Source organism: Equus przewalskii, chromosome 24, assembly GCF_037783145.1.
Source record: "Equus przewalskii isolate Varuska chromosome 24, EquPr2, whole genome shotgun sequence".
NCBI classification, from domain to species: domain Eukaryota; kingdom Metazoa; phylum Chordata; class Mammalia; order Perissodactyla; family Equidae; genus Equus; species Equus przewalskii.
This window is the reverse complement of record NC_091854.1, coordinates 8,871,007-8,943,095: the sequence shown is the minus strand read 5'-3', so window position 1 is coordinate 8,943,095 and position 72,089 is coordinate 8,871,007. Positions and strand designations below refer to the sequence as shown.

The following is a 72,089-nucleotide window of genomic DNA, read 5'->3' as shown; positions in this document are numbered from 1 at the left end:
TTTTATCTGATTACTTGGCAAGATGCTGCGTGCGCTCCAGCCTCTCTCTGTTTTAGAAATCCTGGTTTTATTATAATCATGCTTCAGTTCCTCCAGATGCCCTTATGGATTTGAAGGGGCTGCTCAAGCTTTGTCACTTATTTTTAACAATATAATTTTCTAAGAGTGGGACATTCTTACTAAGCCTGACATGTGATACATACGCACATATTGACCATTCACTATTACTTTAATGCTTCCTGGCAGCAGCCGTGCATCAGGCCGAGTTCAAACAACACGTTTGCCTGGAGTTCAGTATCCATTTAAATCAAATTTGTCAGCTTTCAATTTTTTAATACTGTTTTTTATTTTTATTAAAATTCAAGTTAGGAGCCGGCCCCATGGCCGAGTGGTTGAGTTCTCACGCTCCACTTTGGCGGCCCAGGGTTTCACCGGTTCCAATCCTGGGCATGGACGTGGCAACGCTCACAAGGCCATGTTGAGGCAGAGTCCCATATGCCACAACTAGAAGGACCCACAACTAAAAAAATATATACAGCTGTGTACTGGGGGGATTTGGGGAGAAAAAAGCAGAAAAAACGTTCAAGTTAATAAGTGTCCTATAAATTTGATGACATGCCTTGATAGGAACAACCCACTTTCTAAATAGGAAAAAAAAATGACTAAAGTGCCCCCTACTTTTTTTTTTTTTTTTTTTGAGGAAGATTGGCCCTGAGCTAACATCTGCCGCCAATCCTCCTCTTTTTGCTGAGGAAGGCTGGCCCTGAGCTAACATCCATGCCCATCTTCCTCCACTTTATATGTGGGATGCCTGCCACAGCATAGCTTGTCAAGCGGTGCCATGTCCGCACCCAGGATCCGAACTGGCAAACCTCAGCCCACCGAAGCAGAAGGTTCGCACTTAACCGCTGTGCCATTGGGCCAGCCCCTAAAGTGCCCCTATTACTACAATAATGTAATTATCTTTTTTCTGTAGAGTCAATTTACAAAACATTTGCATTTACTTCATTTTTTCACTATTATTTTGAAGGCCTCTCATTTATAAATTTGTACATGTATTGTTATGAATATGCGTATCCATTTTCATTGTGTGAGGAGGTATTTCTTTCCCCATTGATTTCCACTTTGGCTTCCTCCATCTTTTTCTCTTTCTTGAAACTGTAAATATTTTTGGTTGTGGATTGGTAGCTCAACTCACAAAGTATTATCAATTTAACAGCAACCAAGTTTGTGAATCCTCACAAATTTTTTACTTGCTAGGATTTAAGAACTATTATCCAAAATCTTTTCCTGTAAAAAAAAAAAAGGGAGGAGAGAGGGTAGTGGTGGTGGTGATGGTGACTACTCAAAATTTCATATACAGGTAGAAATACAGATATATATTGTAAGACACTTATTCACATACGTGTATACCAATATAATGCATGACTGCTGATTTCTCAGAAAACGTCTTCGTTTGAGAGGTGAGGTCTCTCTTTTTACTTCGTTCGTGAAGAAAATGGCAGGTGATGCTTAGCTGGTGGTTGTTCTTCACTATGTGAAGTGATAGATGAACATTTTAATTTAGCTCCTTTGTGTTCGCTCAGATTTTGAGCCTTTTGTTTTTGATTGTAGCACACCAGATAGAATGGAGCTCCATACACTTGGTGCAAATTATGCAAATATAGACGTTCATGTTTTTCTCTATTTAAGACACTGCAAATTGTCCCGAGAAGGGATTTGTAGGAGAGACTTTGGATGTTTCATAGATTAGTAACCAATGGGACACACACAGAAACACACACACACACACACACACTGGTATTGGTTTCAATCCAGGTTATAGTTGCTAAAATTGACTACACTTCTTCTCCCCCATATGAAAATTTTGTGATTTGGGAGAAAATAACTGACAATGTTACTTCCCTTCACTGCTCTTGCAGTAGTTTCTTAGGCAAGGGGGTATAGAACTGGATGCTACCTCTGAACTTGGTTTATATTTTTGTGGTTATTATTTTTATGGTGGTAAAAAAATAGCAAATGTTAAATCCATTTCTAAAGAAACAAAGAAAGGACTTCAATAGATATCAAAGGATAGATTTTGTGAATACATCCCAAATACAATCTTGAGTTATTGAACAGTTATTTTTTTCAGCTGCACAAAAGACTTATGTGACCTATCCTTCCCATGTCCCAAATTATAAGACCTGAGACCTGCACTCATTAACTACCAACATTACTGGTTGAAGACGTGACCATCTCTTTCATTCCTGGTTCTGGAAGACAGCTTTCCTTTCCTCACCTACCTACCTACTCATGGTATATTTTCCAGTTTGATATTTAATAAATTCTATCCTACTAGTAAACTCAAATACAAATAGCTAGTAATCCGTTGGGTTACACAAAGTGTAACTCATCAACCAACATCTCACCTTTACTGTATTTAATAATACAGTTAAACTTCAGCAATGTGAACATCTTTTTTCTCTCTCTATTCAGAAATAACAACAATTCTGGCCTGGTGTATCTGGTTCTTCTTAAGTACAGAGGGGGAAATTAGTGCTATAATGATCCATATGCAAGCAAATTTGTAGAGGGCTACACTAATCTAGTGAGGTCTTGGGCAAGTCATTGATTTAATGGAATTCTGTTTTCACATTAGAAAAAAATGATTAAAAGTTACCGATTCATCCCACAAATGTGCCAGACCCTGTTGAATCCCTGAGGATGCAATCATGAACAATACAAGTAAGGCTCTGAATTTCCAGATCCCACAGGCCAGAGAAAAGAAAATAAATATATTACAAGGGAGTTGATAAGTATAATAGTTGTGGTTGTACAGAAGGCCATGGGTACACGCAGGAGGGATATCTAACCCAGCCTGGGATGGCATGAAGAGTAGGGAATGCTTCTTGGAGATAGGTATGTCTAAGGCAAAGGATGAGTGGAAATTGGGTAGATGAGCAGAAATTGGCTAGAGAAAGAGACATGGGGAAAGGAGAAAGGGAAGAGTGTTCCAGGCGGCAGGAAAGGCAGGACCTAGGTCAGAGATAAGAAAAATCACGGCAAAATCAAAGGATGGAAGACATTCCTTTTGCCTGGACCACAGAGTTTGAGGGAAGAGTGCATGTGTGAGAGAAAAAGAACTTTCTGATATTAGAGTATAATTTTTTGGAAGTAAGTAGTTGGTACTACTAGTCTTGATAGTGTAAATATGATTTACCAGTAGTAGTGTAGTCAGTTTAAAATTTTGTGGATGCTTCCTATGTGCAAAGCACTATGGTCAAAGCTGCAGATGACATAAAGACAAGACATGTCCCACGCTCTCAAACAAGTTTATAATCTAGCAGGTGAAATGAGCAGGTAAACAATTCAGTATAAATATGGGACAGAATAAAAGCATCCTCTAGTACAGCTATAAGCAGGGTGCTGTGGAACCAGAGCAATGGCAATTTGGTGTAGGGATGTGGGTGGTGAAATGGACCTCAAAGGATGGGTGGAAGTGACCCTGTTTTCATTTTCCTATGTCTAAATGAGCATATATTATTATGTTACCCAACAACAGAAAAGAGAGACCATAATCTTGCTCATAGATAAGTACGTTATAAAAATAACATATATGCACATTCAATTCTTTGTTGATTTTTTCTCCTTATTACAAATAAATCTAGAAGATGTTCCACATCATATAAAATATGAAAATATGCTGGCAAAATAAAGATAAGAGAGCCGTAGAACTGGAAACGACTTCAGATCATACAGAATAGCTTCCTTTTATTGGTTTTAAGACATAAAAACTGAAGTCCAAAAAGTTAAGAGATCTGCTGAAGATCACGGAAATAGTCTAAAAGTACAAACAAGACTCCTAGCCTACCAGCAGTTCTGCCACGCTCAGACGCCTCCTTCAGTAAGAAACCTGCTAGTATTAAATAAACAAAACTAGTTTACCAGAGAAAAGTACTAGACGATTTTTATATACATTCAATAATTTTTACATACATGTTGGTTTTAAATTAATTTGTTCATCAACATTTCAAACATGTGGGTATGCACTTCACAGTTTAAAATTCATAAGTAATAAATTAAGGAGAAATCTTTTAGAGCAACTTAAAAATAAGATTGCTGTGAAAATTCAAAGATGTGACAGTCTTCGTGTCAAATTGTTAAAAGGAGAATACATAAATATCACTTGTTGGTTAGAACTTAGTAATATAATCCAACATGCACAGAGGAAAAAAGCAGCAAATACATATTTTAATGTCATGCCTCTTTGGCATGTTCATAAAGATCATCACTAAATCAATTCATGTATCCTGGCTGTATAAAATACTAATGGAATAAAGAGGATTCGTCAGTCTAGGTCTGCTTTTCTAATTTTCTATAGCAGTTATTCACCATAATTTAGACATGATAATGAATTACAATAGTCTGATTCTGAACAGGTAAGTGATAGAGTGGAGACTTTTGTAACACATAATTATGTTGTACAAACCAGAGATAATCCTTGTGTTTTTTTCTATTCTCAGTTCTCTATGATTTAAAAATGATAACTTCTCCCTACTCAGCTTTATGGTGCTTTCTGGCATTTTAAAGTTTTAGAACACACCCATTTAAAGTTGTTTGTATGATCTTAAATCACCACAACCCTCATCCTTCTAATATTAGGGCCTGGCCCTCAGCTCTGCCACCCTAAGCCTTCCTCACCCTCCACTCAACCCAGAGTCTTTCTTGATTCATCTATCCTCTTCCCCATGTCCAGCCCAGTAGTAAGTTTTGTCCGCACTGCCTCCAAAATAGATTGTGAATCTGAAAACCTCTTGCCACTTCCTCAGCTGTGAACTCAGTCTAAGTCGTCAACAGCTCTCACCTGGAACATGGCAGCAGCCTGTTGGGTGCTCTTCCCTCCTCTGCTCTTGCCTCTCAAAACTGCATCCTTCACACAGGGGCCAGAGTAACACCACACCGCTGCTCAAACCCTCCGGTAGGTTCCACACACCTAGAACAGCCTCCAAAGCCGGTACCGTGGCTAACAGGCCCTAATAATTTAGACTTTACCTGTTTTCCGGGCCTCACCTTCCTCCATGCTCATTCCCTACCTTGGGGCCCTCTGGTCTTGTTTTTGTCTCCAGAACAAGCTGAGCTATTCTTCTTGAGATGTTTCCCCTGGGTCTTTGCATGGCCACCCCTTCTCCTTAGTCTTCACTCAAATGTCTCCTCTTCAGAGAAGCCTCTTCCTCCACTGGCTGAAGGAACCCCTCTGGGCCTTCTTTCTCAGCACCCTGCTTCATCTTCTCCAGGATTCTTATACGTAACTAAAATAATCTCCTTGATTTTTTTGCATGTTTAGTCTCTGTCTTCCCACACTGTTCCTCAAGGACAGGAACTTGTCTGCCCTGTTCACCACTCTTTTCCCAGCACCTAGAACAGGGTCTGGGACTCACCAGCTGACTTCCAAGCCCTTGTGACAGTTCCTTTCCACCTCCCTCTCCATGAACACCTTTGTATTCTCTCGTGTAGCAGAAGAGTGGGGCTTCACATGACAAGATATGGTTTTGAATTCTAAATCAACTTCATTCGATTTAGGAAAGTATGGCTGTGGGAAAGTATTTTCACTTGTAAACCCAGGCATAATTCTTACATGAGGAGGCTGTTATAAGGTTTAAATGAGGTAATGAAAGTAAAATGCTTTGTATAGAAACTAGTACACAGTAAATATTCAATAAACAGCATTTATTAATATTTCTGCTCCGGGGCCAGCCCTGTGGCATAGTAGTTAAGTTCTGCACACTCAGCTTCAGCAGCCCAGGTTTGCAAGTTTGGATCCTGGGTGTGGACCTACAGCACTTGTCAGCCATGCTGTGGTGGTGACCCACATATAAAATGGAGGAAGATTGGCACAGATGTTAACTCAGAGCTAATCTTCCTCAGCAAAAAAAAAAATTTCTGCTCAGCATAGCGCAGTGGTGAAAATCAGTAAATATGAGTTCTCCTCCTTTTTCTCCTTCCTCCTTCTTTTCTATTAGTTCATTTATTCATATATTTATTCATTTTCAAAGGTATCTGCGCTAACTCTAGGGTTTTTCATACAAAGAAAGAATAGAGGAAACCAACAGATTCTTTCCCATTGATATGTGTCTTCTCATCACTCATTACTGTTCACTGTGTTTCTGAGTCTTGGGTAACTACTGGCATGATTAAACTGCTGCTGCCATTGGCCCACATGTTGTAGATCAATGTTGATTGTGCTTTGGCAAAACTTCAAAATGTACCCATCTTCTGTGATAGTGAACAGCAGGTCAACGTGGTAAATTTTGGACTCTTTTCCTGCAGCCTCCCCTGTTCTTCTGCAAGCTCATCTTATTGACTGAATTGGAGAGATTGAATGTTTCAACCTCTAGGGACCATGTCTTCTTTTCCTTTCATTGACATGATAACCTATCCTAGTCAAAGGCTTGACCAAGGGCATTGTTCATTGTGGAGCTTCTGTGCTACAAAACTTTATTTTTAAAGATTTTCTCCTGCTCTTGGATCATAAGTTTAGCCATGGATGGAAATAAGGCAATGCACAAGTGAGAATGCACAGGACCTAGGTTTCAGGGTTTCTACCAGTATGCTAATTGTTTCATGATGTGCAAATAAGTTAGTAGAGATGTATGCAAATTTTGTAGAGCAAATGAATTTCATAGTGGCTTCTTCAGTGTGAGGTAAAGTGTAACTACTAGTGCTTATGTAAACCATGAAGAAGTCCTTAGTAAATCCAACCTCATACCTTTGAAAAATGTTATTGATTTTGTTTCATTTTTCTTAATACCATGCCTCTATCAGTTAGCATTAATTTTGCTAAACTGCAATTATTTATTTTTATGTAGTCCTAAATGGTTGAACCATATGTTAATCATTTCTGTAGACTTAGTGTGTAACTGACACACATAAGTGCCAGTTGCTATGTAAATATTGGTTAAACCAATGAAAATATATATGCCTTTGCTATATTTGCATGACTATATTTAGCAGACAGATGTCTGGTTGATTCAGTAGCTTTAAAGACTGATCTGTATCATTATACAGAAAAAAAATCAAAGGGACTTAAAATACATTTATTTCTGTTCACTGATCCCTCATATCTATACAGTATGCAACCATTGCAAAGCCCTTCCACATACATTAACTCATTCAATTCTTAGAACAATATTGTAAGGTGGGATTCTAAGTCTCAGACTTAAGGACCACATGGTTCCAAAGACCAAGTAACATAAAAAAAGATAGTGGACACCTTCTGAGAAGATGGGCCTAAATCTGGCATTCTATCTGGAGCCTACTTTTAAGAAAAATCATAGGACTTTAGAAGATTTTATTTTATTAATACTTTTTAGTTTTTTAGGTACTTTTTCTAATAGCAAGTAGAAATGAAAACAGCAATTTTGTTATTCTATTTTGCTCACGCTACACATTCAGCATATCTTAGACTTGAAATGTTTTATCCATTCCTGAAAAAAGGGACTTTCAGCTTTTTTTTGGCATCAGGGCTTATTATATGACCCGAGTCACTCATTATGTATCAAAAGTAAATGACTGTGAGGATTAAAAGTAACAACCCATTTGACATGCTTAGCATCATACTCAATAAATTGTTTTCTTAAATTATATTTCATTACAATTATCAATCCTGGTCACCCTATGAATATACTCTAGTTTGTCAATGTGCTGCTTAAAATTCAGCCCCCAAATTCAGACAAAATATTTCAGATGTAAGCCATATGTTTAGTAATTAATGAACTTGATTAATGTTCCCCTAAGGCTTGGCAGAAGATAACATCTCTTTCAATACAATAAACAAGCCATATGCATAAATACCATGATTAAATTCAGATATGTAAGTAGACATGACTTTTTAACTTTGAGCAAGTTACTTTAAGGATTCATTTCCTAAGGTGATATAAGACTATGTGGCTTGACTGATACTTATAAAGCTGTGAGAATTCTTACATCAAATGTAAGCAAAAGACTTGCTCACACCAACCAAGGCCCTCTCTTCACTTCAGCAGTGGGTGTTCCTCAGCAACAAAACTGAGTGCTGGGGCACAGAAGGGAGAATACTGGGAGACAGGAGTTTGTAATCTCATTATCAATAGCTCGTGCATTATAGCCACAGTGGCCTACTGTTTTAATATTGCAGCACACTAGGCTGTTTTTCAAAGACATTGTCTTCAGCCTGGAATTACCTATTGGAAAAATTCATAGGTCCTGCTATTGTTATGATGCTGTGTTGTGGACTACAACCTTTTTCTTTACTCAAGTAGGAACCAAAACAAATAAACAAAAATCAATAGCTCCCTCGTTTCCTACTCCCTTTCTTCCATTAACTCTAGAAAGGGAAATAGATGCCTTCTCGTATCTTCATAGAGTCTCACATACATACATGGAGGGATGAAAGGAGAGATTACATAGCTAGATGATTAGATGGAAATAGAAAGATACAGGGAATAGATAGAGGGAAGAATGGTATGATGGATAGATATAGATAGATAGATAGATAGATAGATAGATAATGATAGAATCAGAGGCAGAGGATGCTATCATGGAAAACATCTCAAGCTGGGTATCAGGACACTTGAGTTCCAGTCCTGACTCTGCCATTAACTTGCTTGTAATTTCACTTAGTTGCTTAACCTCCTTGGATTGTTGTAGTAAAATAAGGGTGTTGTCCACCAGCATGTTGGGCCATATTGGTTGGTCTTGAACCTTTAAGAGGTAGCTTGGCAAATCTGTTATCACTGCCCTATTTGCCACCATTCCTACCTGCCAGTGGTTTGCCAGGATTCTCAGTGGAAGGCATACTGTTGCTGCCCACACCTTGTAACCATACTCTCAGAGACGTCCATGTTTCCAGAAATGAGAGGTGGTTCTGGGTATCTGGGACCAAATGATGTTTAAGTTCCTCCCAGCTAAATTCTATGATTCACCATACATAAAGATAGCCTCCTAAAATTTACTACTCATAATATATTTCCTGTGAACATAATCCTTTGTGTGAACACTAATTTTTCTAAAGTCTGAAGAGCAAGCCTACTTTTGCAACTACCTGGTTTTCTTTGGCCCAGCCCAGTTGAAGGTGCTCAAATCTTAGGCAAAATGATGACATGAAAATTTACCTATAGCTTCAGCCTTCCTTTTCTGTGCTATATCTTCCCACAGTAACAAGGGCTCTTGAAGGACCCTGATAATATCTGCTCCTTTAACTCTCAACTTGCCGTAAAATAAGAAGAAATCTGAACATTAGTAAGTACACATCATTAAATCCTACATCATTATGGTGGGAAGGGGCTTAGGGATTTTGCCAGAGTGTCTGTTGTCAATGCAGCTTCGCCACCACCCTCTTCTAGCCAGGAGCTACATTTCTCACAATCCCCTTCCCCACGTGGTCCTGGTCAGAGTCAGCATCTCTTCCGATAAGAGACACTTCTGTGCAAACTGAAAAGCTAAGAGGAGAGGCCATAATTCTCAGGATGCAGTTACAGTCAGAAGGATGAGCAGATGTGATGTTCTAAAGATTTACCATGTGACATTCTAAAGAATTACCTTGATTGGTGCTTCAGACTGAAAGAGAGGACAGGAGCTTTCAGGAGGTTCTTAAAATTTGCACTTTAGTGAAACACCTGCTTTAGTATGGCAGGCTGAGATCATCGCTGGTAGCTTCTGTGACCTTGATTCTCCTAACTCTTTCAGTGGTTTCTTATGCCTCTAATTCCCGGCAGTGAAATCCTGCATACTTGAAATACATAGAATGTCTTCTGTTTTCCTGACTGAACCTGGACTATGTAGGCATCACCTGTTTCAACTATTCATGGGTATGTGAGTCCCCTTTATGACATTTCTGATGAGTTGGCATTCAAATTGTTGTCAAACGCTTAAAGAAACAGAAATTGCTAGCTTCAGAAACAACCCATTTCATAATAGAATTGCCTAAATTGTTAGAATGCAAGTCACAGTGTAGAGGTGAATGAGCATAGGTGTTTTTTAATCAGAAAAGCCTGGCTTTGCATCCTGTGTTAGCCATTTACAAACGCTGGGCAAGTTGCTTAACTTCTCAGACTCAGTTTTTTTTTTCAGTAAAGTGAGGGCAATAAGTGTACCTACTTTTCAGGGTTGTTACAAGGATTAAATGAGATTAAGTTTATAAACTACCTTTTCCTTACACTAACTGCAAATCAGCATCCACATAACTTTCACCCTTTGGCCCTAATTCTGTCCTCTGGATTCATGCAAGTAGGGCCAGAGCTGGCCAAGAGAGCACCTTTGTGAGAATGAGAGGAAGCTGCCCCCTTTGGCTGTGTCAGCTGGCATCAGGGCATATGGCTTGTGAGCAGGGCAAGAACTGGATTTCAGCCCCTGCTGCCCTTGAACTAAGCCTCCTTGAGCACAACCTGAACAACCAGCTGCTAGGTCACTGCACGCAGATTAAATATAATCGCTCACAAAAATCTGTCATGTATTTTTAAGACTTCTCTTAATTCCCCAATTCACCTTTCCTCACCTCTCTAAACAAAACATTTCCAACTAGACAAGGACTGTCCCATGGTGAAATAATAGTGCACTCTTCATTAGTGAATGATTCAGCCAGAGGATGGATGAACGGGAAGACTACTTACACCAACTAAAAGTCGTTCACATTAAGACGTCCTCTTAATTGTGCGTTTACATTTTTAAATGTTACTGTAGAGGTTTATCCTCTTGTTAAAGATTGTTGGACATGAGTGAGAATGTGGGGAGGGGAGTGTGTGTGTGTTTCCTGCTGAGTAAGAGAAATGGGAAAGTGTGTGAAATCCTAACTTGGCCTGCCCAGCTACATCTAAGGGCCTGTCTAGTTTCATCCTTCAGGACAACTCACCAGGAGAGGGTGGGGCCCAAAGTTGATACCCACTCCCCTCTAGGCACTCTTAACATTTGTGTGGCCCAAAGCAAGAGAACAAATGGAGACCTATATGTCATAAGTCTAAATATTAGAAGTTATAAACAAAGTTAAAAACTGTTAAATAAAATATATTCTATCTTCTTAGTTTGACGAACAAATATTCAAAATGACAACATGAGAAAATGTGTGTAAAACTATATTTTTTAATCTGACTGACAGCAAAATATCAAAGATGACTGAATTAATTGTGATTGTGCATGTCCGGGTGTTCTGTTGATGAGCTGGTGATATTTGGATTAGTAATACATACATAATTCATTAACTATTATATATTTATTACATGAAGTTAATTTGTCTTGCCTTCATTTTAGCAAAACCACTAATTATGTTGGTATAACTAAGATTTTTCACGTGTTCTATTGACAGTAATGACAAATTAGCCAGTATCTCTTAAGTCATTGTAGTTCTTATATATTTTTTAAATCATTTCAATTTGGAGAAACTTCACTCTGCTAAGGCAAGAGCAACTAAAATTGTCAATAAATTATTAAACCAACAAATTAGGAAATGAACTTTACATGCAAATTTTTACATATATTCAAAAACTGTAATGCAGTCATGTGACAAAGCATTATTGTAGAAAGTATTATAAACTATTTTAATATCAAATGCATCGCCATCATTTTTAACATGAATATGCTAAAGGAATATCTTTTAAAGGAACATCTAGGTACATACAGTATTTCTCACATTCTTATTTCAAATTTTCCAATATTGGATTACTAGAAAGGAAGGAAAAACTAGCAGGGCATTATTTAACTTGCTCAAATCTCTCTTCAATTAAGACTATATTCTGATCTATAATGGCCAGAAACATGGTCTCCATTAAAATTACAAATTATTGGGAATTGTTTATACATGAATGATCTGCTTGATAGGTAAACATTTTCATTTCCTTGCTCTAATGTCCTTATTGTTTTCTATTGGAATATTACTTTTGTTACATATTTTCAATAAATATATTGCAGTTTATTTTGATCTAGAAAAACCAATGGCTGTAACATTTTTAAAAAGATTTTTTAGTCCTTTTAAAAGTGAAATGGGCAAACTTAGGACTTTTTGAAATTTTTTGTTAATTTTTGCATATATTATTAATATAAGCAAGAGTTAACATCAAATAACTATGGATAGCATGAATTCAAAGTAATTTTCCACCAAAGATCATGCTTCATATTTTGTTTGAGATTCTTCTACTGTTTCAGCTAACTCTTGCGGCATGTCTTGTGTCTTATCTAAAATCAATTAATTGGTTTAACAGATTCAGACAGCATTCCCATCACACGTATCCAAGAGTGATTTTAGGGTCATTGCTTTGTTTCATCAAAGTGTTTCAGCTTTGGGAAGATTCAGAAAATACAGTATATAACCTATGAATTGCTGTTGAAACAGTTGACATCGTATCTCCTAATAAGAAATTCAAATGTGTGCTCTATATGACAAACACACAAGTATTTTTGGATTTTTGGTCAATATTCTATATAGTAAAACTTTCTGTTCATCATCCACACTGCCATCATTATGCCTTAGACGTTGCCCACAGTGAAATTTCAAATTATTTAACTAAAGCTCAATTTTAATGTTAATTTTCGAAAATTTAATTACATCTTATTAAACATTTTGATAAAAGTAAAACTATTTGTAATTCTGGCATTCAGAGGCCAGCTAGTTACCAGTGTAAAGAACAGATATCATGCTTCCTTGAGGTTACGTCTAGACTGACATAGACAATTTTAGGAGTGATAGGAATTGTTGCAAAGTCTTCCTCTTCTACTCTGTGCAACTGTAGTGAATACTGTACCAATTCCTGAGCACTGTGCAACCAAGTTCAAACATGAAGAGAAGGAAGAAGATGGATGCTTGGTGCTATTGGGAAATGTTGCTTTATTACGCAAAAATCCATGGCATTCACACTATCTGATAGGAAGGATTTGACATGTTAATTTGTCTTTTCTCTTACCCAAGTGCTTCTGCCAGTCAAATTCTCCCCGCCCCCCCAGGGCACTGTCTGTCTCCTGCATAGACGGTGGCACAATCCACAAACCCTCGTGGCTTCTGATGCTGTTTAAGGGACAAAGGGCAAGAGATGCAGTCAGTTTCCAGGGTCTCGGACTGTTAGTCACTAGAGTGGGTCACACTGTGTCAACGCTGATTACCAATCCCGGGTGACAGAGGTGCTTGTGTGTTCTTTAACACATATAATTTTATATGTGTTTGTGATCTGTGGAGCCCCAAGGGCGATACTGCCAGGAAGCTCCAGGTCGGACTGAGTGTAGCACATGGAGCCTATCCATACTGCCTTAACCCAGGTCACGTGCCCCTGCACCTTTTTTGCCTGAAGGGGCCAGGTTTGGTCTCTTCATTTCTCCTCCTTCTGCTCCAAGTCTTCCAAAAATGTCTTTTTTGTTTGGAGGATCTTTGAAGCTGTTGGTCAAGATTCATTGCTTTTGAATGTCATTACATCACTTTTCTAATATCGTAGAATGAGCACTCCGGTTATCAGGTTTCTGACCCAAAAATTCCCTCTCTATTAAGGGAGATTTTGCTGTAATTGACAGATTATCCAAATGCTGGATCCCTGCCCTTATTAGAGAAAGGCACACATATACCTCCTTCAGGACAAACTCTCCTTTCTGCTTCCCAGAGTCCAAGAATTAAGGCAGTCTTCAGTAAACAGGAACTCTTGTTTCCTGGTTTTAAGAATTTATTGTTATGACATTCTGTTGTGTGCGCCATGAACCCAGTAATCTTAATGAAGCTCCCACTACTATGTACAATTTATTAAGATCAGATATACTTAAGAGTGATTGAGACAATGTGAGGGTAGTGCTTACAACAGTGCTTAGCATGAAGTAAGTACTCAACACATTAGATTTTTTTTTAAAGGAGATATGTCTTTTTTTTAATGTATGCTTTTTTTGGTGAGGAAGATTGGCACTGAGCTAATATCCATTGCCAATCTTCCTCTTTTTTTTTCTCCCCAAAGCCCCAGTATATGTTTGTATATCCTAGTTGTAAGTCCTTCTAGTTCTTTTATGTGGGATGCCACCACAGCATGACCTGATGAGCAGTGCTAGGTCTGCACCCAGGATCTGAACTCACAAATCCCAGGCCAGTGAAGCAGAGCGCGCAAACTTAACCACTCACTACGCCACTGGGCCTGCCCCCATGTTAGATTTTTTTATGATTACTATGATTATGAGTTTAAATAGGGCTCTACAGTTTCCCGTGTACTTTCATAAGTTCTCTCGTATGAGCATTCTAGTCACATTGTGAAGTGCGCAAGAAAAACATCTCCCTTTTACAGATGGTAAAATTGGGGGTCAGATATCTGAAGCTACTAGAAGATCCCACGCTTTTACCCACTTGGCAGCCTAGAGCCCAAGTTTTCTAATTCCTGCTAGTCAAACAGAATTACTGTCATCTTTTGCCCAAAGCAGTAAAATAACTCTTTTCTCTTTTTGCCACAATAAGAATAGAATAGGAAAACATTTTGAGCCTAACACGCACAAAACATTGGCGACATCTTCAAAATTCTGGGTATGGATTCAATATGATGAAGTTGAGTTTCATAGGACACAAGATTCCAAGTTTCCTACTTATGGGCAGGGTGGGTCAGAATTGTGCCTGTCTTTTGAGGGTGATCCTTACAGGTCACTCATCCAAGTAGAATCCACTGGGCAGATGGAACTCCCATGGAAGTTCCCCAAATCAAAGCAGAGCACGTGGCTGAGAGCTGCTGGAGACCTGGCTTTGCTTTCCTGGTCCCCTCAGTGATACGTTTCCCCACCATCTTCTCTTCATATGTTCTCCTCATATTCGTGGAGGTTCTCATTAGGAGGACTGAAGTGCCTTCTCGCATTAGTCATTCCCCAATGACTATGCCCCCCTTCCATGTACTTCTATCGCGTTTATGGTCCTACTACAACATTTAGCTTTACAGAAAAATCTCAGACCACAAATTAGTCTTATCTCCACAATTAGCTTTTAAGCAACTGAAGGGAAAATGTTATGTTTATACTTTTGCGTCACTTTTAGTACCTAACACAATGCCGAACACGTATACAGGTTCAATCACATTTGTCAATTGATGGATTAAACCAGTAATTCTCAAAATTTTGGTGTTATAACCCTTTTATAATCTTAAAAATTATTGAGAATCCAAAGAAATTTTGTTTATGGGAGTTATACCTACCCAGCACTTACCATATTAAAAATTAAAACAGAAAATTCTAAAATATCACTCCAAAAAAAGACAACAGAAGAGTACTTTTTGTTGTGTTTTTGCATATTGCATGAGTGCAAGGAAAAATTTGGGATTTCAAAATAGCAGTTGGACAATACTGAGGTTAGAGATTATACCGGGTATAGCTAAAGATAGCTATTTGCACACAGAAGAACTGAGAACAACTGAGTTAATCTCAGAAAATACGTATATTTATATCCAAAATCACTACCTTAGAAAATTCTAGAAAACACAAGATTACACAAGCATACATTTCACCAGCTGTCAGAGCAATGACATCATCTCATATCATGTAGTCTCTGGAAAACTCCAGTGTACACTCATGAGAGAATGAGAGTGAAACAGACAAATAACATTTCAGTAGTATTGTAAAAACAGTTTTGACTTCATGAATATCCTGAAAGAGTCTTGGGGACCCTTAGGGGTTCCAAGACCAGACTTTGGAAACCAGTGGATTGAATTATAGTCTGGTTAATTAGACCACTTAAAGATGGTCATTACACAAAATTACTACTAAAAAATTGTAGAGCAATTAAAATCTGTTTTCTAGTGATTGGCTTTTGTATTAATTATGTAGTGTTGAATTAGTTATCCATCTATTTGTATTAGTCATCTAATTACCCCTAAATTTAATGGCTTAAACCCATAAATCTTTGCCATCTCAGTTTCTGTGGGTCAGGAACTCAGGTGCAGCTTAGCTAGGTGTCTATGGCTCAAGGTGTCTCATGAGCTTGCTTTAAGCTTTGGAACAGGGCTGTCGTCTCATATGAAAGCTCAACTTGCAGGGAACCCGCTTCTGAGCTTGCATATATGGTTGTTGGCAGGAGTCAGTTCTTCAGACTGTCGGACAGAGGCCTCAGTTTGTCACTGGTGTTGCCTGCAGGTCCTTTCCACATGAACCTCTCCATAGGGCAACTCACAATGTGGCAGCTGCCTTCCCTCAGAGCAAATGAGTGAGAGAGTGAGACAGAGGTCCCAAGGTGGAAGCCACAATCTTTTTGTAACTTAATCTGGTAAGTGACATCCTATCTCTTCTGCCATATTCTATTTGTTAGAAGCAAGTCAGTAAGTCCAGCCCACACTCAAGGGGAGGGGACTTCCAAGGGTAGGAACATCAAGAAGCAGAGGTCATTGAGTTCAGCCTTAGAGATGGCCTTCTATAGCATTTTCTTCATTGGAAAAGGAGAGGTATGATTCAGAGAATGAATAATAAGCAAAATACCAGTTCCTCACAATATCTGTCCTTCTGCTGCTCAGCTTTAACACCATTCCTTTCTTCCATGTCTAATATTGCTGTTGCCAATGAAGTGGCTTCTTATTGATGAGAAGAGTCTATTAGATATTTTAAGATTCAAGTTTTATAGCTTTGGTTCCTCTCATTTCAAATTCGTTGGATTGTCTATTTTAATACAGTAGTCGCCCCTTATCCACGGTTTCACTTTCTGCAGTTTCAGTTACATGCAGTCAACCATGGTGTGAAAATATTGAATAGAAAATTTGAGAAATCAACAATTCATAAGTTTTAAATTGTGAGTTGTTCTGAGTAGTGTGATGAAATCTCCCGCCATCTCACCCTGTCCCACCTGGGACGTGAATCATCCCTTTGTCTGGTGTATCCAGGCTCTATACGCTACCTGTCCATTAGTCAGTCAGTAGCCATCTCGGTTATCAGATCGACTGTCACAGTATCTTTGTGCTCGTGTTCAAATAACCCTTATTTTGCTTAATAATGGCCCCAAAGCACAAGAGTAGTGATGTTGGCAATTCGGATACACCAAAGAGAAGCCATAAAGTGCTTCCTTGAAGTGAAAAGGTAAAAGTTCTTGACTTAATAAGGAAAGAAAAAAAATCATATGCTGAGTTTGCTAAGATCTACAGTAACTTTTATGATAGTGTATGGTTATAATTGTTCTATTTTATTATTAGTTATTGTTGTTACCATCTTACTGTGCCTAATTTATAAATCAAACTTTATCGTAGGCATGTATGTATGTATAGGAGAAAACATAGTATATATAGGGGTCAGAGCCATGGTTTCAGGCATCCACTGGGTCTTGGAACTATCCCCTGCCGATAAGGGGGGACTATTGTAAACATTTCTCATGCGTGGAGGATGTGTCAGACTACTAGCTGTCCTTCAAAATCCATCTTTTCCATATTTCTGGGCACATGGCCACCCAGCTAGCAATTACATTTCCCAGCCTTCTTGGCAACTAGAAGAGACGGTGGGCCTAAAGTTTAGGATAATGGGATGTGAGAGAAAGAGATGTGTGCAACTTCTGTGTCATCTCCAACTTAAGAAGGGCTGGATTTTGGCTCGTCACCCTCCCTACCAGCTGGAAATGGTGACAACTTGAGCAGCCTTGGGAGCCATATGTCGGGGATGGCAGATCCACCTTGGCTTCATGGAGCAGAGCTACCCTCCACCCTGAACCAGCCAGACTGTTCCTTGAGAGAGAAACAGACCTCTATCTTATGTAAGTCACTTAAATATAGGCCTCTTTGTTTTATACGGCTTTGTTATTCTCCAGCATTGCATTCGTCATAAATTAGACTGGAAACCTAGACAGAACTGTTTTACTTTTAGTTTAAAACATTGTTTTAGTCTATGGTGCAGGAGGCTTGCATGTGAAAGACAGGGGATATATGGGAACTCTCTGTACTTTCTGCTCAATTTTGTTGTGAGCCTAAAATTGCTCTAAAAAATAAAGTTTATTAAAGACAAAGTATTGTTTTACTCTTAGTAAAGAATATCTTATTCAGTCATTCATTTATATCATTCAGTAAATACATGTGCACCTACCATGTGCCAGATACACGGGGGATATTCTAGTGAAAACCACAGTTGCATTCTGTACCCTTATGGAACTTTCTGTTTAGGGAAATCAAAGTTAAACAAGCAATTATGCCTGCATTAATTAATAACAGTTGTGATAAATGCTAAGAAAGAGAGTACAGAGGGCCATGTGAGTGAATAACAGGAGACCCTAACCTATGAAACTCTAACAGAGATCATGTATATTTTAAAAGAAAATGTGTTCAATGAAATTGACTTCATATTGTAATACATTTTTATTTCTTGAAAGAGATGCCCTATGCAGGAAAAAATAAAAGTCGATATGTGATCTTAGCCTCAGTTTCCTCATCTGTGAAGTTCAGACACAGATCATTTTCATACATATTTAGCTTTTCCCCCTCCTACATCTCTATCTCCACACCAGATCTTCAGGTGCATAGTATGACCTAATTTTTTTCAACAGTTATTACAGTGCTGGATTTAGATAAAAGACTCTTTGTCCCTAAGAATAATCTGAATAAATATGGAAAGGGACATGTGTATCCATGTCTCCTTAAGACAAAGTGGGCTCGAAGGAGAAATCAGGCTAAGACCCAGGAAAAATGAGTTCAAGGTCAAGTTGACATTTCACTTTTTTGTGTTGATCTGTAAAAAAAGAAGAGGAGAATAACTACCCTTCTGACACTTTGCTAACATACTATGACTCAAGTAAATTTGTGAAGTGCTTTGAGCTTTTTGGAGGTTAAACAGGTCCCAAATCATAGATCTTGGGTGAAGCCTGCTGAAGATGAGCACCTCTTGGAATAGCTGTGGTTTCTTTTTGTTGTGACGTCAGTCATCCTGTTGCTCTTCTGTAATTCTTTCCCTGTAGAGACAACATGGGAAACAGGCTAGAAAGCTACAACTGAGATAACTTGAAGCTTTGTACTTACGAGAAGTCAGAGAGGAAATGCATAGTCAATAAACACATAGACACTACATCCAGCCTACTTGGTCCAAACTCTGGCTCTGGCACTTACTAGCTGTGTGACTTTGGGAAAGTTACTTAATCTTTCTCTTTCCTCATCTGTAAAATGAAGGTAATAATAGCATTGACCTCATAGGTTGTTGTGAGGATTAACTGAGTTTGAGTCCGTGTAGAGTTCTTAGAATCAGGGTCTAGCACGTGACAAGTGTTTGTTGTTAGCTATTATTATTAATTCCACTTGGATAAGGTTTTTTATTTACAGTAGGTAGAACTTCTTAAGTTAGGTTAAGCCATCAACAAAGGGGCACGGAGAAGCAAAAATAAAAAATGCAGAAAAGAGTTCTTTGAATAATCAGATGTTTTGTTCTCAGAGAAAACTCAGTTTGTTTCCTACCAGCCCCCAAAGCTCTGCCTGGCTTTGCCTTTTCCTGGCTGGAAAAATGAAAGGAAAACATCCCTCCTTGTTTCCTGCTTTCTATCTAGGTTAAATTTGGACCCCTAAATCTAAAGTATGGCCATAGTCCAATTAAGTTTTCCCACCAAAGCCTCCGCTCCACTGGAAGATACATCCTTCCTAGTCGGTTGTTTTTCCTGCATCATTGGAAAGAATTTAAAATCTCATCAAAAGCACCAGCCTTTCTCAGCAAGTCACACATCCCCAAAGCCAGGTTCAATCGCGCCTCTCAGTGAAAAGGAACCCGCTCTCCAGAAAGAGAGGGATGGCGGCTCCTCAGCACAGCGTAAATGAGTATCACAGCTGCCACTTTCATGAGAAAATCAAAACCAGCTTTTCAGTTTGTAAACATAAACTTCACAGGCCCACTGTAGGATGGAGTGTTCCTAAGTATTCTGAATTTGCAACACCCAGAAAACCCTCCAAAGTGTTATTTACAGTATTTGCTTCACAGGGAGGAGAATTAACGTTTCAGCGGTTCGGGGAACAAATGCACGGATAGGAAAGAAAGCAAACAAATTATTTAATGACTACTTTTTAAAAATATGTCACTGTGCAGAAAAGTGTCTGGAGATACATTGAAGGCCCATGTCACTGGATGACATTTCTTCATTATCACTTCAGTAGCCATGAAGCCAGGGGGCGGGAGCACAAACTCTTCCTATTTGTGTCTTTCATGAAACACTGCATATAAAAATAATGACTTTAGTCCTTGGAGCCCCACCCTAACATTTTAGAAAATATCATGTTCTTGCCTTAACGCAGTGCTTTTGTTTACCTCAAACATTTGATGTGCAGTTTTCAGCAATAGCATCGAATGAGCATCTATTTGCATGTTACCATTCCCGATGGAGTACTATCAATCATGCATTCTTCCCATAGTCCACCTTTTAAAAACAATTTTTTACAATGGGATAAAATAAAAACACATCAACAGAAAGCTTGTCTTCATTGGCAATGGCAGGTGAATTTTGAATTTCCCTTTTCACAAGGCATCCGCTGCTGTGGAACTCTGAGGGCGGATTAATGCTTTTCTGGTACTTCAGTGTATCAGAACACGGATTTGCCGACAACAGCTGCCGCAAATTCCCCTGACTGAGAAGAATTACAAGTATTATCACCTAGATCATTAAACCGGGTTCATAGATTGCAGAATGTCTTCAATCAATTCATCTAAGATATCTTGAAGCCAGCTGGACCCCCTCAGTGAGAACTTGACTTAATTGGCCAATAAGTGGCTGGAAAAGGTGCAGGCTATTTGATCAAATTACCAAGTGAGGAAGCGATTACAGTTTGGAGAAGCACCGAGTGTGGACTGCAGGTCAGCCCTTTCACGGAGGGCTAAGTTAATGTCCACTATTAAGTGCTGCTGTGAAAAATGGTGGCTTGCTTGGAGCTCAGATGGAAAAGAGGATCCAGGTCAGGCTTCAGCTGATGGAGCGGGTGAGAGGCGCACATTTGTCATCTCTTTGGCCTCATTTCTGCCTTGGTAATAGTCCCACACTAAGCACTCCTGCAGTTGCCTGATTTTCTGTCTCCCTTTCATTTTATTGGTATAACTAAAAATATTGTCCTAGCCAACGAATCCATCTGGAAGGAAAAAACCACTTTTTCATCAACGGTGTCCCAAGGGTCTTTTCCACAGAAAGGTTAAGGAATCAAGAAGCTGAAGAACATACCATTTATACATACACATCAATAATTATTCTCTCCCTCTAGTGAGAAGATTGAAGGATTATTGTTTGCATGTTAGATGTCTACATTTTACCAGCAGTTTAAGAAAATGGGCAAATCAAAATTGGAACATGTTACCAGACTGTTGGCAGAAATTATTAAATAAAACAACTCTTTCCTCCTGTTGAAACAAAGGTTTCTTAATATACTGCTTCTGTGGCATTTTATTTCCTTGCCACTAAACGTTTTAGCCAGTTTGCAAAAAAAGAAAACTTTTGACAGATTTAGTTCAAGATTTCAGGTTAACAGACCTGCAACAACACATTGTCACTTGAATTATTGGTGTTAGACAATAATATGGTATTATTCAGGGGGAAGTCCCAAGATGAAGGTTCTAGCACACAATGCATTCATTTACTGTTATCCAGAAATATACCTGATTCATGGATTTTTACTAAATAGTCATCATCATTGGGGTTTTTAACAAGTAGAAAGATGGAAAGTAATTCAAACTAAGGCTACAGTTTCAGGCAGCCAATCAGACACATCTTAAACGTGCCCGGTGTTCATAAGATAAATGAGTTCATCAGCTTACAAATGCCAATTGCCTCACTAGTACCCCCTCAACTCCCTTTGTTGACTTACTTTTGGAGGAATGATCAGTGACTCTGAGCTTTACTTTGCTCATTAGTGTGTCATTAGGCAGACATAACTGGTGTGCGGTGGAAGAAATCTGTACACGTCACTCCAGCAGCCGTGCTCACACCATTCTGGAGGCACAGGCCTTCTTTCCGAATGGGAAATGTAATCCCACCGCGGAGTCTCTACCCCTGCTGTTCTGTCTGCCTGGATACTCTGCCTCCAGCCCTTAGTCCTGTGCTCACGGGTCACACCTGCAAAGGGACCTTTCCAGACACTCTACATAAAATAGCCATCCATCATCCTTCCCCATTTCTTGCCCTGCCTAATCTCTACTGATATAATATGATATATTTATGTGCTTATTCTGCATCTCCACCACTAGAATATGAGCTCTATAAAGATCACGGTTTGTCTTGTTTGTGTCTATATACCCAGTGCCTAACATATATTATGTGCTCAATAAACATGAATGAATGAATATCTCGTCCAAGAGCTACAAAGAATGCAATCCGTAGGTCGTCACAAAGACAAGCCACCACATGCCCCCAGAGGGACTCCCAGGTAAAATTTGCCTGTCAGACAACGAGGGTAGTTCAAGAGCAGGTCCAGTATGATCTCGTTGCTGTACAGCTCATCACCCTTCTCAAGATCCACATGTGCCCCAGGGCCCTGCCACGTCCAGTTTATTTCTCCTTGAAGCCTTTCCCACTGCTCCTGCCTTAAATCTCTCCCAGCCTTTCCCACCCCCCACCACTTTCCTCCTTTGGCCACCATCTCTTGTTTGACTTTCATGTTCTCTCTTCATTTTCCTTAATAGTTTCATGTCCCCTCATCATTTTCCCAATTCTTTTGTAAGCTCTTTGAAGGCAAGAAACAGGCTCTGGATAACTTTTCTCAATCCTCATTGTTTCAATCCTATAAAAGGGATATAATAAGTATATGTAAAATTGGAAATATTTTCAAATAGAAGCTATTTGCATAGCAAAAGCAGCTAACGTTTCCCTAGCAATGTGTATTCCATACGTGGAGTGGAACCATGTCACTTATTTCTCCCAGCCACCACAGAGGTAGTTTCTATTGTTACCTACACCTTACAAATGAGGAACACGGGACCCAGAGGAATGAAGCAATTGGACCAGGTGCCAGAAAGATGGGGTGCACCAGGATTCAAACCCATGTCTTTTTGTCCCAGAGCCTGAGCCCTTAAGGGCATTGCTCTGTGGCATCTGTGACTTGAAGACTTTTTACTTCTCTGTGAATCTTTCTTTTCCTTAGGCCCAAAATCTTCCAAGGACAAATTGAAAGTCAAACATGCTCTGGAGTATATGTTTTAAATTATTTGTCTTATTTTCATCCTAGCCATGAACTAGCCGTTTTCAATGTAGCAGCTTATAAAGTGACATCTCTTTACGAGACCTCCCTCTGCATTGATTTTCTGAATAGGAAACTTTCGCCTCCACATCACCAACTTCCTGCTTCTAAAATATTTTTTTCAGAGTGATCTTGAAGAAAAATAAGGCAGGGGCTGCAGAATCATCTTCACAAGCTTCTTGATGACTGCAGTGTTGTCCTATCAGCTGTTTGAAATGGAAATCACTTTCTGGGTGGGAGAGCAAAGTGGGGTTTATAATTTCCTCCCCCATCATTTATTCCTGGAGTTATTTCAGTGAAGAGTTAAAGCAGGGAACACTGAACTGGTGCACACATTTTTCTCTTACCTTGAGATCTTTTGGGTGAAAGGGCAGCACCGAATTAAGCATTTAGTGTGTTCGAAATCTGTGACCCGGAGCTGGTGCCTGAAAGCATCATTGATAACAGGGTCGGAAGCACATTACACTTTCCTGGTACTTATATCATCTTGCCTTGGACAGTCTTCTCCAGGAGTCATAATTATCCCACTAGGAAAACTGTCCCATTGTCTGCTAGTCTCTAGTGGCAGGAAGTTTTTCTTGCTCTCTCTGACTGTATCCTCTCTCAGCAGGGCCCATTATTTCTCATTTAATTAGTAGCACTTGATATAAAGAGCCCTTTCTCTTCATTTATGTTGTTTTCACTTAAATAATTACACAGTACAATGTTCCCCCTCCCTATAGGCACTGGTTTTTAGGCTGAGAAACAAGATTTCAAACCATAGGCTTCAGTCTATCTTTCAAGCATGACTTCACCTTTTTCAAATGAACAAGGCAATACCTTTGTGCTCATGCGGGACCTTCAGGAAGGTGGAAAATTATGCTGTTTCCTCCAGGAAGGGATACAGATACTAACTGACTGGCTGGCATGCCAAGTTACCCAACGATACAGTTGTCGATGTGTCTAATGGGATGCCTACTCTGGCCTGGGCACCATGCAAGTGCTCAGGATATGGTGGTGGACAAGCAGGATGCAGGCCTTGCCCTCATGGGGCTTACAGTCTAGACTCTAGAGGAGAGAGGATTGGAGACAGTGAGAGGAGACAGTGCTTCTCAAAGATTTATATATATGCACATGAATTTACGGAGACTTTGTTAAAGGACAGGTTCTGATCCAGGAGATCTGGGTGGGGCCTGAGAGTTTGCATTCCTAACAAATCCCAGGTGACACTGACATTGCTGGCCCAAGGACCGCATGTTGAGTAGCAAAGGGTCAGGAGAACGGGGATCAAGACTCATCACTATTACGTTTGGCATCTGCGCAAGTTCCTTAAAGAAGTGAAGTCTTCCCATCTGGAAAATGAGGTTCTGATGTCCACTCCACCAAGTTGTTGTGAAGCCAAATAAGCATAAAAGCATTTGATAAACCTGTATGTAGCACACAAATCTATAGTATTATAAGGAAATAATATTCTTGTACTCAGTGCATTTTTGAACGTACAGTGAGATTAACCAAAATCTGATGTGACGTTGTTTTGAACAATGATTACTTCCACATCTCTTAAACCGGGCTTTCAAAGCAGATATCTTTAATTTTAAGACCAAGGGAGTTGTGCTTCCAAGTTGTAACGCCACAGGCAAAGCATGGCCTCTATTCATTAAAACACCAGGACATTTTGACTTCACTGTGAAATGTCATTAGCACCAGGCACCACCATAAAATAGTCTTCGGATTCAACTTGAATTTTTTGCTACTTTTACTAAAAAGGAATAGGACGTCTAATTGGCTTGGAAATACTAAAATTGAGGGTAATTTTAAATAAATTTCCAATCCTTGGGTCTTCTGGTATAAAGAGAGAAGAACCTGTGGTTAAAGGCAAGGGTTTTGGTTTGCAACTTATTAGCTGTGTAACCTAGGGCAAGCTACTTAACCTCTCTGAACCTAAGTTTCCTCAATTGTAAAGTGAGCATAATAACAGTACCTAATTAAGGAGGCCAAGAGAATTAAATGAGATAATGCATTAAAGGCTCCAGGTACCCAGCAAACTAATATCATTGCCTGCTTCTCCTTACCAGTGTTTGGGAGAACTACATGTGGCCTTGCTGGAAGTCCCCTGGGGTCTTACACCTGGGGTCTTCCTTTGACCAGGAGTTTCCTGCTGGGCCCATGGCACCTTCCACTGTGGACTCCCATTTAGATTGCGTGCTGAACTCCTTGAGAACCAGGGCTGTTCTAAATCTCAGTCTTGAAGAAACTGGTCTGGCTGATGGTGAAGATTATTTTCAGCATCCAAAATCATACTCGCCATATAAATAATGATATAAAGATGGAGAAGGGGAAAAAGTAAACTATTGAATCTACTGAGCATTACCATCTATTGGGCACTGGGCTAAATACCATACAAATATTACCTGTGCCATTAGCTCTGCTTTCCAGATGAGGAAACTGAGGCTCACTGATGTTAAGCAACTTGTCCAAAAACCACACCAGTACGTGAACGCACCCACCCAACTCCAAGGTCCGTGATTTAAAAAATGTTCTCATATACCTTAGCTCGCGTGCTGCTTGCTCGATGTGAGGGCAACGTGTCTGTACCCTGCTCCTGGCTCCATTCAGGGCATCGAGCTCTGTGCCCAGAGTGCACTAAGAGGACACCAAGGTCAAAAGACCAGGGAACACCTGCTGCTTCAGTGCCCAACAGCATGGAGATGGGCCAGTTGATCACTGTGGCCTACCTGTTCGTCGTGGGCAAGGCCCCCAGGAAATAGACTCTGAGATTTGTGCACAGAGGGTTTATTGGGGACTGCTCTCTGGAACAACATCTGTGAAGAGGGATGAGGGATGCAGGATAAAGGCCTCAGCCAATCCCCCAGAACACTCTAATATCAGGACAGCCTCCTGAATTATCCCACTTTGAGGCAAGGGCAGCCAGACTTTTAAACTCTCCTACTGACGCGTCATTGGATGCAGGATGCCTAGGGGTGGGGGTGGGGACATGACCTTCATGACCTGAGGAGAGTGACTCGGCTGAGAGTCTAATTTGCCTTTATAGCCATCAAGAGCTGGAGGCGTGAGTGTGTCCGTCTAAGGTGGGGGTGTCTGGGTGGTACACGGCAACAGCCGCTAGCTACGGTAGTCCTTTGCTTCCTGCCCCCCTCCCTCCTCCCTGGCATTCTCTCCCATGCCAAGAGGTTAGTGCTAGAGACTGGGAACATGGGTAACCGCATCTGCTGGATGTTGCAAGTTGCATTCACTCCTTTTCTTGCCTGATAAATTATGTGATGGAGATGGGAGCAGAAAAAGAGAAGGGAAATGGTACTCAAGTTCCACCAACTTAGTTGCAGCAGCACAAAAGCGCATCTAATCCCAAAGCGCCACACATTGGACATTTTATCTACATCCCTGGGATTTTCAGTTAAAAAAAATTTTTTCCCTTATGTGAGAAATGAAAAAAAAAAAAAGAGCCAGAAAATAGTCTAAAAGCACATTACCAGGAAATTGTTTCTACTGTGTTTATGACTGTTCTTAATGTTTTATGAATATGCTAAAAAAACGCTCGGGCATATTTCCTTGGGCACTCTAGTTAATTACTTATTCAGAGTGCTTCTACTCCATTCCTCGCAAAATGTGTTGTGCATTAATTCTGATTATGTACAAAAACCCACCTGCAAGGAAAAACTCTGAATCAGTAATGCTGATAAAATGAGCAGCCCTCCTGGGGCTCCACTGAGAAAGAAGATACTGGACAGAATTAGAATCTCGTAGCTAAGGCTATTCATAATGTCATTAACATAAAGGCAATTAAATGAGTTTTTAACCTACAACCCTTTATTGTTATTAATGAACATTAGAAAAACACAGGAGATAAAATTGGTAATTATCTCTGCACCAAGCTATGCAATAATGTGTTTAAATATAAAAACAAAACAAATGATTATTGTTAGTATTTTCAGTAGCAGAAACCCCAGGAGCAGCTCCGTCATATTTAATCACATGGGCCCACACCAAGAGGGTTAATTAAAAGAGGGCTTTACCTTCTATGTGCCTGGTTCTTCAGTTTAATACGGAATCAACAAACGGAAATGTAAATTTGCAAAATATCCCCAGCAGTTATTTCTGCCTGCGGGTTAACCACCTTTACAGAAACACTGACTCATTCCTTCTCCTTCAGGACAATGCTCTAAGGCTCCATAACCAAGTTTTTCCTTTTTGAAAAAATTACCAGATGATGCTTTCAAAGCCCATTCCAAGAACAACTGTATAAATCCGGGCTCATTGCTTAAGCTTACAGTTTGGCAAAAATAATTTAAGCATTTGAAAAAGACATGCAGATTTAAAAAGCAACGGTAAATGAGATTTTCAGCACTGGGCTCTATTCAAAGAGCCTCTTTCGTTTTTTTCCTTTCTATATGCAAGCTGTAACTGCCTATAAATGAGCCATCCTAGACACGGCTTGTTTATGAGGACACAGTAGTTAATGTATGGTGAAATACCCTGCATCTAATCATAGTTTCCCATTAATTAATTCAGTCTCTGTATCTCACAATGTAAAATGTTAGTATCACATTCTCAAATAATTTGGTCCAAACTGGTTGTGTTTCGAAAGCCCATCTTTAAGACGATGCCTCCCTCTCATTTGCCTTTACAGCGGATCTCAGGGCAAACAGCACCGCGCGAGCGTGACCCTTGGAAAGAGCTTTGGAACAAGTGCCATGTGGCAAAGCTAGTGCTTTTTGTGCTCATCTGATTTTTCTCATACAACCAGTTCTACAAGAGAGATCACTTTTGCATTTTTTTAAAAAGGCATTTTATAAAATAAAATAACCATAGCAACAACCACGTACATTTGAATATTACTTTACAGTTTACAAAACACTTTTGGTAACTTTGGGAGATACTGAGATCAAAATCATGACAGTTGGCATTTGCTTTCGTAGACCTGCTCTGCCTGACACATTTTCTTAATACATAGAGCTGCCTGCCTACACACAACCTCCTTGCAGGTACAGGAAATTTAGCCATGCACCAGGGTCAGAATTGAGATATGGGAAATAAGGGAGAGTGAGTTTATTTTCCTACATGTCGATTATGCTGCCCAAAGATGCTGGGGCTCAGGTTCTAAGGCCAAGAATGAATCCCCCATGGTCAGCTGCCTGACAGAGGAGGAGGTTGAATCGAGTTATCCAGGAGCAGCATCAAGGAGATGCGAGGCAAGCCCCTTGATTCTCTCCCAAGCTGCATTTTGGAAGGGAGGAGGCACCTGGGCTGAGTCAGTGACGTGAGGCAGAGCGGCGGGCATTCCTGTAACCTGCCCCTCCCGTCCACCCAAGCTCTGTACGCTGTTCTAGCTGGACCAGGAGAGCAAGGCTACGAACCAGCCCCAGGAGCACGCACAGCTGACCAGTGTCTTATCCACAGGCCCACTGCCCGTGTCAGGTAAATCCATGGCCTGCCGGGCTTTCGCCCTCTAAGTACCAGACAATCATTCTCATGAAAAGTTCTTTGTCTCTAGTCTCCTTTGGCCGCTGCTCCGAGCTTGGCTCAAGTCACGGCACAGGGCCCCTTGTGTTCCCTACGATCCAGGAAAGTCAAGCCTGTAAGACTCAGACAGCGAGCAGAGGCCTTGGCAGAATGGGTCTCTGTACTTCTAGACTTACAACAGGTAGTGACTTTCCCCTATAAGCTGAGAAACATTTCTTCTTGCACATGGAACTAAGGCATAGTGGGGAGGAGAGGAGGAGTATTCACTAAAATCATTTGCATTTTTAAGTGCCATTATTCCTGATCCCTCAGAACGTGCTGCCCGGCTGGTGCCTCTGCCATGTGGCAGACGCAAACACAAGGTCAACCTCCGGCTGTTAGCCAAACAATCAGGAACCACAGCACACTAAACTTCCCCCTTTCTTGTCACCCTCCCTGGCTATTAACCACCCCTAGGGCACACTCAGGGGCCGCAAATTTTCTCCTGGCGCCTCCTCTGACTTGTGAAAATTCTCGAGGCCTGTGAGGTGAATGGTGAGCAAGCACAGGGCCATATGCAGGGCCTTTGATGATCTGACATCAGACAGCTGAGAGAGGCGGCCCGTGGCTGGGCGGCTGCTGTATTGTCGACCCTTTGATTTGACTCCTTCTGGCTGCCCTGCGTGGCTGCTGCCAATGGGCCAGCCAGAGAGAAGGTGGCCAAACAGCCGAACAATGGAGCAGCCTTTCACAGCTGGAAAATCATTTTTTAAAGACCTCCAGGAGGCACCAGTTGGTCCTGGCAGCTGACATTTGATCTGGGGAGTGTGGAGCAGCTGATGCCAAAGTAGGACTCTCCCAAACCGCTCCAACCGCAGGCTGGCTGTGGAACTGCTGTTCACTTTCCCGTCCACACCCAGGGAAAGAAGCCTGGGGGATAGCTCCTTGCTAAATCTTCTGTGTGCAAAGAGAGTCACCTGGGCTCCTCCAGCCCCCACGCATTTTTCACTAGGCTCTCAGAGGGATAGATGGTAAATACTATTTGTAAAAGATTCCTGCAGGAAAGAATGGTGTCAATTTCACATTCCAGATATTCAGAGAAATAGGGAAATTCTTTGTAAATGGTCCCATTTGGACAATTTTGATGGACATATTTATCTATGCCCAGGAGAGTGACACATAATTACTTAAAAGTGACAGTCACTTAAAAAAAAAATATTAGTTGAATGTAGTTTGGAGTCTGTGCAATTTGGTCTAAGTGTAAATGCCTACAGTTAGGAGTGGTGAGTGTTAGGGCCAGCCCAGTGACCTAGTGGTTAAGTTCGGTGCACTCTGCTCCAACGGCCGGGGTTCAGTTCCCAGGTGTGGACCTACACCATTTTTCAGCAGCCACACTCTGGAAGCAACCCACATACAAAATAGAGGAAGATTGGCACAGATACTAGCTCAGGGAAAATCTTCCTCAGCAAAAAAAAAGAGTGGTGAGTGTTATGCCTACAGTGACCTTACAGTTTGTCATCCAAACTATGACAATTTTGAGAGTGAAAAGGGGGCTATTAATAATTAACTGCTAAAATTGGCATAAACTTGCACTCTTCTAGGTAAACTGGGATTTCCAAGCCTCCCTATCATTTTCACATCATCTTCACAATATCCTTCTCAAAGAAAAGAGTACGAAAGCCTTAGAGGTCAAATCTTCTTTCCAGAATGTCAGGGTATTAGTCCGATCTCCTCACTCTTAAGAGGGAAGGACATTGTAAGTCTTGAGTCACACATCTAACCACCACGAAGCAAAATGAGGGCAAACACAAAAATCACATTTTAAAGCTATCAAGTGCCCATCAACAGATGATTGGATGAAGAAGATGTGGGATATGTATACAATGGAATACTACTCAGCCACAAAAAAGACAAAATTGTGACAACATAGCTGGACTTTGAGAGTATTATGCTAAGTGAAATAAGTCAGACAGAGAAAGACAAATACTGTATGATTTCACTCATATGTCAAAGATAAACAAAGAAACAAACTCATAGATACAGAGAACAGATTAGTGGTTACCAGAGGGCAAGGGGGTGAGAGAGGACAAAAGTGGTAAAGGGGCACATATGTATGGTGATGGATAAAAGCTAGACTATTGGTGGTGGACACTACGCAGTCTATATAGAAACTGATATATGATCATGTATACCTGATATTTACACAATGTTATAAACCGATGTGACCTCAATAAAATAATTTTTTTTTAAATCACATTGCCAGGTTTTGGAAAGAACACTGGACTAGGAGTCAGGATATGTGTTTTAAGTCCTGATTTACCTGCTACTACAACTACTACTATAACTACTAACACTACTACTACCCTTGCTGTTACTATTTCTACTAAGAGTTACGATTTATTGAGCACTTACTGTGTACCAGGCACTGTGTTAATTAAGACCCTGGGCAGAATCTGTGCAGAGCCTAATAGTCTCGATGCAGCTGAGCAACAAGTTACCATATGCCGCCACTAAGCTAAGCAACTTGCAGACACCGCAATCTGTGATGCATTATCATCCCCATTCTACAGAGGAGGGAACGGAGGCTCTGAGAAGTTAAGCAGGGCTGACACAAAGTTTGCATTCCTCACCGCTATACCACACTGCCATAAGGAGCTGCCGGCAGCTGACAGAGAGGCACCTCTGCTTCCTGCTCCCCTGGCATTCTCTCAGTTTTAGCTCTTAATTATTTACATATGCAAATATAAAATTTTATTCTGTGGCTTCACAGGCCCTCAAAAATGTAGGAGGCACGACCAATGATTAATAGGACAAGGTGATGGAGGGCAAAATAGCGGAAGGTGAGGATGACCAAGATTCCACGCAAACTGGAATCACTGAAACCCAAGGTTTCAAGGGCCAAAGAAACTACAAATGCAGAGGAGTTCCTGGCACCTGGTAGACCTCAACGGGTATCTATTGAGTGACTCGCCCATCTGATGCTCAAAACTCAGCTCGGCGTCCGTGTGCAGCCCCTGCTTGAGCATTTCCAGGGACAGGTTGCTCACTGCTCACTAGGGGAAGCCATTCCTTTTACAGCAGAGATGGCTTTTATAAAATATTTTCTTACGTCGAACCAAAATTCCAGCTCCCAGTAATTGCCACTCCTTGGTTTTGGTTCAGCTCTTTAAGCCCCTACATAATGTTTTCTGCTCTACATCCTTTCAAATAGAGAAGTTCCTCTATTTACCAACAAGCTGTGACTCTCCATGTCCTTAAGTCCATTGGTTTCCACAGTGACAAGTCCACAGGGACTAAGAAGGGCTTATGTCTGCAGTCCCTGGATGTATTTTTGCAAAATAGCAGTATGAGTTGGTGCTTCAAAGCTTTCCAACCACACATACTCTTTCCTTTGATGTTACGCAGCTTTATTTGGCTTCCTTTTCTATTTATAATCTAGTTTTATCTACACTGATCATCTGTTGAGTCACAGAAGCCTCTTTTCCTGTTGATCCCTGTTAAGGTCATGGAACCCCTTCACAGAAGTACAGTAGTTATACTTAATTAGCAGAGTATCTGAACTCCGGGCCTCGTGATTCATTCTGGTGCTGTAGAGAGTCGAATGACCTCCAACATGGGAACCCCCATGGCCTGTGACAAACCGTCAATGTCAATGTGTTCACCAAACTGAGGCTCCAAGTTCTCAAACTAAATCTTTGGTTTTTACTTCATAGTCTGGGGAACCCACCATCTTTCCCTTTTGAAAATTCGAATTATTTTTGCTCATCTCCAGTAGTAGTTTCTTAAAGAATACTCAATATTAGATAATATTCTCCTTTCTCTTCTCTTACCAAGCCATCAACGAACATCTAAGTATAAGGTCTTTCTTTCTCTTCCAAAACAATGAAAAAGGAGCAAAGAGGAATCAGATCCAGCCTAAAAAAAACCATGGGTAACAACTCAGAAATGAATAAGACTCACGACAGCAACATTATACTTCTGACTCTGCCAGAACTCCATCATGTGATATGTACATATATTATATATATGATTCCGATTAACTCTGGATTCAAGCAGAATAAGGGTTCTGCATATGATCCACTTTTCCTATGACTTCTTGAGGTGCCAGAGAGTATGAATTATTATCCTCATTTTGTGGATGGGAAATACCAGACCAAGGGACTCTTGCCCCACAGCTCCCCAGTCGTGTGTCAGTATTAACACCTGGCTTGTTTATCCAGCAATTTGATAAACACTGGATGAGTTTAAGTAAAGACAAATGACCAGTGGGTGTAGAAATCAGATTTTAACAGATTTATCACCAAGTGTTATTCTTATGGACGTGCACACAGAACACACACTTACTTGTGCTTCAGCATTCCCAGCTCTGAGTTGGTGAGTGGATTCAGGGATGATTTGTCAGTCCTGGTCACACTGGGAAAAACATGGGCAACTTTGGCTGTACTTTTGATGAAATGCCATTCTATGTGCAATTCTGAAATGTCATACTGGCTGGAGATGTACTATGCTGCATCAGCAATCTGTTGGTTTGGCATTTGAACACCTGTGTCTGCGTAGACATTTTTTTGTTTGGTCCTTTGAATCCTGACTTAAACTTCTACCATAGGAACATCATGCAAGTGTCTGGGAGGAGTAATCTTGAATAGTAGCGGTGATGATATCTCTCTTTACCCGGCCTTTTTCTTTGGCAGCTGTGTGTGTGCCTGCATGTACACACATACAAGCACCTGCGTATATACACAATTGAAAGATAATGTTTGAGCAACTACCATGTGCCAGACCCAGTGCTAATTGCCATCAATTCAAATTAATATAAATACTTTAAAACTCACAGTGCAGTGGGAGAGGTAGACAAATAAAAAGTACTACAAACAAAATAGGACGAGCCTATTTGAGAGGCAGGCGTGCATGGAAGAGGAGAGGGGGGCAGGGAAAGCTTTATTTGAGCTGGGTCTTCCAGGATAAGTAGAAATTTGCTGGTGAATTAGAAGAGAGGGTCGTCCAGTCAGAGAAGAGTCCACACAAAAATGTGAAAGGGTGTGGCATTTCAGGGAACTGTGGGAAGTTGAATGTAGCATAGCATGATGCACACAGTGGTGAGTGAAGGAGGATGAAGCTGGTGAGAGCAGGAGCAAATCTGGAAGGTCTTGAACATCATGTCAGAGTCTGAACTTTATTCTGTAGGTATGTGAGAGGCTGACTCGAATTGGGCAGTGATATGAGGTTGCAAATGCTTCTGGAAGTGATACACTATTAAGTTACTTACAAAAGGCATATAAAGAAAGTATTAAAGCTACACTGTGTACCGCAGGGGTTCTCAGCTGCAGGACTATTGACGTTTTGGGCAAGACAACTCTTTATTCTGTGCATTACCGAGTGTTTGGCAGCATCCCTGGCTCATATCTTCTAGATGCCAATATCACCTGCACCCTAGTTGTGACAACCAAAAATGCCTCTAGATGTTGCCAAATGTCTCCTGGGAGTCAAACTGCCCCAGTTGAAAGCCACCATACCTCTTGTGGTAGGTACAGAGACAGAGTGAGTTGCAGAGGCAAAAAACACCACTCCAGCATAATCTGCAGCAGCTGACGCAGGCTGCCCTTCCGGATCACTTCGAAGAACTCAAAAATTTTCTGCCAAGTAGCCTTTATCTCCCAGGTAGACTCAGTCTTTTGACTATGTGAATAGGTGGCCTTATTCCTGGCTGTCAGCCTGGGGCCACATGAGACCAGGGCATCCACTCTGAAGACTATCCTCTAGCCAATTTCATTAGGTAAGTAAAATCTAGTATATTCTGGCATCCAGCAGAGGAAAATTGGTTGTTCTTGGTGATTTTTACACAGGAAGAATGCCAAGATCAAGTACTTTTTCAGAAAGATAACTCCAGTGTCTGTGTGGCATATGTACCGGGAGGAGAAGAGATGAGGGGTCAGTCCCAGAGAGCCCTATAAGGGCTCCTGTACTCAATGTAATAAGTGTTGGATACTTAACAAAGGTAGTGACAGTAGGAATGAGGAGGAGGGGGCCACCTCAGGAGACAGTTCCAAAGTAGAATTGACAGGATTTACTGGCAGGATTTCACAGGATTAGATGTGAAATGAGAAGTTAGAAGCTGAGGATGACTCCATGTTTCTGGCCTTGGACAATGGTCACATTCAAATATTACTGACCACCAGGAATAGAAAAGGACTAGAATCAGTTTGATCCTTTTTGCCTTATTTATCTATGATAAAATAATTTCCTAAATCATTATGAGTCGCTATCATAGTTACAACTAACTCATAAATTCAGAGCCATTATAATTGCTATTAATTCTTATTGATTTCACAGTATCCCATAATCATTCCTTTGGGAATAAAGAGCTAGAGTATTCATGTCTTGCCCAATAGAAGTTCTGATCAAATTGAGGAGGGAAAACATCTATAAAAAAATCAAATTGCAAAAAAAACAAGACTATTAAGGATGGTCCACATAAATGCCAAGTGTGTTTCTGGCAATGAGTTCTATGACCTCAGAAAAGGGCAAGAGCAGAAACACACATCTGGAGCTTAATCAGATGGAGGTGGCCCTTAAAGGGGACATACAAGTTGACATTGAAAGGTTGTATGATGTATTCTATCCCTTAGAATAGCAGTTCTCAAAATATGCTCTGGGACCCCTGGGATACCCCAGACCATTTCAGGGGGCTCTATGAAGTCAAAACTATTTTCACAATAATATCAAGACTTTATTTACCTTTTTGTCTCCCATTCTCTCACACATTTACAAGAGTTTTTCAGAGGCTACATGATATGTGATGCTGTCATTACTCTGAGAGCTGATGGCATGTGTCCTTGTGTATTACTGAGTTTTAAAATGTTCTCTGTTTTAATTTCTAACATGGTAAATATCAATCTATATATAACCCACATAAACAAAAGCCCTTTAGAATATTAAAAAATGTGAAGTGCAAAGGGGTCTTGAGACCAAAAAGTTCGAGAACTGCTGCCTTGGACAGTCTACTAACAGGGGTGTTTGACTCTGACAGACCTGAACCCTAACACTTCACCTCAGAAACCCACAATGCCTTGCTCTAGGCCTTTTCGTACTGTTGGCTCAAAATCTGCCCTGTTGCTGGTAATTCAGCTTCTCTATACATCTGAAGTCACTGTTCTATCTCCTACTTTTCCTTTTTTTGCTGATGGAAAATGACTCTGCTCAAAGTTTCCTCAATCCTACGTCTCCCTAGTACGAGCTGGAGTCGTAGGCTTCAAGACCTCAGTCAGAAACACAGCCCATACCCTTTAAAATTCTACGTGTGTTTTATAATGTTTTTAAAGTGTCTAAATTAAATTAGATCCTGTTATTCTTCCAAACAAGACAAAAACCTTAGAACAATGCAACTTTCCTCAAAACTACCCTCCTTCCACCCCCAACTAATGCTCATGTAATTGTCTAGAATTTTAGTTCCAACTTGTTTTAAGCACAAAAATTATTAGTTCTAATACAGTTATATTATTGTACTACTGATTTATATTTGTGAGAATCTAAGGGTTGTAAATTTTCAGAGTCCTTGTCTGTCTGAAAATATTATATTGCATCCTTAATCGGGAATAATGATTTGGTTGGGCAGGACAAATAGTACATTTCTGGCTGCACCCTTAGGTAATGGGCAAAGTGATTGTTGTTCCTGTTCACAAGCGAGAAAAGAGGGTCTGGCTTCCTGCTCCATGTGGGGAAACCAGTCCCAGCTTCCTACCACATGCAGAGGGTGTTAGGTCCCAATTCCCAATTGGTGTTAAGACTTCCTCTGGTGGCCTTATCCATTCTCGGTTCCCCACGGGCTATGCAGCTTTAGTCCTTGCTAACCAATGGGTTTTCCTTTCAATTTCTAACCCACAAAGATTTTCCTTTTTTGTTTTAGATTATGTAGCTTGTATATATATATTTAATATAAATATTAAATATTTATTTAATAAATTATATATATTAGATATTAATAAATAAATATATATATTCAATATTTTACCTATCACTCCTATGTATTTGGAGAAGCATGATGTTTCTGCATGTGTTCAGCTCCCTCTCTTGACCTAGAAGTCTGAGCTTATATCCTCATAACGGAGCTATGGGATGTATTTGCCAAGGTCCAGGAAAACTAAATCCTTTTGACGTACCAAAGCGGGCATAAAATGCAAAGCACCAATTTAGATTTTGTTGAAGATCCTAAATTAGAGCTGAGCAATGCTGCACTTGGATTGGTTACTGCAAATGAAACAGAACTATTTCATTCAAGTTTATGGTCATGTAGGTTAATTAAAAATTTCTCTTTAGAAATGCAGCCCCTGACACTCTGTAATTTAAATAGATTCTACATTCATGCAGAGTGAGAATGGCAGTTTCAATATTTAATTCTTGCTTCGTAAACTTTGAAGGCTAAAAACACATCCTCCCCAAGTTGTGAACACTCTTTATGTCAGAAACAACTCACTAAAGGAAACTTGGAGTTGCTAGGTAACTTGGTGCAGGGTGGAAGGCTTCTGATAAAATGTATTTAAATCAGATTTCCTGGAGCAGATGGGCAAAATGAAGTGGAAAATAAATTCAAATGATCTGATACTGGCTTTTCATGCTAAAACTAAAATCTCCTTGCAGTCAAAGCTCACACAGATCTTTTTAACTGGGCAGGTTTGAGGCGGCCTTGCTGCAGACAGCATCACATCTCATTCCCTGCAATGTGAAGCCATCTGAGCTTTAGGAGCTGAATTTCTTTCCAGAAGCTGGGGAAGACCCTGAAGAGTAAACATCACATGGAGAAGGAAGCGTCTTTGAATGGGTCTCCCTCCCTTGCCTCTTCTCTGGGTGAAATCTTTTCCTATAAAGTTAAAAGATCTGGTTGGGGTGGTGTTTTCTTTGTTCTTCCAGATCTTAATAATAAAATCAAATAGTCAAAGTGGGGCTGAGCTGCTGGGCAGTGAATCAGCCAAGCTAGAATCCCTAGTCTTCAATGGTTCAGGCCAGGAGCTCTTAGAAACCAGAAGAAACTATAACTTTATACAGGGAAGGTACATACTATAATGTAGCTATGAGCATCACCCAATAATTGAACAGCTACTCCTTGAACTGACATAGGTTGAGAATGAACAGAAGCTGCCAGTTATTTCTTGGTATTTTTTGTATCAGACCAGAGATATTGGGGGGCAAGCAGGGGGGTTATACATAACCCTCTATGAGGAATTCTTCAGAAATCTTTTTCTAAAGGAGAAACTTCAGTGACTTTATAGCCCACAAGAGTCACTTCATTACTCAATTCTCTGTAACCTTTAGGGTTGGTGAATTGGCACAAAAATGATTCAAAAGGAATCATTCAGTTCAGGAACCAAGTAATTAAAAATACCCAAATTCCCGGAAACGATGCCCTAGAGAAATGTTATCAGGTCTCTGACGACCTGCGTGGAAAACACAGAAGAAATAAGAAAAGGAAAACTATTTTCAAACCCCAGCATCTGTGTCTCTTGTTACTCCCCTATGAGAACTTTCACCATGAGAATAAGAAAAGGGCTCTCCCGGAGGAGGAGACACCGCACTGGGGGCAGGGGCAGGTGTAGAGAATGGCGTGGTGCTGAACTGTAAAGGGAAAGCCTGGCAGGCCCTGGACTAGGCTCTTCACTTGCGTTATTTCACTTAATTATCACAGCAAACCTACCCATAAAACATTATTTTTTTCCATTTTTTAGGTGATAAAACTGAGGCCACAGGGGGCCTAGTAACTTAAAAGAGGTCACACAGCTCACGAATGGCAGAGCCAACTTCAGAAGCAGGTCTGCCTGATTTCAAAGCCCAGGCTACTTCCTCAGGATATTAAGTGCCCTTGGGAGGGAGTAGGATAGGAGGCATTTTCGTATACTGCTAATGGGTGTGTAAACTGGTTAAATTTTTTTTTTTTTTCAGCTGAGGAAGATTGGCCCTGAGCTAACATCCATGCCAATCTTCCTCTATTTTTTTAGTATGTGGGCTGCCAGCACAGCATGGCTGCTAACAGAGTGGTGGTCCATGCCCAGGAACCAAACCCAGGCCACTGAAGTGGAGCATGCTGAACTTAACCACTAGGCCATTGGGGCTGGCCCTGCTTCAACTTTTTAAGGAGAAATTGAGCAATATCTCTCAAAATGTTAAGTATACACAGCATCAGCTTCAGCAAAATTGTCTTCTGGAAGTTTATCCTAGAGATGCACTTTCACAAGTACATGACGACATACGTGTAAAGGTGTTCATGGTGGCGTGGTTTGTAACAGAGAAAAATTGGAAAGGTCTTAAGTGTCCATGAAAAGAGGATTGGTTAATTTCTGATAAAACCACATGATAGCATACTCTGCACTCACTAAAAAGAAGGAGGTAAATCTATGTGGACACATGAAAAGACATTCTCAATATGGTTCAACAAAAAAGTAAGTTGCACAAGAGCACATGTTTGTGTGTATGGTGGGGGTACAATCCTCTCTGTAACAAGGGGAGCGTCTAGCAGCATGCACAATTCGCTGTCGTCAATGGTGAACTCATGGGGAGTCGGATGAGGATGGTTCTTGATAGAGTGGGGAGGAAAACTTTTACTTTTCACTTTGTACCATTCTGAACTATCTGGGTTTTTTTCCTAATAAGCAAATATTACTTTCCTAATAAAACAAAAAATTTTAAAAAGGCCCTTTGTGAACCTAGAAAATAATAGAAGGTTTTTATAACATGAAAATGAAGTGGGTCAGGATCTGTTGGAGAATAAAGGAAGGCAGATGATGATTAAGGAGCTAATGATTACCAAAGGTCATCTATGTCTTCACGCTAATTGCCAAGGCAGAGTCACAAAGAACTTTAGCATCGGAGAGAGTGTACCTTGAAGGCAGAAGACCAAAAAGGCAACTCCTCATGATATTTTGGATAACTTGTCAAACCAACATCCAAATGCTTTGATATTCTCTCAACCCTATTCAGGGCCCAGAATCTTCAACACATTATCCCGTTCATACAAAACATAAGCAGCACAAAGGAAGCCTGGTAGGCAGCTCAGGTACAAAGAGAAGTCTTTTTTCCCCGAAAAGCTTGCCTGCAGCAAACCATTCTATTCCCAGAATGCATGGGGGGGCATCAGCGACAGCTGTAGCCCGTTCTGCATGGAAATATTCTTCCTCTGATGTGGAGGCAGATTGCGCTTGCCTGGCTAATCCAGCCATACGCTGGAGAAATGAGAAACGGCCCAAGCTACCCATAAGCGTTTATAGATTCCAAAAGGAGATGAGCCTACCAACGGGTTTTTTGCCACTGCTTTTTCTGATAATGTCAAGATGGCCATTATTATTTCATTAATTTTCTTCGCTCTAGGGCAAGGAGGAATTTCTGCTGAGTGAACATTACTGAAAGGCTGCAGACATCTCAGAGCCCTTTTTGCAGAAAATGACTGAATACTTTTTCTAAACTTTGTTGCATGGAAATATGGATTATCTATTTTCTCCTAACTGCCCAATGCTTCCTATTCTTATTATTTTGTTCTAGTTAGGTTTCTTTTGGCTGTTAAAGCCATTGTTTGCACTTTTCCTAATAACACTAATGATGGCTAATACTTATTAGAGCTTATTATGAGCCATGCACTATTCCAAGTGTTTTACATAGATTAATTAATTTAATCCTCACTATTAATCTATGATGTACAATAGTCCCCCCTTATCTGCAGTTTCTCTTTCCACAGTTTCAGTTAGCAGCGGTCAACCGTGGTCCGAAAGTATTAAATGGAAAATTCCAGAAATAAACAATTCATAAGTTTTAAGTTTCACGCCATCCTGAGTAGCGTGATGAAATCTCACACCATCCTTCTTCCTCCCGCCCAGGACCTTCATCATCCGTTTGTCCGGTGTATCCACGTTGTATATGCTACTTGTCCCTTAGTCACTTAGTAGCCATCTGGGTCATCAGATCGAATGTCATGGTATTGCAGTGCTTATGTTCAAATAACCCTTATTTTACTAAATAATGGCCCAAAGCATAAGAGTGACACTGGCAGTTCAGATATGCCAAAGAGAAGCCGTAAAGTGTTTCCTTCAAGTGAAAAGATAACAGTTCTCGAAAAGAAAAAAAATGGCACACTGAAGTTGCTAAGATCTATGATGAATGAATCTTCGACACATGAAATGGTGAAGAAGGAAAAAGAAATTCATGCTAATTTTGCTATCACAACTGGAATATGTATGTATAGGAAAAAACATAGTGTATATATATATATAGGGTTTGGTACCATCCAAGTTTTCAGGCATCCACTGGGGATCTTAGAACGTATCCCCTGCAGATAAGAGGGAACCAGCGTGGGTACCATTATTATCTCCATGTGACAGATAAGGAAACTGTAGACTGAGGAGGTTAAGGATCTTACCCAAGCAGCAGAGCTAGGATTCAAAGCTGATCTGTCTCACCCCAAAGCGTGTTTATTTAAGCATGTGCTGCACTGTATCACAACAAAGATGGCAGTCTAATCTTGTAGGAGGCAGCAGGACAGAAAACCTATCTAAACCAAGAGAATCCCTGTACTATCAGCAGTTGGGTTACCTCATTCCTGTTCTTGACTCCCATTCCTCTCCAGGGAATTCTCAATTCAGCTTCCTCAACATGGAGGAACTCTACCCAGAATCCTCAGCTTTCCCATCGGCCATGCCTCAAGGCTCTAGCTCCTTTCCTGCCAACTGGAGCCCACATTGATCTCTTCCTCTGCTAACAACTTTTGCCTTTGCTGGCAGCACCATACAATTAGCACATATTTTTAAATATCCTATTATCTAATTATTTGGAATACATAATTTAACATGATTTTACAATCCTGCCTGCCTCCCCAGGCTTTGTGGGTGTATCAGATACCTCTTAGGCTTTGCCTCATATCCTCTCAGTCCACCTTTTTTTTTTTTCTTTTGTGCTGAGGAAGATTTGCCCTGAACTACCTGGTGACAAGAGTAGAGACTAGGCGTGGACACAACAGTGTCAACTCCCTTTCATCAAGGCTGATATAGCTCCTGCCATGGCTGAATACCTATCCTGCCAGCAGCACAGACTGGCACAGATAAGGCACCATCCTTAAGGGCACTAGCCTCTCAGTTGGTGGCAAGTTGACTATATCAGACCCAACTCCATTACTGCAATGGACATCTACTTTGGATGTGGTTTTCCCTCCCTTGACCTCAGTGCTGTTGCCAACACCACTATCTGAGGACTGAGAGAATGCCTTCTTTACTGATATTGGATCCCACAGAACAATTTCTCAGACTAAGGGACCCATGTGATGGTAGGGAAGGGTGTGACAATGGGCACATAACCATGGGATTGGTTGGTTGTACAATGTCCTTCATCATCCAGAGGTAGCCACCCTAGTAGAATAATGGAATGGCCTATTAAAGTCTCAGTTAAGGTGCTAGCTTGGGTATAACATCCTATGGGATTGGACTGCATCCTCCAGCATGCCGTATCTGCACAGACCCGACAGTGCTCATTCTCTAATAGCTAGAATATATGGATCCGGGAATCAGTGGGTAGAAATAGGACTGGTCCCTTTCACCATCATTCTCAGTGACCCACCTGTGAAATTTTTATTAAGGGCAATTTACCCTGATTACCAAGAGGAACTAAGATTGCTACCCCACAATGGAGGTAGTAGGGCAGAAAGGAGTATGTCTAGGATCCAGGGATCCAGTGGGGCCTCTCTTGATGATAACTCCATGCCCAATTATAACTAAATGGGAACTGCAGCAACCTCAGTGCAAAGGGCCTAAAGCAACTCAGACACCCTGGGGAGGCAGGTCTGAAGCACCCCACCTGGAAAGCAACCTAGACCAGCTGAGGTGTTGGCAAAGGGTGAGGGAAATCTAGAACAAGTGCTGGAAGATGAAGATGATAAATATCAGTTATGGCCTTAGGACCAGTTGTAGGGCTGGGGACTAGAGCTCATTACATTAACCTTCCTATATGAAGTCTTGAAGGCTCTGTAAAGAAAAATAAAGCAGAGTAAGGGGATAGAGAACAGCAGGGTGGGATGGCTATTTAAAAAATAACGGTTAGGGAAGCTTTCTCCAATGACATGACATTTGAGCAGGAACCTAGATGAAGTATAGTAGCAAGCCATATGGGCACATGGGGAAGAACTTTCCAGAAAGAAAGTAGCAAGTCCAGAGGTTCAGAAGCAGGAGCACACTTGGTGTGTTTGAGGGGGCTACGTGGTTGGAGGGGAGTGAGCAAAGGAGAGGGTGGTAAGAGATGTGAGCAGGAAGGTCACTGGAGCCAGACCATGAAGGGCTCTGGAGCAAGGAGTTTGGCTTTCATTCCGTGTGAGAGAGGGAGCCGTCAGCAGATTCTGAGATGACGGGACAGCTCTTACCTTATGTAGAGCTCCCGGTGCTCCAGGAGTCGGCTGTAGGGGTCAGGGGCGAGTGCAGGGACACCCGTTAAGAGAATCCTGCACTTGAGTGTTTACATCTCATTTAAGATGGGTTTCCTGGGTGCGTAGAGCAAAGGCTGGTGGTGTAGGTCTTGGATTAAGAGTGGGGTTACGGTTCTTCAGGGCTGACTTTAAGCTACTCCTGAGCAAAAACCCAACTCTTCTACTGCTTACAAATCTTTTATAATGCATAACACAGTCCAATGGGTCTAGTGGTGAAGGCTCAGAAAATGTCTGTGATTTGCGGGTTAAAACATCTATTTAGTCTCTGCTAAGAATTCATAGAAATAACGTCTCTCCATTGAAAATTAAGTGACATGTGGTTCCCAAGATCAGGCCTGTCACTTTAATGTAGATACCCTGACCACGTGCCAGAAAGTGTGCTCCTTGCTACCTACACATCTTCTCTTTTAATCCTCATAATAACCCTGGAAGATGGAGTTACTCTGTGCAGGCTTACAGACGAGGAGACAGGCTCGAGGGGCGGGATCTCGCCAATGGTCCTCAGTGAGGAAGGGACAGAGCTCTGGATTTCAATCAAGGGCTGATTCCAGGGCCCACGCTCAACAAGGACAACTCTGAATTACTCGCCATGGAGAACGCTGGGGGATGCCTACATTCTCTGGTGGCCTAGTCTTATTTTTATGATCTTTCAGATTCTTCGGATTATGGAAAATAACTGACGTTAACAGGAAGAGCTGATTTTTTAAAGTTTCTTTTGCCTAGAAGAAAATAATTAAGGCAGTGATTCTATTTGTTTATTAAGATCCCCTAAATTAGAATGATCCTTTTGCTCCTGGAAAATCATTCGGGCCAACGACGAGAGCGGACGGGCATCTCGTTCTGAGCTTCTTTTCTGATATCTGCTGCAGTTATCCTGCTGTGGACTTTTTTTCCCCAGAAAGCCATAGTACTGCCTCATTCCTACTTAAAAACAAAAAATCATTAGTGTAGTTGCATCACAGAAGAAGGAAAAGAAGAGATGTGTGATCTGCCCATGAAATAAAGTAGTTGCCCCACACGAGCTCAGCCTTTTTCATGTGCTGGCTGTGAGCCTGTCCTCACGCTGGGGTGGGGAAGCTCGTTACTGCTCACAGTAACCAAGGAACAAGGCTGGGCAAAGGGGAGATGGAGACCAAAGGCCCAGAGTGCTTCCACCAAATTGGATCCTGGAAAGTCTGACACTGGGGCATCTCCTAGAATCGCTCAGCAGCTGCTTGCTTTTTACGGTGAAACTGCAGGATAAAGAAGGTCATTCCAGTGGACTGGAGCATCGCTCAGTATTTGCCAATGGAGAGAAGGTTCACGGGGTTGGTGGCCACGTAGTATAATAGGTGCAAAAGTAGCAGACACTCATTTGTCCAGTCTGTAAATACCCAGTTTGGATGTTCTGTTGAATCTGCAGCTCTCCTAGAAGCATAATGAACTGTCTGCAACTCAGAAAATCTCTCCAGGCTTAGACACTGTGCCTCCCTCTCACTCCTCCTTTCCACTTCCATCTTCTTGGCCGCCCTCACTGTTTGCACTGATGAACTCCTGCCACTGGAGTTGGTGTGCCCTGCCTAAATGGCATTTCAGCATGGATGTCCCCAGGTGCCTAGCATCCTTGCCTAGATTAACGTGTCAGTGGCATATGGCACAAATGGCCTGTCGTTTGCTCTCAGAATCAATTTGAAATATCTGCCAGGCTGCTGACTTCTTTGGCATAATGCCTGTGGTGCCAGAGTTTGAGGAAGGAGAGCAACACTGTCTGAAAATTATCAAGAGTGAATTTTCTTGTGTGAGAGCCAGAATTTGACTTCCTGCCTTTCTCTCTCTCTCTCTCTCTCTCTTTCCCTTGGTATCTGAGCTACAGAAATAAGCACACGTTCTGAGGTTAAGAGCTTAGGACAAAGGATAATTTTGAGAATAGCTTTTGTTGTACTAGTTCCTTTTTGGCCCCACATCTTGCTCTTTTTCCGTAAAGAGAAGTACCCAGTGTGTGCATTTCAAACACTGGTGCACTTGATCCTCTTAAAAGCCCCTGTGTAGGCATTAGCTCCATTTTGCAGACAAGATAACTGAGGCTCAGAGGGATTTTTAAATGTTACCAAAGCATACTACAAAGAAGTGGCAGAGGGGCTGGTCCGGTGGTGTAGTGGTTGGGTTCGCGTGCTCAGCTTCTGCGGCCCAGGTTTTGCAGGTTTGGATCCTGGGTGTGGACCTATACACTGCTTGTCAAACCATGCTGTGGCAGCATCCCACATACGGAAAAAATAGAAGAAGATTGGCAGAGATGTTAGCTCAGTGACAATCTTCCTCACCAAAAACAAAAAATGTGACAGAATAACAATTCAAAGCCAGGTCTGTCTGACCCCCACAGTCCAAATTCTTTTCACTCTACATCCATGCAGAAACCATTGTCTGAATTAATATTGTGCCCACATCCAAGCATCTCTGGGGAGGCGGAGATTTTTTATTACAGTTCAATGGGCGGAGCTCACAGTGGCCAGGGTCTCCATAGGCGTTGTCAGCAAAAGCTCCTGGATTCTTCTTGTACAATCTTCTCATCATGCTCTTCTCTCAGGGTGTTTAATGGTGGGTCATTGTTACTGTTTAGTGGCCTGATGGGTTTCTCACTGCTAAATCCAAGTGACGAAGCAGATCCTGCTGTCCTTGGGATTATCCCCTCTTGACGAGTGACGACCTCAGGATTGGAGACAGCTGACCTGCAGGCAGAGAGAGGGGGATGTCAAAGGTTCCTCCAGCTCAATTTGGATTGATGAACCGGAATAATTCCGGCAGCAGGGCTCCTGGAATTAGCCTCAACCAGCAATCTTTCTCAATGTTTGTGTTCCAGGTGGAGTGTTTGGCAACTTTTCACTTACACCCTTTCTTTTCCACTCTAGGTATTTGAAACCTGCTCTCCATCACCAGGACGATTTGTCACCACAACACCAGACAATTATCATTGGACAGACTGCATTTACCAGCTATCCTTTCCTGCCTTTATGCCCTACTTTGCAAAAATCTTTCACTTAAAGCGCCTCCCAGTGCTTTATTCTATCATCAAAATTCTGTACTTGCTTCAAGGCCCTGCTCAATTCATCTCCTCCAAGAAACCTCCTCCAGATCCATCTACCCCACTGATGGCTTCCTTATTCCAAATTCCTTACAATGATAATAATAACGGCATTTCTTTAAAATTATGTAATTGTTTACTTAAATAAGTAATATCATATGGCCCAACATTTAAATGTACACAGAATGTACAAACACTCAAAGTGAAAAGTAGGTCTTCTTGTTCCAGCTCCCCGGATCCTGAGCTTTCCAGAGGTATCTTAACATATATATGTGCTTTTTAAAAGTCCATCAACAATATATATGAATAATTGTTAGCATATATTAGAAGTCATGTAATACTATGCTAAGCACTTTATATGAATAATTTCATTGAACCCTCCCAACAATTTTATCAGATGGGTACTCATATTATATATGTTTTACAAATGTGGAAATATAGGCTCAGAAAAGTAACTTACCCATGATCACACAGTTATAACGCAGCAGAACTGGATTTTTAACTCATGCTGTCCAACTATAGAGGGCAATCTCTTAACCACCATGCTCTGCCTTAAAATGATTCTCTGGTTGTCAAATATATATATCTGTATAAATGTCATATCTATCTATCTATTTATCTATATCTATATCTACATATATATCTGGTTTCCCAGCTGGATTAAAAGTTACTTAGGAAGAAGAGAAGCCATGCAGTATGGCTGAAAGAACACACTCTTGGGAATCAAATCTTGGCCATGAAACTTACCAGCTATGTGACCATGGGTAAGTTTCCTACACTCTTTGAACCTCTGTTTCCTTACCCATAAAGTGTGAAAATGCTAACTTCAGAGACAGGTGGGGGTATTGTGAGGATTAGAGGAAATAACGTGCATAAAGCTCCTGGCACATAGAGGTATTCAGAAATGGTGGTTACCTTATCAAAGCCATGTCCTTCTTTTTTCCGCCCCCAAACCCCAGTATACAATTGTATAGTCTAGTTGTAAGCCCTTTTAGTTGTTCTATCTGAGCCACCACCACAGCATGGCTCCTGACGGATGGGTGGTGTGGTTCCATGCATGGGAACCGAACCTGGGCAGCCAAAGCAGAGCATGCTGAATTTTAACTGGTAGGTCATCAGGGCTGGCTCAAGGCCACGTCCTTTTATTTATTTATTTATTTAATTTGTGAGGAAGAGTGGCCCTGAGCAAACATCTGTTGCCAATCTTCCTTTTTTTGCTTGAGGAAGATTGTCACTGAGCTAACATCTATACCAATCTTCTTCTATTTTTGTATGCTTCCTCACAGCATGGCTTGATGAGTGGTGTGTAGGTCCGTGCCCAGGATTTGAACCCACAGACCCTGGGCTGCTGAAGTGGAGCGCATGAACTTAACCACTATGCCACCAGGCTGGCCCCCCATGTCCTTTTCTAAGATACATTTGCTGGCTTCAACTGCCCTGTGCAGAGCAGGGATGTTTGGCGTAATACAGATCTAGCCTTTCAGTTGGCTGGAAAATATCCCACAGAGGTCCCTGAAAATAAATGCAAGGCAGCAGACTCTTGCACCTAATGCCCATGGGGATAGCTCAAAGGGAAGAGTTGGTCATTTGTTGGCTGCTCAAAGAAATGTACGGAATAGTGGGGAAGACTGGCCTATGGGTTGTATGCATTATAAACCTTCTCTGAGGTCAACAGCAGAAATGGAGTGTGGAAGAAAAGAAAGACTGAGGAAATACTCTTAGAGACTTTGCCAGGAACATTCTTCCTCCAGATACCCTCATGGTAACTCCTTCACCTCCTTCCAGTCACCTCCTCAGGGGTTTTTCCTGACCTGCAACCTGCTCCCACCCCCACTTTATTTTTAATTTTTTTCATAACACTTTTCACCATCTATGATATGATACAGATATAATTATCCTGCTTATTGCACTTGTTTTCATTGTCTGACTCCTCCAGAATGTAAGCTCCTTGTGGGCAGGGGTCTTGGTTTTTATTCACCGAAGTCTCCTAAGCACTCACAATAGTGCCTGGCACGTGGTAAGTACTCAATAAATGTTCACTGTAGAACAACATTTCTCAGATTAGGAAACTGAAGTTCAGTGACTTAGCCTAGGTAAGTTTGCTAGTTAACAGCACACTCAGGACTAGAACCATTTTTCTGCCTCCCAAACCAGTTGTCTTTCTACTAAATTATCTTTTCAGGGTAAGGGAGTATATGTCTAGGATTAAGGAATGATTTGGCTGTTGAGGAATCCAGACAGAACTGGAAACAAGTGCATGTAGACAAAATAACTGGACCATGAAAAAGACACCAAGGAAAAAACCATAGATGTGGGTGGTTGTGGGTTTTTTTCAAAATTTTGTTTAAGTACCTGAGACTCTGCTGTCAGTTTATCTAGTGAAATAAGATTCATGATCAATGTCTGGAGACGGAAATTTCAGACCTCATTATACACAAACTGAAGATTATTTCTTTGCTGTCACTGCAGCATTTGACACACAGGTGAAAACAAAAGGAAATCTGTCTCACATGCCCCTTTTAGCTTTGACAGATGTGGAAATGCATGAGTTTGGGGTGTTAATTTTTGTTGGATGTTAAATGTGAGCACATCAGAGATGCAGCTAGAAAAGCTGCCACCCAGCTCACGGTTTAGGGCTAAGGCCCCGTGATGCTCTGAATTTCAGTCCAGGGCATCCTTCTCCATCTCTCCTTCCTTCGCTTCTCTCAAAAGCGAAGGAGGTCCTCTGCCTTGTCCCAGGCTAATCTTCCACCTGAGCTTTTGATCACATCTCCTTCTCCCATCACTTATTCCCTCTTTCTTGAATCTTAAATCTGTCTTTTCCCCACAACATGCAGATAATGCTCAAATCCCCTCCATGCCAAAGCAAGATAATGAAAACCTTCCAATAATCTCTTGAATCAGTTAGCTATTGATGTGTAACAAAGCACCCCAAAAACAATGGCTAAATACAATAAGCATTTTTATTGCTCACAAGTTGATGAGTCAACTGTACTGAGCTGGACCAGCTTCCCTGACTTTAGCTGGGCCTGAAATACTGACCACACATCCTCATGAGTATGCAGTCAGCTGGCTTGTTGGCTGGGGCACGTTGGTCAAGGATGATCTCACTCACAAGCCTAGCAATTAGCAGGTCATTAGTTATGGTGAAGTGGCTGACTGGGCCACTGGTCACTTATCCAGCAAGTTATCCCAGCCTGTTCTCATTGTAGCCGGGCAGGATTTCAGGAGCGAGAGAGCAGAGATACACAAGACCTTTTGAACTGGCACAATATCACTTCCACCTCATTTTATTGGTAAAGGCAAGTCACACGGCCAGCCTAGGAACAAGGAAATGGACTCTACTTCTTGATGGGAGGAGCTGCAAAGTCATATTGTAACCGGTGTGGATTCAGGGGGATGAAGAATTAGGGTCAGTTTTGCAATCAGTCTACTAGATCTCTCTTCATCCTTCAGCTTTTGCCCAGATGTCTTTTTTCCTTCATATCCAAACTTCTAGAGAGAGTAGCTGTCTCTTGCTTTGCCTACTTCCTTAGCAACTAGTCACTCCTCACCCAAGATGACCTCATCTTATTACCACTGTCTCCATTTTGACAAAACTGCTCTCTTTAAAGACAGCAATGCCTCAGACATGAAATACTATGAACCGCTTTCAGCTTCTATCTTACTTAATTAACCTCACCGCACAATTTGACCTGTAGGGTCATTGCCTCCTGCTTAAAACTCTCCTCCTTTCACTCTCTCCTGGCTCCCCTTCTACCCCTCTGACAATGACTTCTCAAATTCCTGGGCTCACTCATGTCCCTCCTTTGGCCAGTCAATGTTAGTGCTCTCTACATTTCTGTTGTCTCAGTTTTCTTTTTCTTTTTTTTTCTTCTCATGCTAAACTCTTTCTGAAATTTAATCCAGTCAAGTGGATACTACCTATATGCATCTTTATTCTAACTCATCTGTTGACTTCCAGGAATAAAGTGTCAACGCCTATTGGATGTCGCCATGGTCTCCTCAAAAAGTGTGTCTAAAACTGAGCTTAATATCTTTCTTCCAAAATGTAACTCTGTCTTCATTTTCTCCGTTAGCAGTTTCGCAATTCTTTCAATTCATCGAGGTAGAAACTGAGAACTGTCCTTAACTCTCTCTGCCCTGGGCTCCCTACAACTCAAGATACTAAGTCCTATCAATTCTAGCTCTGAAATAGCCCCTCAGGCCCCCTCCCATCCTCACTGCTGCTCCCTGTGTTCAGGTTCTCATACTCTATTGCCTGGACTAACGCTTGAGCTTTTCATTGGCTCCCCCGACCCCTTTCTGCAGCCAGAGATCTTTCTGAACTGTGTTACTGAACTTGAACTGTGTTACTCCTTTGCTTCATACATTTCCACTGGCTCATTTCTGCCAAGATAAAATCTAAACTCTGTATTAGTGGTCATCAGTTGCAAAAATATATATATACTCCATCTCATTTAAGAAAAAGAAGATTTATTATAAAGAATCAGGGATGGACTTTGGGTAATTATGATGTGTCAGTATATGTTCATCCTTGGTAAAAAATGTACCACTCTGGTGAGTGATGTTGATAATGGGGGAGGCTATGCATGCGTGGTGTCAGCGGGTATATGGGAAATCTTGGTACCTTCCTCTCAGTTTTGTTGTAAACCTAAATTGCTCAAAAAAGAAAAATCAAGTATTTCTTTAAAAAGGAAAAGGAATCAAAAAGAAAGGAAGGAAGGAAGGGAGGGAGGGAGGAAGGAAAGAAAGAAAGAAGAAGGAAGAGAGAAAAAGAAAACAGGGGAGTTTCATGAAGTATAACCAGGTAGCAGGGCAGTTGTCAGGGACAATTCTCTCACTGCCTTCAGTATCTCACCTCTGCTTCTTTCTGTGACTTTGCCTCATTCTCCTGAAGACACCCCCCCCCCCCAACACACACTCTCATCATGCCTCCCCCCACAACATTCATCACTGTACATGGCCCCCTGCAGGCATTCTTAATCCAAGTCTACCTAACCTTCATATCTCTTAGAAGAAATTATTGAGAAAGGAAATCTGATTGGCTTAGCTCATTGGTCAAGTAAGGTCATGTAGACAAAAAATGACAGCCTAAGGTCCACATCTTTGGCTGGAGTTATACAGAAGAATATTCTCAAAGAAGACAGAATGGACTGGGCAACTCAAAGAAGTCCATTATATTCCGTAATATGGCATATGGTATTTTTCTAATCTCAACTCCAATTCCTCTCCTGATGCAATGCACTGTCTACTCCAACTACACAGAATGACTCCCCATTACCTACTCACATCATGCTCTCTTTCACATATTTCCAATACCTGCAATATCCTTCCCTCCTTAACTTCCCTGAAATCTCCTCTTTATTCTTTAATAGCCGGTTTGAATAGCCTCCTTTATGAAGCTTACCCTTGCCCCTGTTGGTTGCTCTCTTCTCTGGGAATGCTTAGCACTTTGCACATAGCTCTATTAGACTATATATCACACCAAATTGAAATTGTTTGGCTCCTTTGTTAGATTATGGGCTCTTTTTTTAATCGGGAGACACCCTTCCCAGCATCTGGTATAGTGTTGGGCTCATGTTTATAGGTCTAAAAAGTTTGTTGAATGGATGAAGACATGAATGACCAGAGTCTCTAAACCAGTGGTTTTCAAAGCATGCTCCTGGATCAGTAGCATCAGCGGCATCTGAGAACGTGTTAGAAATGCAAATTCTTGGGCCCTACCACAGACCCACTGAATCAAAAACTCTGAAAGTAGGTGTGGTAAGCAGAATATGGGCCCTCCTCAAAGATGTCTATGTCCTAATCCCCGGGACCTGTGAATATCTAGGTTACATGGCAAAGGGGAGCTAAGGTTGCAGGTGGAATCAAGATTGCTAGACAGTCGATTTTAAAATAAAGAGATTATCCTGGATTATCCCAGTGGGCCCAATATAACACAAAGGTCCTTAAAGGGGGAAGAGGAAGACAGAGAAGTCGGAACCAGAGATATAGCACCATAGAAAAGACTTGACCAGCCATTGCTGGCTTCGAAGATGAAAGGGGACAGCAACCAAGGAATGTGGGTGCCTCTAGAAGCTGGAAAAGGCAAGAAAACGGATTCAGCCCTAGATCCTCCAGAAAGGAACTCAGCCCTGCTGAAATCTTGATTTTTTGCCCAGTGAGATCCATTTTGGACTTCTGACTTCCATAACTGCAAGACAATAAATGCGTGTTGTTTTAAGCCACTAAATGTGTGATAATTTGTTACAGCAGCAATAGAGAACATTTACAGTTTCAGTTACAGGGTTCAGCAAACTGTGTTTAACAAGCCCCCAAGGTGATTCCGAAGTTTCCTCCCACTGTACACTCTAGCACCTGGTACCAAGCCTATAATGATCCTCCTTCTTTCTTGTATTTGTTTGTTTGACTGTCTCTGTACTGTTCACCACTGCATCCTATCTCCTAGCCCAGTGCTGGCACTCGGTAGTGGTAGTAACTAATACTCACTGAGAATGCCTATGTGTAAAGTGCTGTTCTAAGTACTTTACATGGCTTAACTCACTTAGTCCTTATAATAACCATGTGAAGTAGGTAACATTACTATTCCATATTTTATAGATAAGGAAACTGATGCACAGAGAAGAAAAGCAACTTGCCCGAGGCCCCCCAGCTGGTAAGCAGCAGAGCCAAGATTTAGAGTCCCTCTCACTCTAGAGTCCATGCTCTAACCCTATGCTGTGTAGTTTATAGGCAGGGTACAACATATAATTGACTGGTGGATGATTTAATAAGTAAATGAATAATAAACAACGTCCTACCTGAGGATTTTAGAAGGATGTTTGGGAAGCAGTAGTGGTGTTCTAAAAGGATGTCATCCCATCACTGATTCAGTGGAGGGGGAGAAGACGCACTCATAACTTGTGTGTTTGTAGGACGAGGACATGGAAAGGCAACTGGAACTGGAGGGAAAGCTGGTCTGGCTAAAGATGGCAGAGGATAAGACTGGAGAGGATGCACCTCCTGTAGGGATGGTGGCTCCCAGGAAGGAGGGAGGTGGGAGTTAAAAGGTAACAGGACACACAAGGCTGCACCTGCCTTTTCACCATGTCATCACCAGCATCTAGCCTAGGCTCAGAGAAACCTCAGAGGAAGCTGGAACCTCAGAGGCCCATCAATATATATTTGTTGAACAAAAGAGAATTTTAAATTTTAGTGCGAAATTGTTCTGGGATCTCCAGGCTTTTGTTTCAAAGTATTCAAGGAAGATCTCTGATTACCTTTACTAGAACTCTCAGCTGTGACGCGTGTGATATGAAGGCAAAGGTTGAGCCAAAATTCAATGAACAGGAGAAGATGGAGACGGGGGAATACAGAGATAACACGTTCTGATAGTGGTCAAGACCTGGTGTCCAAGGAGTCTGGCCATTCCCAGTCAGGGACATGGAGGGCCAGCTGAAGAACGAGATTCTAGTATTTACTTAGTGCCCACCGTATCAGGCACGGAGCTAGGTGCTTTTCCCAGCTCGAGCTCATTGAAGCAAAGTGTCCCAATCCATGGATAGAGCACAGGAAGAGGAGACCAAGGTGGGCAGAAACTCAACTCTGGTTGGCAGACAGGGTCAAGACCATCTCTCCCCAGGGGGCAGGCTCAACCCATCGAGTCGGGGCTCTGACAGGGTCCAGACCCCAGGACCCTGGGGATCTAGACAGATACCAGAAACAGCAACTTAGAATGAGTTCTGTCATTGAAGCCGAGTTATCCTCACTGAGGCACAGAGGGTAGCAGGAGGCAAGGGGCAGAACTATAGGGAATAAATCAGAAGCACAATGCTGAGTGATGAGGCATTGCTTTCGGGGAAGGAAGAGGCAGGGTTGAAGTGGGTGGCAGTGAGGAAAAACTCCTTATTGAAATATTCATTATCTGAGTTCCTACAGTTACAAAGTTAAGTAGATGAGAGGAAATTTCTTGAAGTCAATGAAAGTGATGGTGGGGAACCACTTGAACCCTGTCGAAATTCCTGACCCACGGAATCAGTGAGCGTAGTACTTGATTGTTTTATGCCACTAAGTTTTGGGGTAATTTGTTACACGAACTTAATTCCTGGAACACACCTGTTTTAGTATCATTTTAGTTTCGTTTCATTTTAGTCTGAGTTTCATTTTCAAGATAAGGTCTCAATCCAACGTTTTTATTTTTTTTAAATTACTATAGAATTTGGGAAACTATTTTAAGTGGATTTTCTCTCAGTGACCTCTTCCCAGTTTCGAATGTCCCACAACACTTTGCAGGGAACGCTGCCTCAAGCCCCTGTGGCTGTGTGCACCCCAGCAGGTAGAGAGGTTAGTGGGCCCAGCTGCTGGGAAGTTCGGGAGGCAGGGGGCAGAGGTGGGCCCGGGTTATGTGCAGCAGGCCTAGAGCTCAGTGCTGCATGAGTCCAGAATGGCACTGTGGAAAAAGGATAGTATTTGGTGCTAGGTGGTCCTAGGTTCTAAATCCCACTCAATAGCTCTGTGGTATTGGGCAAGTTAACTTTTCTGAGCCTTAATTTCCTCAGCTGTATTTTGGGGCTCGTAATCTTACCATACTGGGCTGTTAAAAGGCTTACAGGTGATAATCTATGGAAAGTAGCCACCAATATTAGTTTCCAAATGAGAATGTCACTCCTCTCATGAGACCCACTCTCTACTCATGTGAAAGGGTTATTAAAAAAATCTTTAAAAACCAAAATGAGAAGAAGCAATTCTCAAGTTTGTTTCACTCTTTTCTTTCTTCCTTAGATCCTTTATATTCACTGTCTTCTCACTTCCTACCCCTAGAAATGTCACCTTTCTAGAAGCACAGAGCCTGAGTACAATCCAGGGCTCATAGACCCCAATAACTTTGTAGCTCTTTCTAAATTAAATACAGTGCTGGGCAGTTAAGTTCAGAGAGGTTAAATTATCTGGCCTAGTTCACACAGCTAGTCAGTATGAGAACCAAGGCTGAAAGCCGGATCTCTCTGACCTTCACCCTAAAGCTCTTCCCTCAGTAGGCTGTCTCCTCTTCACTGGCAACAAATTCTCAAAGCAGGTCTGGATCAAAGAGTAACCAGGGCTTCCAGGGACAGGAATAGAGCAGCCTTTCCTGCCAACTATAGGACTCTAAGAACTCATATTCTGTCAGGAGCGGCTCGGTGTGGAGCATCATTGGCCCAGAAGGTATAAAGCGTAGCAGTGAAGGAGCAGTGCTTTGTAGACAGACAGCCCAGGTTTGAATCCACTTAAAAGCTGGATGAACTTGAGCAAGTTACTCAACCTTCCTCTTATTCAATTTCCCTGTAAACTGGGAATAAAATGAACATTACCAACTTCACAGGGGTGTGTGGGGATCAGGTGGAGATAAGGTTTATAAAGAGCTCAGTACAAGGCACAGCAAAGAACAAGTCCCCACTATGTGCCAGTCATAATCCATCCTGAAGAGAGTGCCGGCCGCTCTGCCCCCCGCCTGCACTGGGGAACGTGTGCTGGAATATATAGCCTGAACAGAATGCATCTGGAAGAAATACAGGCCAATGTAAGAAGTCAATCAAATGAAAAATTTGCATATGCTTATTCTTTTCACACGACCAGGGAAATCCAGGCAATTGATGTTTGGAAAGGAAATCTGAAGCAAATAGGATGGAGCCAAGCATTCCCTCATGTTAGTGTCACGTGGCCCCCCAGCCTCCAGAGCCACTTCAGTTGTGCTAAGAAGACCTTGCCCAGAGAGCCTCATTAAAACCTTCCCAACAAAAGCTCTACCACCCATGAAAAGCTGTTTCTTCTCCCTTCCTGTGAAATCACCCCGGTTGCCTCTGAGTAGAGATTCTCAAATAAATAGCACTGAAGTATAATTAATAAAGTTCCTTCCTCAGTTTCCTCTTTGTTGTGCACCTTAATGATATCCCCCCATGCTGAGAATCCACTGGATGGAATACCTGCCCCCCACCCCGGGCTGTGTTTGTCTATTCCACCTTCTCCTTCCTCAGAGGCAGCCAGCAGAAACTTTCCACAAAGTAGAATTCGTTTGAAAGCCATTAAGCTTCCCTTCAGCACTCTGACCCCTCTAATGTCCTTTTATGTGGATTGTTTTAGTGTGGGTGCCGCTGTCCAAGAAACCGGAAGAGAAATATTTCTACTTGAAGAGAACTGGAATCAACTGCCTAGAACTCTCAGTCTTAGAAGAACTGCGAGACAGTGATATGGGGACTACTCAGCCAGGCATGACTCAGTGATTCAAGAAGATTGTGCTCTTCTAACTGGTATATAAGTTGTCACAGGCTTTCTGCATTGTGACATCTTGTTTTCTTTAGTTAAATACATTTTTTCATTTGGAACTCTCATCCTCCCATTATTGGTGAGAGAGCGCTCAGAGCCCCCTTCACAACAATATCATCTGGGCCGTATCCCTATTTCCGTACTGATTCTTGGTGCGTTGTCCTGACTCCAAGCTACCCAAGAAGGTCAGAATCTGCACCAAGTCTGTCTCCATGGTCCTTGTGAAAATACGTCTAGCCTGTCCTACTCCCTCTTAGCTATCTGTCTTTGATATGGATCTCTCTTCTAGCAGGCCTTGTGTAAGGTAAAGACTCTTTCTGGAGGCATTCTTTGCATTAAAAAAAAAAGGGGGGGACGTATTATGAGTAAGTATCAATTATAATGAGGCATTTTTAGTGGGGCTTGATAATGTCGGAACCAGGGAACAGTGGCCTCTGAGCTGAGATCCTGGCAGCTGAGTTTTATTAACCCGAGTCAGGGTGCTAAGCTGATTTTCAGACTTGATTGACAAAACCCTTTCAGCATAAACCCTGGAAAACTATTAGGAGGAAAGAATCCCATTGAGGCATTCTGCCTGTAATAGTTTTAATGCAGAAATGCATTTGATCAGCAGCATGCTGAGCTCATATCATTTCCAGAGTGAGTAGCAATGTGGTTCCAGTGTCATTTACCACAACCAATTATGGTACCTCCTGACAACATTTGAAACAGAATTGGATTAAGAAAAATACACTCTCAAGATTGTGGTCTGAGAGGCAAAATACCAGAATTTTCAGTGGATCTCATTTCACCTCTCTTTTATTACAAGAATAAGCTAAAGAAGAGAAGAAGAAAAAGAAAATCATTTTTAGGGGCAAGAGGTTGAAAGAAAGCATAAAAAGCAGGACGCAGCTGAAATTCAATGACCCGTCCTTTTCCTCAGCACTCTTTTCCATTGCTGCAAATCTTCTATAGATGAGAGTCAGATAGCTTTTCTTTTGTTTTTTTTTTTTTTTTTTTTGATGAGGAAGATTCGCCCTGAGCTAACATCCATTGCCAATCCTCCTCTTTTTGCTTGAGGAAGATTGTCACTAAGCTAACACTTGTGCCAATCCTCCTCTATTTTTTATGTGGCCACCGCCACAGCATGGCTTGATGAGCAGTGTGCAGGTCTGCATCAGGGATCCAGGCCCATGAACCCCAGGCTCCCAAAGCAGAGCACATGAACCTAACCACTACACCACCAAGCCAGCCCTTCGGACAGCCTTTCTTTAAGCACCAGATTCGCTTCCCCAAATCAGAGAATGCATTTCACAGCCCTCCTCACCAATTCTTATTCTCTACAAAATGCACTAGTTCTGATGAGTAAAAATCCCTCTGATATAAAACATCAGCCATAAAGCCACTGTTGTGTTCAGAAGGTTCTCCAGTGGCAATATTGGCTGATTCATGGACCAACAGATAGATGTCTTCCAGAAGTCTAGAGATGTCTTCTGGAGGAAAGCAATGGAAAATAAGGATATCATGCAGAGATAAGCACTGTTCATGTTCTGGCATCACCCACACACGTATTTAGAAACAAAAATGCTATTGGGTGATACACACTGTAGTATACCCTGCTTTTTGTCATTCAGCAATATGTTGTGAACATTTTTCCATGTCAGTAAGTACAGATCTACATCACATAGTCAAAGCTGCAGAATATTCTTGTATTATCATTATTATAACTAATCCTCTTCTAATGAACATTTAGGCTCCCCTCCTTTTGTCCCTTTTAAATGATATTGCAACAACATCCCTATACATCAAACTTTAATGTGACTAAGAATCACCTGGGATATTTTAATTATATGAATACAGGGGCCCCACATCTAGAGATTCTGCTTCAATAAGAAAGGCATAAGATCTGGGAATTTGCATTTTACCAACGACTACAAGTGATATCGATGCTGGTAGTTCTCAAACCACACTTTTAAGAAATATACATCTTTGCAAATATGCCTGATGATGTCCTTAGGATAAAGTTCTAGAAGTGAAGTTGTCATTTTGGCAAAGGCTATGCCATGCTGCTTTTCAACAATCTACCTCATTTGTAGTTATCTCGTTGATAAAAATATCAGGTCACGAAGGAAGGTGAATGCTCTAAGGTAGGAAGAACATTTGAGACACGGGTGAACAGGGTAAGTCTGCCCAAGAGCCTCAGAGTCAACCCTTCACGTGTCTGTGGGATGCATTATCCTCCTCAAGCAACCCCTTGGCTCTTCCACTGGAGCCTGGCAATCAGCAGAGTGAGGAGGAAGCGGGCGAAGACATAAGATAAGAGTGGCCCAACATCTCGGCTGGAGAATTTGGTTCCTGAGAGGGGAGGGTGACTGCCACTGCCATTGGCACAAGAGACAGCTGCCAACAAGGGTCACCAAACGAGACAGCTCCATCCCCAAGCTCCACTTATATAAAATTCACATTTGACTAACATTCTGTTCCCAGGTTTTTCAAGAGTTTGAGAGATGAGAGTAAGAAAGAATGAAGGTATTTCTCCATTTCTGGGATATGAGCGTGCTTAAGAGGGTACACACACTCACTCACAGGAAAAAAAGCAGGCACTCATTCCCTTGCTTACAATCTCCAAACTCCAGAAGGAGAAGTGTTCCAATTATAAGCTTCACATAAAGAACAATTTTGCCCAAGGTGACAAAATAGGAAAATTGAACAAGTAAGTATCCAATTTGAATCACGTAAGGAAAAATGTTGTCTTCCATTGTTTAGAGTAAATACTATTGAAGTATGATATACACACAAGAAAGTATTCAAATCATAAGTTTACCATCTCAACACATTTTCAAAAAGTAAACATGCTGGTATAACCAGCGTCCAGACCAAGAAATAGAGGAACTCCAGCCCTACACATCCCCTCGTGCCAGCTTGCAGTCACTATTCTCCCCAAAGATAGCCACCATCCTGATTTTTAACAGTTTTAATTGGTTTGACCTGTTTTTGAGCTTTATATCATTGGAATCGTACATGTTTTCTTTCAGAGTTATTTTTGACTAGATTTTATAGATCATTAGTCTAACTCCTAACGTCATGTACAGACATTTCCCAGTACTGAAGCAGAGATATCCCCCAAAAAGAAATTTATAAGTATATACTTTAAATAAGTCAGGGTCCATTTGTGCTATTAAAATTGAACAGCTTCATCTAAGTTGAGCCCAGCTGAATCTCTGGGACCCTCTTGCCTGTCCATAATTAGTGATAGGGATCCTAAAAGGCTACTTTCAGTGTGCATGAGAGACAACTTGAGAGGCAGTATAACGCAATGGGAAAAAGATTAGCTTTGGAACCATAAAGGACTGGTTTCAAATAGAATCATCCCCACTTACCCTCATACTGTCTTCATGAAGTCACATGCTCTCTCAGGCTTCATTATTTTTACACCTGGAAAATGGGGAAATATCTCATAGACTTGTTGTGAAAATGAAGTAAGATCACAAATGTAAAGTACCTGGCATATAATAGGTGCTCCATAAATGCTCATTCTCTTTCTCCCTTCACCGACCAAACCTTGATTATCCATCAAATTCCAGCCTGTTGTGTACACACAACCTAAATAAATATTTTTCTCTTTTTTTAAATAAACATTTTTCAGTGGCAACTATTTGAACCACTAACTAGCAAGTTTAAAATCATTTGGAAACCATGTTTGTGATCCAAGGAATTTAAAGTTGTTGACACAGAGTCTTTTTCAGAACCAAGAAATGTCACTGTTCATTCTTTGGAAACCCACATGGCTTCATGTGCCTCACATTTCTCACCAAGCTGGTCTAGCTGTTTATTTATTAATGATTTCCATCATGAAACCATTGTTATGTCAGCTTCCTGGGATGGCCTGAGAGCACACAAAAATCATCATTTTCCTGCAGGAGCACAAAGCATCTAATGTGACATTATCATTTTGTTAATAGCCATTATGCCAATCCGTTTCTAATGGCCTTTTTAGACACGTGCACCATCCTGTAACAATCGTGTAAGATTTCTGCATTTTCACCAGTACACATATTAAATCTCTGACAGATTGCTAATGAGCTGATGTTGGAATTACAGAGTAGTCTGTTATCATTTGTCCATTCACAGTTTCCTCACCAGCCCATCTGTGCTCAGAACAGAGCCACCGCAGAGCGCGCAGGCTGGGACAGTTTCTCCATTTACACCTTTTGCCTTCAGAGGCCTCTGGGAAAGCCTGTCCCTAATTAAAGATTTTAACAAACATATTGCCAGCTTTCTAACACTATTATTAAACTGCTCTCTTTTGTTAGAAAAGGTGCTGTTTATCAGCAGTTTGTAGATTTAGATATTTAGTATGTGTTTCTGTAGCCCTGCAAAATATTTGTGTTTTTAGAATAATTCAATTAGTATGTTATGCATGTATGTATCTGCATGCACAATAAATACACATGGCACACACGCTATCAAAATCCAGTATCATTATTCAGACTCACAAGGACAGACAAAGAAACGTGGTGTATTTTTATGGACACATGGACGTCTCTACAGAACAAGGTAGAAGTGAATACTCTAAGGTTGAAACCATTAAAAGAAAATGGTCAGATTGAGATCATGGCTTGGATAATTTGGGGCAAGAGCAGAGAACATTTTACCTGAAATATCTGTACAATTAAGATACATTGAAAAAGACTCTGATCCCCTGCTAGAATATACCTAGTTGGGAGGACAGATGTTCCCTGGCACTGAAGGTTTAACTATTAGAGCAGCGGTTCTCAATCAGTGGGGTGTGGCTGGGGCTGAGTAGGGAAGGGAGCCACAGAGTCAGCTGAGGAGCTTTTGCAATATCCTCTCTCACCGCCACCATCAAGTATGGACACTCCCCCATCACACCCAGTTGAGGATCACTGCTCTAGAGGTCTGAGGAACAACAGAGATGGCAGAGCAGAGAGCTTGCTGCCCCAGGAAAAGGCTCTCAGATCATTAGTCTTAGAAATAGGTTCATTTTCACTCTCTAGAGGTGATCACAGAGAGGGGTGGCCCCTCTGGTAATAGCCATGTAAGGTTTTCCATACTACAGTCACCCCCTGGACCAGTACTGAGGGGCCTGCAGCCTTCACCACCAAGACAGGAATAATAACTCCCAGGGGTCCAGCAGCTTGGAGATCAGAAGATGACTCTGAATGCTACTTTGGATTGTCCTTACCCCCAATGACACCGTGACACTGAGGGACTGTGAGATGCATCTCCCAGTAGGGAAGCTCTGTGGCCACTTATCACTCTGAAATTTTAATGTAGGTTTTGATACTTTGATTTAATTCTTGAATTTAATACAAGCAAGTCTGAGGGAGATGCCACAAATCATAAGGCAAGGTCCTTGTCCTGCAAGAATTTGCATACTAGAGAGCTAATACACATACATAACAACCACACGCTCTACCTAACACCACAGGGCAGCCAATGCTAAGAGCCAGATGACTGGCACAAATGCAGGGGAGTTCAGAGGTCAGAGACATAACTTCTAGAGAGGATGAATTAGGAAGGTGTAGGACCTAGTGTGTGAGAGAGGGGGAGAAGACATCGCGAGCTGGGATAATGGTGGGAAAGAATAGGAATATTTGGGGAACCTTGAATAGGCTGCTTTGGTTAGAGCAAAATTTTGTGATGGGACACTGAGAAAGCAAGGTTTCAAGGGTAAAGGGCCACTCTGTCAAGGCTAAGGATCTGTACTTTATCTTCTTTTTTTTTTAGTTAGTTAATTGGTTTATTTATTTCCCTCCTTTTAAATAAACTTATTTTTAAATAAGTTTCAGGGTCACAGAAAATTTGAGCAGAAAGAACAGAGAGTTCTCATACACTCCCCATGCCCACACATGCACAGCCTCCCCCACTATCAACACCTCCCACTGGAGTGGTACATTTGTTACAGTTGATGAACCTACCACGTTGTCATGTGAATTGATAAACCTGCATTGATACATCATTATGACTCAAAGTCCATAGTTTACATTAGGGTTCACTCTTGGTATTGTACATTCTATGGGTTTTGACAAATGTATAATGACAGGTATCCACCATTATAGCATTGTACAGAGTAGTTTCACTGCCCCCAAAACCCTCTGTGCTTCGCTTGTTCATCCATCCCTTCCCCACTAACCCTGGCAACCACTAATCTTTTTATTGTCTCCACAGTTTTCTGCCTTTTCCAGAATGTCATATCATTGGAATCACACACTACATAGCCTTTTCAGATTGGCTTCTTTCATTTAGTGATATGCATTTAAGGTTCCTCTATGTCTTTTCATTGCTTGATAACTCATTTCTTTTTAACGTTGAATGATATTCCATTGTCTGGACATACCTTTGTTTACTTATCCATTCACCTACTGAAGGACATCTTGGCTGTTTCCAAGTTTCAGCAATTATGAATAAAGCTGCCATAAACATCAATGAATAGGTTTTTGTGTGGACATAAGTTTTCAACTCCTTTGGATAAATACCAACGTGTGTTTGCTGGATTATATGGTAAGGGCATGCTTAGTCTTGTAAGAAACTGCCAAACTACCTTCCAAAGTGACTGTACCATTTTGCCTTCCTATCAGCAGTGAATGAGAGTTCCTGTTGCTCCACATTGTTGCCACTATTGGGTGTTATCAGTGTTCTAAATTTCGGCCATTGTAATAGGCATGTAGTGGTATCACACTGTTGTTTTAATTTGCATTTCCCTAATGACATATGATGTCGAGCATCTTTTCATATACTTAGTTGCCATCTGTATATCTTCTTTGGTGAGGTGTCGGTTAAAGTTTTTGGTCCATTTTTTAATTGACTTGTTTGTTTTCTTGTTGTTGCATTTTATGAGTTCTTTATATATTATGGATAACAATCCTTTATCAAATATGTCTATTACAAATATTTTCTCTCAGTGTGAGGCTTGTCTTCTCACTCCCTTGGCATTGTCTTCCAAAGAGATTGTTTTTTATTTTTTTTATTTATTTATTTTGGTGAGGAAGATTGGCCCTGAGCTAACAACATCTGTTGCCAGTCTTCCCCTATTTTGTATGTGGGATGCCACCAAGTGTGGCTTGACAAGTGGTGCTAGGTCCACACCCAGGATCCGAACCTGCAAACCCTGGGCCACCAAAGAGGAGCACGTGAACTTAACCACTACACCACTGGGCCAGCCCTATGGTAAGTCTTGAAGTTGAGTAGTGTCAGTCCTCTGACTTTGTTCCTCTTGTTTAATATTCTGATGGCTATTCTGGGTCTTTTGCCTCTCCATATAAACATTAGAAGCAGTTTGTCAATATCCACAAAATAACTGGCTAGAATTTTTATTGGAATTGTGTTGAATCTATAGATCAAGTTGAAAAGAACTGACATCTTGACAATATTGAATCTACATATCCATGAACATAGAAGATCTGTCCATTTATTGAGTTCTTTGATATCTTTCTTCACAGTTTTGTAGTTTTCCTTATGTATATCTCATATATATTTTATTAGATTCACACCTAAGTATTTCATTTCATTTTGGGGGGTGTTAATACAAATGACATTGTATTTTTAATTTCAAATTCCATTCATTCATTGCTGGTACATAAGAACATGATTGACTTTTGTGTATTGACCTTGTATCCTGAAAACTTCCTACAATCGCTTATTAGTTCCAGGAGGATTTGGTCAATTCTTTCAGAATTTCTACAAAGATAATCATGACTTCTGCAAACAAAGACAGTTTTACTTCTTACTTCTCAATCTGTATACATTTCATATCCTTTTCTTTTCTCATTGCATTAGCTAGGATTTCCAGCACCAGGTTGAAAAGGAGTGATGAGAGGGGACATCCTTGCCTGGTCCCTGATCTTCACAGGAAAGCTTCAAGTTACTCACCATTAAGCATGATGTCAGCTGTAGGTTTTTTGAAGTTCCCCTTTATTCCTAGTTTTCTGAAAGTTTTTGTCATGAAAGGATGTTGGATTTTGTCACATGCTTTTTCTGCATTTATTCATATGCTCATGTGGTTTTTCTTCTTTAGCCTGTTGATGTGATGGATTACATTAATTGATTTTTGAATGTTGAACCAGCTTTGCATATCTGGGATAAATCCACTTGATCATGGTGTATAATTTTTTTAATATATTGTTGGGTTTGATTTGCTAACATTTCACTGAGGATTTTTGCATTTATGTAGATAAGAGATGTTGGTCTGCAGTTTTTTTATAATGTCTTTTTCTGGTTTTGGTATTAGGGCAATGCTGGCCTCATTGAATGAGTTTGGAAGTATCCCCTCTGTTTCTATCTTCTGGAAGAAATTGTAGAGAACTAGTATAATTTCTTCCTTAAATGTTTGGTAGAATTCACCAATGAACCCATCTGTGCCTGGTGCTGTCTGTTTTGTAAGGTTATTAATTATTGATTCAGTTTCTTTAACAGCTATATAGATTGCCTGTTTCTTCTTGTGTGAGCTTTGGCCAATTATGTCTTTTAAGGAACTGATCCATTTCATCTAGGTTATCAAATTTTTGGACATACAGTTGTTCATAGTATTCCTTTTAATGTCTGTGGGATATGTAGTGATGTCCCCTCTTTCATTTGTGATATTAGTAATTTGTGTCTTCTTTCTTTTTTTCTTAGTCAGTCTGTCTAGAGGCATATCAATTTTATTAATCTTTTCAAAGAACTAGCTTTTGGTTTTGTTGATTTTCTCTACTGATTTCCTGTTTTCAATTTCATTGATTTCTGGTCTAATTTTTACTATTTCTTTTCTTCTGCCTATTTTGGATTTAATTTTTCTTTTTTTTCTGGTATCCTAAGGTGGAAGTTTAGATTATTGATTTTAGGTCTTTCTTCCTTTCTAATATATGCATTCAATGCTACAAATTTCTCTCTTAGCACTGCTTTTGCTGCATCCCACAAATTTTGATAAGTTGTATTTTCATTTTCACTTAGTACAAAATACATTTTGGTTTCTCTTGAGATTTCTTCTTTGACCCATGTGTTATTTAGAAGTGTGTTGTTTAATCTCCAAGTATTTGGGGATTTTCCAGCTATCTTTCTGTTATTGATTTCTAGTTTACTTCCATTGTAGTCTGAGAGCATACATCGTATGATTTCTAGTCTTTTAAATTTTTCAAGGTGTATTTTATGGCCCAGAATGTAGTCTGTCTTGGTGTATGTTCCATGTGAGCTTGGGAAGAATGTGTATTCTGCTGTTGTTGGATGAAGTCATCTATAGATGTCAATCATAACCAGTTGATTGATGGTGCTGTTGAGTTCAACTATGTCTGTACTGATTTTATGCCTGCTGGATCTGTCTTCTTCAGATAGAGAGGTGTTAAAGTCTCCAACTATAATAGTGGATTCCTTTATTACTCCTTGCAGTTCTATCAGTTTTTGCCTCACATATTTTGACACTCTGTTGTTAGGCACATACACATTAAGGATTTTATGTCTTCTTGGAGTATTGACCCTTTATCATTAAGTAATGCCCCTCTTTATCTCTAACAATTTTCTTTGCTCTGAAATTTGCTCTCTCTGAAATTAATATAGCCACTACAGCTTTTTTTATTAGTGTTAGCACAGTATATCTTTCTCCATCTTTTTACTTTCAATCTTCAAGTTTCTTTATATTTAAAGTGAGTTTCTTGTAGACTCATATAATTGGGTTTTGTTTTTTGATCCACTCTGACAATCCTTGTCTCTTAACAGGTATATTTAGAGCACTGATGTTTAAAGTGATTATGGATATAGTTGGATTAATATCTTACCATTTTCTATTTGTTGACCTTGTTTTTTGTTCCTATTTTTGTCTTCCACTCTTTTTCTGCCTTTTGTGGTTTTAATTGAACATTATATATAATTCTGTTTCCTCTCCTTTTTTAACATATCAATTCTACTTCTTTTTTTAACTTTTTATAGTGGTTGCCTGGAGTTTGAAATGTATATTTACAACTAATCCAGGTCCACTTTCAAATAACACTATACTGCTTCCTGGGTAGTGCAAGTACTATTTAATACAATATATTCTTAATTCCTCTCTCTTGTCTCTTGTATCATTGCTGTCATTCAATTCACTTATTCATAAATACATACATACACACATAAGCATACTTAAATATATTTTTGTTATTATTATTTTGGACAAACTGTTATCTGTTAGATCAATTAAAAATAAGAAAAATAAAGGTTTTTTTCAACTTTCACCTATTTCTTCTCTAATGCTCTTCCTTTCTTTACACAGATCCAAGTTTTGACCTATATGAATTTCCTTCTCTCTGAAGAATTTCTTTTAACATTTGTAGCAAGATAGGTCTGCTGGCAACAAATTCCTTCAGTGTTTATCTGAGAAAGACTTTACGCTTCCTTTCTTTTTAAAGGATAATTTCACAGGCACCGAATTCTAGATTGGTGGGGTTTTTTTCTCTCAACACTCCAATCTCTTCTTGTTTGTATGGTTTTTGAGAAGTCAGATGTAATTCTTGTCTTTGCTCCTCTATAGTTAGTTTTTTTCCTCTGGCTTCTTTCAAGATTTCTTCTTTAGCTTTGATTTTCCACAGTTTGAATAAGCTATGCCTAAGTGTAGTTTTTCTTTTACATTTATCTTGTCTGGTGTTCTGAGCTTCCTGTGTCTATGGTTTGAGGCCTAACATTAATTTGAGGACATTCTCAGTCATTAGTGCTTGAAATATTTCTTCTGTTCCTTACTCTCTTTCTTCTCCTTATAGTATTGTCGTTATACCTTTTGTAGTTTTCCCACAGTTCTTGGATATTCTGTTCTATTTTTTTCAGCCTTTTATCTCTGCTTGTCAGTTTTGGAAGATTCTATTGACATATCCTCAAGCTTAGCGACTCTTTCCTCAGCTGTGTCCAGTCTACTAATCAGCCCATCGAAGACTTTATTTTTGTCACAGTGTTTTTGTTCTCTAGCATTTCTTTTTTATCTTTTCTTAGAATTTCCATCTCTTTGTTTACATTACCCATCTGTTCTTGCATATTGTCTACTTTTTCCATTAGAGCCCTTAGCATATTAATCATAGTTATTTTAAATTCACAGTCTGATAATTTCAATATCCCTCCATATCAGAGTCCTCTTCTAATGCTTGCTCTGTCTCTTCAAACTGTGGGGTGTTTTCCTTTTAGTATACCTTATAATTTTTTGTTGAAATTTGAACATGAAGTACTGAGTAAGAGGAACTGCAGTAAACAGGCCTTTAGTGATGTGGTGGTGAGGTGTCGGGAGAGGGGAGGCCTTCTACAGTCCTATGATTAGGTCACAGTCTTTTAGTGAGCCTCTGCCCCCAGGCTGTCAACTTCACAAATGTCTCTCAGTTTTTCCCCCACCTGATGTGGGATAGGATGGCTGGAGGAAGCTGAAGTGGGGTATTTCCCTCCCACTAGGCTGTTTAGGCTCAGTCAAAACCCCAATAGGTTAGGCTCCAGTAAAACAGTTTCTCTTAAGAGCAGGCCTTCTTAACAAAAACAGAAAGTGGTGTATTTCAAATGGCCACTTTTCCCCTCCCCCTGCCAGAAGCATAAGGGGAATTTTGATTTTTCTCCAGTCTTCTTTGTGAGAACTTATGGAATTCTAGGAGGTAAAGCTCACAAAAGTGTGGGGATTCCCCTGGAGTTTTTAACTCACAGACATGACCACACTGAGCTTTCAGCAATTTGTCAATTACAGTTCAAGTTTCCGATCCAGGCACTGGTTTCTATGGAGGTTTCTGCTCATGCATTTCTGCTCTGGTAAGTTCTGATTCTCTGTATCTACCTGCCTGTCTCTCCAATTTGGGGGGCAGTGGTTTGCCCTAAAACCTCACTTCTCTGACAGATCTAAGAAGAGTTATTGAGTTTTCAGTTTATTCAGCTTTTTACTTGTTTGAACAAAGCGATGACTTCTAAGCTCCTTACATGCTGGACTAGAATCCAGAATTCTGTACTTTACCTTTTAGGCATCATGGAATAATGAAAGAGGAATGGGTAGGTTGATTAATTGGTTGGTAGGTTGGTTTTTAACTGGAAGATGACTTGATCAAAAGTTATTGTGTAATGGATTTTGGAGCCTAGGCAGCTCTGCTGTCTTGGTGGGCTGTAATCTGATCTAAGATGACCAAGGTTGGGACAACTGGCGTGACCTGGATCTGATCAACAGGTCTTTTACCCTCCAGCAGGCTGACCCAGACATGTTTTTCCTCACAGCCATGGCAGAGGACAAGAGCACAAACAAAAATGTGCAAACTTCTGCTTGTGTCACATCTGCTATCATCCTATTGGCCAAAGCAAGTCACATGGCCGAGCTCAGCCTCAAGGGATGAGGACATGGATTTTATCTCTTGATAGGGGAACTACAAAGTCACATGGCAAAGGACAAGATACAGGAAGGGGTAAAGAATTTGGGCCAAAATGCAATCAGTCTACCACACCTGGATTCAAATCTCAGCTCCTCTCACCATGTGGCCACAAGCAAGGCACTTGAAAATTGGCATAAAAAGAGTACTTACCTCTTAGCGTGGTTGTTTGCATTAAATAAAATGACCCATGTAAAACACTTAGCATAGTGCCCAGCCCACGTAAGTAAATAAATACAAAGGTATCGTGCTGCCTGCTTTGTGGTGGCAGAAAGATGAGTTGGAATGCATACGGTCATTTGGGATTGTAGGCCTGTACTAGGGTGATGCAGAAGGAAGTGAAAAGGCTCAGCCATATTTGGAAGGAACAATAGAGAATGAACCTTCTGGAATAGGTGTCCATAGTCCTGAGTAATTAAGACAATGGTAATGCCATTGACAGAAGCAGGAAAATCAGGAAGGTTCCTGGCTTGGGGACAGATAGCTAGATGTCCACTCCACTTGGATCTCTAGCCTAGTCTCTGGGAGTTTCATGAAAGGATATGGAGACAGAGTGTTCAATGACTTTGCTCATCATGGCACAAAACACAGTATTTAACAATCAACCAAACCAGAGTTTTCATTTGGAAAAATCTGCTATTGCTTACCATTTCTCCTACATTACTGATGACCATTCTGAAGAAAACTTAGAAAGTGGACTCTCCATTAGTCTGATTTCCAATAGAGACATTCATTCAGGACTCTGTGGCAAACTTGACCACAGCCCAAGTGGAGAGGTGATTGTCCTTACATTCACAACAGAACCTGGGCTACCAGGTGCCAGAGGTCAGGGTGATGGAAAGGTTTTTACCCAATCTCATGCGTCTAGTTTTTATAACAACTTTCAATCTAATGGGTGTTCACTTGTACCAGAATAATTCCAAGTGCTAACCCTAAAGAAGATTCTCATAGCTTATTAGCTAAGCAGTTGCCAGCCAAACAAAATAGCAAATTTCCCATGTAGAATGATTTATTGCAACACGACTAGGATAAATAATGAAGGCATTTGTTTATGCCTACTTACAACATTCCTCGTAGGCAAAAGGGGAAGAAAACATCCTTCTAAGCCTGAGAAGGCACTGGTGCAGGCTCATCAAAAATATGCATTTTCTTTTGTAGTCTAAGAGTGTGAGTTTGCTCTGTTCACTTCCCGGCCTGGGCTCCTCTGATATCCATGTAATTTAAATGAGAAAGTCATTCTAGGGAGTCATCACATTTCAAAGAAGTGACCTCTCTTGGATGTTGAAAGGAGCCCCAGTGTTTGGGTTCACTCCTGGGTGAGGTGGTGTCATAGTGTTCTTGCCATGTCAACCAGAGAAGCAGACCTTGGAAAATCTAAACAGAAGTTGTTTACCTTGTCTTTTTGCTTGTTGTGCAAATGGGCCTCAGCTTTGTATAGGAAACAAGCACATTTCAAGCTTAGTCTAAGTCAGAATTCACCACTGCTGTCAGTCAAACCCTGACAAAAAAAAAAGCAGCTTTCATTAATTCTTGGAGTGGCCTGACTTCTACCATGAACTTTGTGACTAAGAAATCCATAATATCCTCTAAGTGACCCCAAACCAGTTGAGCTCAGCTTCAAAGGGCAACTTGGTTGAGGCACTTTCCTCCCTGTTCTTACTCCTGAGGAATTGGATCTTCTGAGTTCCCCCGTTTACACCTTGCTCCCCAGAAAGAACTCCTGGTCCTCCTGGAAACAGAATCATTCAAGCAACTATGCTGGTCACAGTATCATATTTCAGGCTGCGTCCAGACATGGATTTCCACCCTGTGCTGAACTTCATACATCTTCATCCTGTCCCACAGCCACTACTTTCCTAACATCCCCACTGGCCCACACTGGGGAAGGTTTGTTGGGAAAAGTCCCACCAGAGTCATTCTCCAGACAGCCCAATTAAAGAAGACCCCTTTCTCCATTTAGGATTCATCCTCTGATAACTGGCTTCTGTCTTTGTGGCACAGAGTTTTCTGTACTTTCCAACAGCTGAACTGAAAATGCTCTCTCTCCCTTTTACCTGACAAATTAGGTTTAAAGAGAGGGTGCCTGGTTCCTGGATTGAAGGAAGGCGTTAAATATCTCTGCTGCTAGGAATCCAGCTAGAGACATTCACACCTACCTCCTGGCTCAAGAGTGGGTGTTAATGTTCTCACTGCCAGGATATCTTTCATCCAGGGCTTTTCCTCCAGCCAGCACTCAGCCAGTGCCAGGGCCGGGGCAAGCAAGTCAAACCAGACTGGCCTCCTGACAGTGACGAGCCTCAGTTGGTGAGCACTAGACCAACAATTCTATCTTTTTAATCACTTCTTAAGTGCATTGAAAAGGAAGATAGTTCCAAAGACTGAGAATATATAGGTCATGGAAAATATTACTTTTCATAATAACAAATTTGCATACCATCTCTAATTTACCAAAACAATCTAATTTACCAAAGCAATTTCACATAAAAATAACACAAATCTTTTACTGAAGGTTTACTTAACATACATTAATTCTCACCAGAATGCTGAGAGGCTAGTGTTGTTATTGTCATTTTACAGATGACTTCACAGGCTCACAGAGGGTAAACAGTGGGCACCCATCATGCTGATCTCTGTTTGCCTGCCAAGTTCTTGCCCTTAACCACAGCTCCCTGCTGGATTGCTAGTCCTGGCAACAAGTTTGTGAGAGTGCCAGGGCAGGTGCTATTTTATAGACAAGAATCTGGGAGCATTTAGACCAAGAACAAAAAGTAGAAGACTATTGACTCAAGCCCAAGTCCAAATGAGTCCCAGACTAATCTGCTTTCTACCAGACCACACTGCTGATGATTGTCCCAACAGCATGTCTCTAACGATGCTTTCCCCAAGGCTTCACCATTCATCTATTCTTTCAGACAACATATATTTAGTGAACTTTTTTTTTTTTTGCTTAGGAAGATTCGACCTGGGCTAACATCTGTCACCAATCTTCCCCTTTTTGTTTGAGGAAGATTTGCCCTGAGCTATCATCTGTGCCAATCTTCCTCTATTTTACATGTGGGTCACCACCATAGTACAGCTGCTGATGAGTGGTGTAGGTCCACACTCGGGAACCAAATCCAGGCTACTAAAGCTGAGCATGCCAAATTTAACCACTAAGCCATGGGGCCGGCCCCTGTAATCTTACTATGTGTCAAGCACTGCATTGGGTATGAAGGATTTAAAAAATAAAGAATCAGAGGAGACCTTGCTCTTGCCTACATCCAGTAGAGGAGATAGGCAGGTATAAAGGCAACTCTGATATAGGGTCAGAGAAGTAATCATTGCCATTTCAATGGTAGAAATGATGGTAAGTAAAGTTTGAAGGGGGTTGAGATTCATCATCCCCAAGGAAAATACACGATCATCTGAGTGTGTGGAAGCTGATCTCTACATTCCAGCAACTC

The 72,089-nt window shown here is 41.0% G+C and overlaps 1 long non-coding RNA gene across 1 annotated transcript; it reads right to left on the bottom strand.

Annotated features, from left to right (window-relative positions):
* Positions 1-43,722: 43,722 nt before the first annotated feature.
* On the bottom strand, positions 43,723-59,772 carry LOC139079039 (uncharacterized). Its single transcript, XR_011532298.1, has 2 exons — positions 59,680-59,772; positions 43,723-45,686 (listed from the first exon to the last, which is right to left on the bottom strand). It is a non-coding gene; the product is annotated as an uncharacterized lncRNA (long non-coding RNA).
* Positions 59,773-72,089: the final 12,317 nt, after the last annotated feature.